Here is a 72,089-nt window from a genome sequence, read left to right as displayed (position 1 = left end):
GTCTACCTGCCCCAGGTGCCTGGGAGCTCCTGAGGGGGGACTGGGTCCTACTCATCTTCGTGTCTCATCACCCAGCAGAGGGGCGGCTGCCCTTGTGCACAACAGCCTTTGGGGAGTAACTGTCTGCCGCTGAGTGTGTTCATCCCGCTCTGTGGGAGAGGGAGTAGAAGCTGGGCACATGGAAGGAGACATCTCTTGCCCGTGAGCTGAGTGACAATCTGGGACCCTCCAGAAAATAGAAAGTCTCAAAGCAATGAGCCCTCTCCCCACAACTGGAGGTTGGGGGTAGGTAGATGATTGAAGTTCTCCAGGATTCATGCTTATCTGATTGAAGCAAAGCAAAGTTTGCCACGGGATTTGGTTCTGTGTTGTGAGATAGCAGCCTTTGATGGCGAGTGGAAGCTACATCAATAGGTATTTTACAACATCTGGACACCTGGGCTGAGTGTTTATACCTTACAGTTTGTGGACTGGCCAAAGCATCCCCATGTGTTTTTAGAAGAGTCTTTTTTTAAATAAACTGTGTAGTATCTGATTTCCTAGAGAAAATGTATGTATCCCATGCACACCTTGGTGAGATAAAATGATAGAGAACACACACCTGCAGAGTTTTGGAAATCGAAACATATAGCTTCTTTCCTAATTTGTAAAGAAGAGAGTTGGGGAGGAGGGTGCATCAGAAAGTGAGACAAGACCTAAAGCAATTCTGTGCTTCTTTAGAAACAGAGGTAAATGTGGCTGGATCGTGGCCAAAAGGATGAAAAACATTTACTATCATCTCTGAGCACATCACAAGAGCTCCGAATAAGATCCCAGAATGCACAGCTCCCTCTCCAGAAACCCGGGAGTCTGGGGCTCAGGGAGCCTTACGTACTGCACATCTCGCCTCCCTGAGACTCTTCCCCTTTGGAAAGAAGAAAGCTGTGACTTCCGTTGTCAGGGCTACGGAAAAAGGCAACTGCCATGGCAGCTTTGCTTCCTGAATCCCACCCCACCTGAAAGTCGGAGGCGTCATTTCAAAAGTTGTGTCAACACAGCAACTCAGCTTTCACGTCCCGAGGTCCCGGCCCATAAATGGCTCTCATATCAAAAAGTAAGAGAGACCAGGTCACCCACTGCCTCCCCAGTTAATGCAGGCCCATGGATTCTTTTCCAAGAGAATTATATTCCAATTAATCCTAATAAGTAACAACGTCCAGCTTTTCAGCATTCTGGACCTGGAGCATTTCCTGGTAATAAGAATAGCAGTGGGGCACCTGTCCAGTTCTTTCTGTGTGGAGGCTCTGTTCTAGAATGTTGCTGACATCAACTCATTCAGTCCTCTCAACCACCATTGGCAGTGGACACTGTGTTACCCCTGTTCTAAAGACAAGGAAAGTGTGGGTGAAGAGGTAACATCTATGGTGAGACCTGACCACTGGAGAAGTTAGCCTCTGGGGCTGGAGATGATGTAGGTGACGGGGCGCATGGGAAACTCAGAAAGACAAGTAAAGAGGATGGCATTAGACCGTGTGAGAGAGGTTCTTAAATTTGAGTGGACTACAGAATGACTGAAAGAGTTTGTCCTCATTGCTGTCTCCGTGAAATCGGAAATAAACCAATATCAACAAGAGAATTCTGGTTAAATCAGCTTGGGTACAGACACCCGGTGGCATGTTCTAGAGCGGTTAAAATGAGGCAGCTCTATTTTTACCGCTGGGGATGCTCTCGAAGATGGATGGTTCAGTAACAAAAGCAAGATGGAGAACAGTGTGCATCTGGCACGAACATTGGGTTAAAAAATCCACCTACCTATATTGTTGCAGAGAGGAGTGTGTGTGTGTGTGTGTGTGTGTGTGTGTGTGTGTGTGGCTCACACTACATTCCTTCCACAAATTCTGATTCTTAGGATAAGGGACAGAGGGAGCTGTGACAGAGTGAGGAGGGGAATGCAGAGAGTATTCTGGGAAGAGGGCGTTAAGGAAGGAGATAGGGCCCAGTCCTAGAATGTGTAACCAACTTAAGGCATCCAGGTAACAGAGAAAAGGAAGGCCTGAGGGATTGTGTGGGGAGACAGAGTTGCAGCGGAAAAGTTCAGGCGGAGGGCAACCTGCTCACTGGAGATGCTGTCGTGCCCACTAAATAGCTTCAGTGTCCACCAGATTTGGGGGGATGGGCCCCTTCTGCACATCCCACCAGCCAGCCAAGGCTTGTATCCTAGAGGCCATGGGCACGCCCTCCTTCCTGTAGCCATCGTGGCTGGTGTCTCTGAATCCCCTGGAGCTAATAATTCCCATGCGGTCACTCTTCAGTAGCTCCACCTGCTGGCATGGCAGCCCTCCTGGTCCAGGTGGGCCCTTCCAACACCCACTCCTAAGAGCCACGCAGAGTGCTCCCTCTGTGAAGCCCTCCACCCCTCTCCTCGCATTTTGTACCGTCTTCATAGGTGCTTATGATATCACTGCTCAAGGCTATGTCTTGTCTCCCCACAAGACCGTGAGCCCCTCAAGGAAAGTGAGTATATTTAATTTGTTACTGAATCACCAGCCTCTAGTATAATCCTTGTCACAGAGGAGTGGACAGGGAGGGAGGGACAGGAAAAGGGAGGGACGTGAGAAGGAATGACTAAACTAGACTATTAGCCCTCTAAAATGGTCTCAGAAAGCTTAAAGGAAGAAAAATTCCAATTAAAATATTCCCCAGGGTCTAAAGTTATAATAACATTAAATCACTAGGCAAACAGACACATGCTTCCTTTTGTCCATCTATGTTTTCATGGTACAAAAAACACTGACTAGGTTTACTTTTTTAAAAAAGATGTCATCATCATATCCACTCTTAGGATAGCCCACCTACTGGAATTTAAAATGTCAAACAGAAAGGTGAGATGTTCAAAAGCAACTGAAGCAGAGGAAGGAGGTGGAGATGAGGATTCTACGTGGCTGGGTGGCCTCGAACCTGTTGCTTAGCCTTTCTGAGTTGAGTTTCCCGTCTGTAAAATGGAAAGACCGTCCCTTTTATCTTTACAAGCTTGTTTGATGTGAAAGTGTCTTGGAAACTCCAGGGGGCCCTCCAAATGCGACAATGAGTGTTGTCCCCCCTCTAGTTAGCATTAAGGACGTTGTAAACACATAGAGGGAGGAGCCACCTCTTCCTCATGGAAGCACCAGAGTCCAGCACGAAGTTCTGCAGAGAGTGTGTCGGCAGCGATGTTTGCTGAAGCAGGCTGGGGGTGGGGGGCGGCGGGTCTGTGTGTGGGTGTGTCGACATTATCAGAGGATGGAGCTATGGAGAGAGATGAAGACAGATACCCAGGATCCAGACACAAGATTCTCAGCACCCTTGTACATTTGACTGAAATTTTGATGTGGGCCAACAAATAATTTGGTCTACACGTTGCCCCAAGCGAGATACTGTAGACCTAGGTGTCCAAATCGTCCCTACTGGTCTCTGCCATCGTTTGAACTCACGCATTCTTGTACGTTGTACATAGCGGTTTGATCAGGCTCATCTCTAAATTCAAACTTGTGGGAGGAAGGCGTGTCGGAAAATCCAGTGTCTTTCAAAGCCTCACGTAGCCCTTCCACTTGACTCGCTTCCCAAACTGCAGCATGCATATGAACAAAATTGAAGTCTGCCCATTAATTTGAAGTCGTTCTGTACTGATATAACATTTCAACTCTGCCAACACGGTTTCTATTTCTGAGTAATTCTTTATTCCAAATTCTTCAAATTGGCATTCTCTCACAATACTGGGCTCCAGTCTCCGTGGAATATCGTCGGCGGCATATGTCCCCAAAGCATCCTTGTTGCTTCCGGACTTTGCAAAGAACTCTCCAGGCGTCATCCATGTTCCTTTACGTTCAGGAGGTAGCGTCTTCTGGCTCCATCGACTTCTAATTTCATTCTGGTATTTATCATTCTTGTTCTAAGTTAGTGCCACCACTTGGGGGAATAAAAATGTCACCTTGACCCATACCAACAGGAAAGGTAGGAGAATTGAAAGGCACTGAGCAAAACCCACATTAAAAACAACGTTCTTGTCAAGAAGTGGTCCACCCATGTCCGTTCTTGTAAAACAGGTGACAAACAAATGCCTCCAAAGAGGAGAATGCTTCTGGATGGCCCTTTGCTACTTTAGAAGCTCCTTTAGAGAGTCAGCAGTACTGGCCATCTCTGACAGGGTGTGATGGGCACTCTGGTTATCCCAAAGGGACAGCATCTTTGGGGGTCTCCAGGACTTCGAATCCCCAGGAAGGATTTAGACATAGAACAGAAATAAGAGAGATGGCAGAGTGGGGAGCATTCCCTTCCAGGAAACCCCTTAAGAGGCAGGGAGCCAAGGGACCGATCTATGGGATCAATCATCTTTGGGGTCATTTCTCTCTCATGATGTCCCCTCATGTTACCTCCCCTCCGTCCCGTCATCCCATCTTCTCCTCCCTTCTGAGAACTGGAAAAACTGTCGCTCCCCTCTCTGTAATAAGCCCTTTGGTTTCTCTAGTCTTTTTACCTTAGCACTTCTCAGAACATATACTCGTCTCAGCCACTATAAACCTCTTGTATTGGCACCTGTACACCAGGGTGAGAGACATGGAAGTTTTCATCCTACCAGGATACTTTTGAGAGTTAAGTTAGATGACACTAATAACTACCCCATCTTAACAGACATAAAAACAAGACTCTCACAGGCAAATAAGAATATCTGGTTACCTAACATTAGAACATTGTTAAGTCCTACTTACAAAAACCCAATATAAACTAGCCTGAAGAAAAAATGTGCACACTTAGTATGTTATTGGTTCAGGATAAAAGTGGATTCACTCACATCAATATCCCATGTCACCAAACTCTTTCTTGGGGTCCTTCTCTCTTCTTTACTACTGCTCAGCACCCTTCTCTGCTATTAAATACAGATGTTTTCCATGTGCCAGGGAAGATGGCTGTCCCCCAACCCAAAAGACAAGACCTCTTGTCCTGTAGGGTGAAAACTCCTTGGAAGAATATAGATTGTCCCATCTTGCATCACATGCCTAACCCTGTGACACACGCATTAGTTGAGGGAAAGAGGCATTGTAGTAAGACATCTACAATGTATGTTCATGGAATTATGAATTTCAAAAAATATGGATATATAAATATGCAGTATGGGCCTAATAAATTGGCTTTCAGGAAAAGTTTCTGGGTACTGATTATAGGGAAAGAAAAAAATGCCAATCCACATCCTTCAAATTCAGAAGGGGTTTTATTATCTTATTTTTCCCATTCTGGGAATGAGGAAACAAAGGCCCAGAGAGGTCAAGTCTCATGCCCAAGGTCACACAGATGATAAATGGAGCATCAGGGCATCAGGTTTGAACCCAAGTCTGCCTGAGGTGGGGCACTTAGAGTTCATTCTCTTCCCCTGCCTTATACGACCTTGATGCTGAGACATAATTGTTCCTCAGTCAAGACTGACTGTTTATAAGAAACAGAAACACAATGAGGACTAGCTTAGGCAAAATGGGAGAATCTATGGCTCACATAACCCATATGTGGGATGTCCAGGGGTACAAGCAGTATCAGGGATAAAAATGCCATTGGAATTCTCTCTCCACCTCTGATTTGCTTAGTAAGTTGCCTTCATGCTCTCAAGCTCTTTATCTCCATGAGGCTAAAATCATAGCTGCCAGCAACTCCTGGACTCAGATCCTCACAGTTTAGAGATCAGAAATCTTCCTTTCTCCCCCCACTTGCCACATCCCTTTCTCACACTCGTCTACACACAGCTCCATCATAAGAAATCTCAAAAGAAGGCCCAGTTTGGCCCAGTCAGAGTCACGTGTCTACATGCAACCAAACTGATCTGTGATTCTTCCCACTTCAGTCAGGTGTCCACCACTTAGCCAATCACTATGGCCAGAGGTAAAGTCAATCAAGAAGATGGAAGCTCTATCGGACCATCAGGGAAAACAGAAGGAACTTATACAGGGTCCAGGACAGATTTTCCATGAAGTTCATCAAACCGCCTCCCGAAATAGAATGTAAATGTTTTAAAACCATTTTGTACACATTCTTATCACATGTTCTCTCTAAATGTGTTTTTATCCTATTTCTGAATAACATATTTTATTTACTTAAATGCAATTATTTCTCTGTAAGCATCCCAAAGCAGATTGTCTGTGAGGCCAGTGTTCAGTGAAGGCACCAGCTCTGGTCTTGGGTTTTACCACGAGTTTTAAATCTTGCAAATCCACCGGGCCCTTTAACTCTGTTGCCCCATCAAAATTTTGAGTATCATGTCTAACAACGGAAGGAACCCTCTGAGAGACAATGAGATAGAATATTTGAAATGAAAAAGCTAGGCTGAGCTTTAAGCGATATGTGGTGGATAATGTTTCTGAAATGAGAACTGAAAAGCTTTCCCCTCTGGAAAGCCTCCCCGCTCTACCTCTGTCCCTTTCAACTAGCTAGACTTTTCTTGCATTCATTGCTTCGGAGGTAGAAGCATCAAGGCAAAAATAAATTATGCTGTTTGTATTTCCTTGGCTTTTGTTTTCCAAAAGCCTGTGTCCTTAGGGAGACAAGGAAATATAGACAAAGACAGGAAGGGTTGGAAAAGTTATAGCTTTCCCTGCTCTTGGCCTCTGACCTCAGCCTAGGAGAGAAGGAAGAGGCCAGGAAGAGACGGGCGGTGTGGACACCGCTGAACCCAAAAAGAGGGGACCCACCCACACGCAGACTTATGGAAACTGAGAATAGTTTGGGCCTCTTTTCTCTGTGGATTGCAGGGAAATGCTAGGACTCTGGAGAATAGTGGTTTTATGGGCGGCCTAGGCCTTCAGTGGAGACCCTCGTCAGCCTCACTCACTCCCTGTACCGAGTCTGCCTACAGAAAGGTTCCCATGAAACTGTGTGGAGCAGAGGTGGAGCCCATATAACATATGAATAGGAGCTTATCCAAGACCTAAGACAGGGAAAAGGTGACAGAAAAGGAATCTCCGTATAGACTGAAATTAAATTGCCCCAAATAGAAATGAACTCAAGTCTTAGGAGGTGTGACTGACTATGTCCCCCCAAACTTCATATATTGAAGTCCAAACCCCCAGCACCTCAGAATGTGACTGTATTTGCAGATCAGGTCTTCACAGACGTAATTTGGATTATGAGGTCGTCTGGGTGTTCTTGTAAGATGAGGAGATAAGACACACACAGGCACAGAGGGAAGAGTCTGTGAGGACACAGGGAGAAGATGGCCGTCTGCAAGGCAAGGAGAAAGGCCTCAGAGGAAACCAGCCTGCTGGCACCTTGGCCTTGGCCTGGGACTTCCAGCCTCTCTCAAGTTGGGGAAAGATACATTTTTGCTGTTTAAGACACCCCGTCTGTGGTAGTTTGGGATGGTGGCCCTAGCAGACTAATGCAGGAGGGAAAAATATAGCTGTGTTTCATGCATTTCTGGGCTGAAGGACGGAGCTTTGCACTTTAAAAAAAAAAAATAAAAAAATAAAAAATAAGAAGGAAGAGGAAGAAGGGGGCAAGAAGAAGAATTCATTGAGCCCTTAGTCTACACCAGACCATAAGTGAGCCCTTTTCACCTGTGTTGGTTTTCTTTCGCTACAGAGCAAATTGTCACAGACATAGGGACTTGCTATTCCCATTCATTATCTCAGAGTCCCTGGAGATCAGGAATCTGGGCCCCGTGTAGCTAAGGCTCCTGTTCACAGGCCGAAATCAAGGTGTCGACTGGACTGAGGGCTCACTTCAGGCCTGGGGTTCTCGTCCAGGCCCTTGCAGTTGTTGGCAGAATCCAATTCCTTGTATCTGTGTGACCGTGGGCCGTGCCCTCTTGCTTGCCATCAGCCAGGGACCATGCTCCGCTCATGGAGTCCACTCTCGGGTCCTTGCCACGGCGCCCCCTCCACAGGTGCCTGTTTGCTTTCTTCAAGACCAACAGAAGTGTCTGCTGCTGTTTCTCGTTACGTAAGGGCTCACCTGATCAGGTCAGGCCCACCTAAGACAATCTCCCTTTTGATCAACTGAGATGTATGATGAGGGACCTCAATTATGTCTGCAAAATCCCTTTTGTGGTATAATTCAATATAATCAAAGGAGAGAAATCCCATCATATTTACCAGTCTCATGCACTCAATGGGAGAAAATGTACATCAGCGGGTGGGGCTCTTAGAGACCATCTTAGAGTTCTACCTATCACAATATGCCTCATTCCATTAATCCTCAGAGTGATTCTACGAGGTAAATCTTCTCACCCCAGTTTGTTACAGCACTTATGGAAATAGAAGCTTACGTTCAAACCTCAGAAGGACTCAGAACTCAGTTCAATTCTATACATATTATTGGAATCTATTGTGGGCCAATCACCATACTAGATCAAGAGAAAGCCCCTGCCCCCCAGGGTCTCATAAGATACTGCTGAAACAGCTACAAAATAATGCTATTTAATACCAACTAAACAATCTCTTTGATGGAAAAAATGTGTGAAGTTGGCACCTACTCTTATTGGCTTCCATTTTACACGTGAGTAAACTGAGGCTTAGAGAGTTTTAACAATGTTCTCGGGGTCACCCATATCAAAGGCTGACGAGGGGACTCCCACTCGGAGCAGCCCACGTGCACGGCTCATGACCTTGACAGACGTGGCATGCTGAACCTCAGCACGGAAACTGTCCCACATTCGCTAAGAACTGAGTCAAGGGAGACTGGAACCAATGCTGCAATGCAGTTTGGAAGACCATGAGAGACTAGAGAAGAGGCGATATTCCACCAGGAATATCTCTGATGTAAGAGATGAGACTTGAGCTGGACCTTAATGGATCAGCAAGGCTTGGACAGGCAAGGATGAGAGAGACAGAAGCAAGCAGGACAGCTCAGAGCAGGGAATGTGCAAACCTGTGGCTGGAGAGCTGGGTGTCCTGGAGTGTAGACCGTCTCTTAAACCCATCTCGTGTTCTCATCAGGGACACACTGCCTGATTCCCCTGAGTATCCTAGGCCAGCCCTCCAGGCTAGCCTGAGACCCGATGGGGCACTCCAAGAGACACAGGCTGCAAAGTGAGTTCATCCTTCCTGAGGAGATAGGAAAAGTCCTCCAGCGCAGTGTTCCTCACCATTTGGTCCCCTGGGGGACATAAGGTACTATCTGGAGACAATTTTACTTGTCACACCTGGGAAGATGGTGCTCCTGGCATCTATTGGGCAGGGACCCAGGATGTTGCTGATTCTTACACTGTAACACAGGACAGCCCCCCACAACAAAGAACGGCCCAGCCCCCAGTGGCAATGGAACTAGGTTGACAGTCCCTGGTCTTACAAAACCAAATGCAGGTTTCTCAGTTAGCTGGTTCTTTGTAAGTTCAGGCAGCATTTGAAAAATTATGTAATTAATTTGGCTCATTCCTTGGTCTGTTCGAGACAGGTGTGTATGATCTTAAAATCAAACCCAAAATGCAGTGACGGAATCTTTGTCCAAATATTCACAGGGTGCCTGCTCTAGGCCCAGTACCTCCCACTGGAAAGGTGGTAAACAGGCTGCAAGACCCAGGAGCACACACACCCTGTGGAGATCTGGCCCTGTGGTGACCACGCCCCTCCAACTTGCCACCGGCAGTTCTGTGCGCTCAGCCTGAGTCACGCTGCCCTCACCGGGGTGACGGCTGGAATGCGACTCTGCCCTCTTGGGCTCTGCTCCCATCTGGGCCCCATCTCACTCCTCTCAGTCCCACCGTACACAAAAGGGGCAGGAATGGGGCGTAATGGGCAAGAGGCTCTCAGTGTGGCCCCTTTGAAGGCGCGAGGTCCAACAAAACAAGAAGCAGACACAGGGCCCAGCGGGAGGCCTGGGAAGGATGGGCCCAGCTGAAACTGAATGGTGCCACCCTGTATGGGCATGTCTGACCTGAGAGCTGGCAGAGCTCTCACCCTCAGGGCGCCAGCCTGAGACAGCGATCATCCCAGGTCGTCGTCTGCCAGGTCCGCAGCAGTGTTCCCACAGTCTGAGGAGGCCCTGGGGGATGAGGAGAGTGGCACCAGCTCAGCCCAGCCATCTCCCAGGGCTGCGTCTGTGACCCTGGGCCTGGGGGTGCAGGGCTGGGCAGCAACAGGCCACACCGCCGGCCTGGGACGCCGAGTGAAGTAAACAGCGGCCAAGCCTCACCCTCCCTGGGAGTGATTTCAGGACATACAAATAAGCAGCTCGTGAATCCCTTGATTCAGCCCAAGTATTTCTCCAGCCCTATTTTACGTGAGGACGTAGCTAAGTTCTGGGGTGTGAGAATGAGCAAAAGAGACACATTTCCTGGTCTCACGGAGTTTACAGTCTGAATCCCTTGAGCCACCAAAACAAGCCCGTGATGCCAGGAATTATCGATTACTTGCCAGGCCTGCACTTGCTCCATCATTTACTGAATTCCCCAGCTGGGCACCATCCACCATGACAAAGAAGGAGAGAGGGTGAGGGAGGATAGGAGACCACTACGCTGAGGCACACACAGCTGGAAGGTGGCAGAGCTGGGATCTGAGCCCGGGTTTGTCATTGCTCCCTGCAAGCCCACTTTCCCTTCAAATAAGTCCCGCTATGCATATTCTCCCTTTCTTCCTCCCAGTGGAATTCCTTTAAGGGACAGGGACATGAAGTGACGAGGCGACCATTATCTACTTTGTCTTCACATTTAACCCAACTTTCCTTTGGCTCCGTTATCCTATGCACACGCACACTCGTTTTGGGTCAAAAGCTGTGCTGTGCTGTGCTGTGGTAGGTGCTGGGACAGACTGCCAATCACCCTGCTCTTCGGCATTCTGTCCATCTGAGGAATGGCTTTTATATGAGTACCCACCTGGGAGAGGCAGACAGAGTCAGCAAATCACTCAAGTGAGAAGCGTCCTGTGCACGCAGGGACAATCAGGGAGGGCTTCAAGAAGGAGGTGGCTTATGAACAGAGTGTTGAAAGGTGATTAAGTCATTCGAGGGAACCACAATGGACCCGATATCTGGGTGTGCATTAGCTTTGTAGTCAAAAGACCTGGGTGAGCAGGACATTCCATGGACTGTGTCACCTTTCTGACCTTCATTATCTTCATCTGTTAAATGGAAACAAAAATACGTACAACCACTAGGCAGTCTAGACACCTGCCTCTGCCTCTGGGACACCTTTGTTCATCACCTGTGTCATCCTTTTCCAGTCCCATCTAGGCCCTATGTTGCCCCTTTGCCCAACCTGAAGTCCTAAAAGTGTGGACATGCATGTCAGGACAATGACCAACTGGGTCAGTGAAGGTGACAGGGTGGAGAGCTGGGGCCCCTTTGCTGCAAACTCTGACCAAACTTCTCCAGGCTCCCAGGACACGGGACCTTCTGTGGGCAGTATGCCTGGGAAGGGACGTGTCCCTAAGGAGCAGCCAGGACAGGCTGCACCTGCAGGTTTTTACTGTGGCCCGATGGCATGCTCTCACGGGGACACTGGCATGCAGGATGGGTCTGCTGGCCGGCCTGGCTCCACACTCGGCTCTCTACCCACGCCTGCCTCGCCCTCCAGCCTTGCCAAATGCCTGAGCCTTCCTGCAAGTGTGGTCAGGACTGTGGGAGCTCAGGGACAGAAAAGAGCTGGGGCCTGTGACCAGGTGAAACTCCTCTCCTCAGCCCAGGCCATCATTTCCTTTCCAAATACAGAGAGGTCTGGGTCACACACAGATCTTAAGGAAGCCCAGACCAGCCAACCCCATCTGACTCTGTAAGCAGCTCTCACACACAGACTTGAAAATAATACTCATCTCAACATATTTTGTCCTCAGAGTGGATGAGTCCTGGGTCCTGGGCAGGGGTCAGTACACTATGGTCTGTGTGCCCAGCCCACTGCCTGTTTCTATAAATAAAGTTTTATTGAAACACAGTCACTCCCATTCGCCTGTGTGTGTGTCCAAAGCAAAGCAGGGTAGAAGCCACAGGGTCCTGTGGCCTAGAAATCCTAAAATATTTATTATCTGGCGCTTTACAGAGAAAGATGGCCAATCTCTCCCCTAAGGTACATCAGATTTCATTCCATTTTTATTTATTCATGAATATATTCATTAAATTACCTATCGCTAATCTGTGTCCCGACTCTGAGTAATGGGACTGTGCTTGTCTTGGCATCCCCAGTGCCAAACACGGTGCCTGATGGCTGATAATTCCTTAGGAAATGCTTGTTGAATGAATGAATGAATGAATGAATGAATGAATGAATGAATGAATGAATGCCTAATCTGCCATCAGGGAACTTACAGGGTGGTAGGAGACACTTATGTGGAACAAGTCATTGAGATGAAATCTGGTGAGGATGACAAGAGATGTGAACAACTTTCCAGAGGGGGCTCCTGGCTGAAGGAGTTCCAGCTGGAGGAAGCGCATGGCGTTAGAACATGGTGCTGAAAGATGTTAAGAGTTTGAGCCTCTAATTCTGAAACTCATTGGTTCTAGAATCAGGGGTCAGAGCCCAGAGGAGCCTGAGTATTCACGGAACTCTGAGAAGGGAAGTGAATGCACTCACCACCTCCTCCAACACGACTCTGCACCTGCTAAGGCCCAGCGCCAAGCCGCGGGCTGGGCATTCAACAGGACACAGCGGCCCGAGGCTGCCCTTTTGACCTCAGACCCTGACAAGGTCATATGGCAGTTGGACAGCAGGGTCCCTGCTGCCTCCCATCTCTCACTCTCCCTTCACAGGACCACACTGCCAGAGAAGAAACAATGAACTGAAACTAACATAATATTATGTCAACTATAATTGAAAACTAAATGGAAAAAAAAATTGAGACGGTTACCAGGAAAATGACATTGAACACCTTGGTTCTTGTCTTTGTGAAGGAAAGATTTCAATCAAGAGACAGAAATTTGTGCAGCATGAACAGCAGAAGTTTATTAGTAACAGAAAGCACACTGCATGGCGTGGAGGAGACGTGGAGAGGGCTGACCCGAGGGAGGGAAGCAGCCTGGCCTTACATTGTGTGAGGCTTTTATTTCTATGAGTGGAATGGCCTTCCCCTTTCCATTCTCTTACCTCTCTTTCTCCCCCTGAGGTACCTAGTCCTCTGGCATTTAGCAATGCATTCCTGTGATTTAGGGGCATGTAAACACATCCCCTTGGTTCTGGGGGATGAGTAAGCACATCCCTTTGGCGTACGTGAAAACCTGGAATCCTGTTAGGCTCCTAAGATATTGAGGATCCTGACAAACAGAATGTGCCTCCCCCACCCTCTGATTTCTAACAACACATCTCTGATTTACAGGCATGTGTAATCCTGGAGTCCTGCTGGGCAGCTGCCAGGGGTCTTGACCCAAGGAGGAGCTGCAGCAAGGGGGGCTTTCTAATCGGGCTCAACTTCTCCTTCTCCTGCTCATTTCTCTCTATCTACCTACCCTATCAAGACCCTTCGCCTAGAACCTCCTTGTGAAGAGAGTCTGGGGCGGGGGCCACCGTGGGGAGTGGACAACCACCGGATCCACCTTCAAACAGGGCTGTTTGCCTACACTAGCTGATGGGGACTTTGGAATGCTGTCACTGTTGCTGGCAAGCCATGCATTTTAGGCCGTTTGCTTACCTCTCCATGCCTCCCTTGCTTCTTATATAGAAGGATGATGAGGGCCCCCACATCCTGGGTTTCATATGAGGATTCAACTAGCTAATGCCTGCAAGGCACTTGGTGCATGGAAGCACTCAGAGGAGTGACCTTGAAGTAAGATACAGATTTCTAATGTTCACGCTACAAAGTGGCACCCTCGCTCGCTTCTTCGCCTGGCCCAGTTGTAATGCCCTGCCTGGGCAAGTCTTTTCACTTCCAAAGGTCCCCTCCTTTTGGCCAGCGAGGTATAAACAGGGTCACCTAAGGCACTGAGCTTGATAAGCTTTCAGATGTGCCTGCCTGCTGCCCTCCACCTGAGGCCAAAAGGGAAACAATCCCTATGGTAGGATCTTAATCTGGTAGCATCTCCATGTTGCAGACTTTACAAGCACGGATACCACACCTCCACCAACAAACTGGCTTTTCTGCTTGCAAAACGACCCTGCTTTTTTGCCTCTTCTCTGTCTTTCTCTTCCTAATGGAAGCATATAGGAGTGACATTTGCATTCTGGTGGAATAAAATTGCACCCACAGCAGAAGCTGAGGCTGTAGCTCCAATTTTAATGAACAGATACCCAGTATAACAATTTTCAAAGTCCTCATGTCATTTTTCACCTCCCATCCTTTCCCTCCTCCCTTCCTTTTCCCCTTACTCATTCCTTTCCCCCCAACTCTCCTCTTTCCCCTCTCCCTTCTCAGCACAAAAGTTGAGGGGGAACAAAATTACAAAGTGGCAGGTTCTGCAGTTGCCATGAAATCTAGTGCCATATATCTTGTCAAAAAAATCAGCACGCACTTTAAAAAAGAAGAAAGCAAAACTCCAGGCTCAGAAGACTATACTGTTCTCCTGTATTCTCATTCATTTGCTTTTCTATTTAAATTTCACTATATTTCTTTTTTTAACCTCTTCTGCAGGTCTTTATATATAGGACAAACACATACACATAGACACACACCCCTCACTTCTGTCATTTAAAGCATGAGGAAAGTAGCAAAGAGAAATCTATTTTTGGCTATCTCTCGTTAGGATGCTTTTGCCACTGTGATTAAAGAAGTGGATTTCAAAGAAAATCAAGTCACTGATGAAGATGAACCAACATTTACGACGGCCATTTGTCCTGCCATTAAATTCTGTGCATATCAAATTATTTGTTCTTCGGTAACTAATACTTAAGGACTATAGAGATATACGTATACAGTATCTACTGTAAGCACTTTAACACATTTGAAAAATAAAAATGAGGACTCACCCCGACCCTGGTCCATAATCTAGGGATAATTAATCTAGCGTGAGGGAGGGGCCGCAAACACAAAACAGGAATTGGGCCTCAGAGAACAAAGATTCCTATCAGACGCTTTTTTCCCCCCTAATGGTCCTTGTGCAGTAAAAATAAAGTCCAAACACTATAATTTGACTCACAGGAAAGTTACAAATACTGTAGGTATCTTTAGAAACAGCTGCAAAAGTGGTTTCACTTCTGACAAGATTGGTGTTAATTACTGGCAAGGACTTCAGTATAATACTATTTAAATCATTTTAAATTATCCCTCTCAAAAAATTAATTTTTCATCAAAGATTACACACACAAAAAAATCATGATATCATCTCTGCAGCTGCGATTTAGTAATAATTTCATCCATTATTACCAATGTCAGTCGGATAAAAGAAAAAATGGCACCCCACCGTGCTGATTCCAGCACAGGCCATATATAGAAATTTTTAACTATCACTTATAATCGCTTTGATGAGCTTAAACCCCCTCTCAATTAACACCCTAAATGACACTGAGACATCTTAATGGGTGATGTAAGTAGGAGAAAAGACTTTAATCAAAGAATAAAGAAAAAAGTGGCATGAGAAAGGAGGACTTGCTACACACCTCTTCATGTCCAATCCAACTGAAGTCCTTTATCACAATCGACCCTTTTGTCATTCCAGGATCCCAAGCAAAATGACATGGCAGCAACAGAAAGGCGTGTGGCAGTGGCAGGTTGCTATACTCTCTCTGTAAAAATAAAGACTTGTTCTAAGGCCCCTCCAGTCTAACATCTACACTAGCTGATGGGAACTTTGGAATGTTGTCACTTGAACAAGTGCAATAATGGAGAGAGGAAAAAAGGAAGGCATTGTTCCCCAGAGACAACCTACTGGGACACCCCAGGGTAGCCATTTGGGGGACCCAAGTCACTCATGTGCAGGCACCCCAACTCACTCTCTGGGGCCAGAGGAAACAATGGGTCCCTCCAGACACATCTGAGTTATGCAAACCCGCAGAGCCGTGGGGAGGTTCCAGAAGGACATTTTTCAGGCCATTGTTTTTTATCGTGAAACTGCTGTGCCTGGCTTTTGGGAGAATTGAAAATAAAATGAAATAAAACAAAATCCAAATGAAAACTGACCGGCATGGCTTACTCTTTTTAATTATGTTTGTTGTATCCATGGTGACTTTTGTTTCCAATTAAGATGCCCTAATGAACGTGTGTGAGTACCCATGCTTTCCTCCCAGGGAACAGACTGGGTAATTAATGCCCCTGCAGGAGCCCTGATCTCTTGAGCCATATATGTGTATTGGGCTGAAAAATCAACAGTTTGCAACGTTTTGCAAATTGTATTTGTAAAATATAACTAGGTGTAAGAAACTTGATTTTTCAAATCTGACTCACCTCTTGCCACCCCATTCCCCTACCTTAGCCCCTAAAGACAAGAAAGTCTGATTGTTGCCTACTTGTGCCAAGGTTTGGGAGAAAATGTAGGTGAAGCATAAGCTATATTTTCACCAACTAAAATAATGCTTTCCTATCCTACCTGTGGGCACAAAGAAACAACATCTGTTCAGTGTCCAGGGCAACTGCATAATGGAGGCCACATTCTCCATTAAAACTTCACAAATAACCTATCATGCAGGTTTTATCATTTAGGATTTGGAGATGAGAAATTAAGAATCAGAGAGTCTGGAACATTTCTCAAAGGTCACACAGCCATAAAATTGAGAAGCCATTATTAGAAACTGGGCTTCAGCATGGTGGGCAAATTAGGGAGACACAAGAACAGTATTTTTCCTCAGAATAAAAAGTATTTGGGTAGTTTTCACCTTTCCTTGTTTACCCAGACACTTTCTCTAAGCCCCTTCCCTCTTGCTATCCCAGGAAACATGTTGGTATTATGTTATATTACGTACAATTTAACTCTGTTTGTTACATGGAGGAGCATCTGTTTTCCTGATTCTTTGGAGGGTATTACTTTAAATACACACACACACACACACACACAACACACACATATGCATGTGTATACACATGCACACACACATAAGATAAAGTATACAAAGTTACATACTCGCCCTTATACACTTTTCTCAAAGCATCCGCCTACAGTGTTCTTCTACCAAAAATGTTTTCGCAAAGGGTATGTTTGGGTAGTAAGTGCTCTCAGACCTTGTTTGCTTAGAAATATCATTATACTGTCCTGATATTAAAAGACAGTTTGGCTGGGTATAAAATATAAAGATTTTTCTTTTTAGTTATTTTCATCCAACATTTCTAAAACAATTCTCCTTCTTGATTCAGTATCTCTATTGAGAAATAAGATTTTAATCTGAATGTGGTTTCTGTATAAGTGATCTCTTCCTGTGAGCTTGTTGCTTTAAAACCTTAAATATAATTATGTTGTTTAAGTATGATTTTTCTCTTCTATATTTTGTTTGACATTCCATAAGAGCTTTTAATGTAAATCTTTGTCTTTGTTTTATGCTGTCATTTTTTTCCAAGTATTTTCTCTCTATGTATTCTCTCCTTCTATGATTGCCTATTATGTTTATATGGACATATGTGCACCCCGGCCTCTGTTTATTTTAACCTTTCTTTTATACTTTTTAACTCTTTATTCCTGCTTGTTTCTTTCTCAGAGAATTCCTCAATCTGATCTGGCTCATTAATTTATTCTTAAAATATATTCACTGTTCTTTTTTACTCTACCTGCTATATTCTTTATGACCAGTATTACATATTTAATACTTATCATTTCCATTTTATTATGCATTGTAACTGTTTCTGCATTATGGTCCCAATGTGTTAGCATTAGAGTCTATTTTACCATGGTCATACACCTTTGTCCTCACTTCTATCCTCCTCAAGAGTTTAGGGAATGAGGCTTGTGTCCCAGTACAAAGACCTCTAATACCAACATCTGGGCTTGGCCACCCCATTTGCTTCATAACCCAAAAACACTAGAATAGCTTTCTGTCCATGTCTCCAGGCTTGGCTCTTCACAAAGAGGTGTTCTCCCTCCCTCTCTTCTTTAAGGATGTGGGAGGAAGTAGACACAGAAACACACGGCAGCCAGGCTCTTGGTCTGTGCTGTTGATACCTGCATCATGAACTTGTTCTTGGGGTGATAATTTCTCCATGACCTCCATCACCGCGGGGTGCTTTTGCTATTTTTATTCCTCAAAGAGGTCATATGGTTAACAGAGATCTGCCAAAGGTAATGTAAAGAAGAGAAAAGATAAAGTAGGCTAACTTTCCCCTTTATTTCTACCCCTTTAAAAATGGCGTGTAGGTATCCTCTGATCGACACTAAGTCTTAACTGCCTTTAGTATCCCAAGACGTTTCTCACAACGTTTACATGACTTATTCAGGTCCATTTACTTCTTCCTTAATAGTATGTTCTCTAGTGTCGGGTTCATGGGAGGGGGCCAACATCCTATACTAACCCTATAACCAGACCTGCAGGAACAAGACAAAAGGGTAAGATTTTCAGAGCTAGCGTGTGCAAGAAAAGCAATTCACACAAAGTGAAGAACATGAGCAAAACTATTGAGCACAGACCACATGAGGACTGCAATGCAACAGAGGAAGTTTCTTGGTTTTGTTGTTTGTTTGTTTGCTTGTTTGAACGAACTGCATAACAGTAGGACCGACTGGCAATTTGAGAAACTGGGAACAAAGGGAGTAGGATGGGACACATGTACTGAAATGAAGGATGAAGTGAATGACCTTTTTAAAAAGTGGAGTCAGTTTTTGGTAAGAAATATGTTGGGTTTGTGTCACATAATGATAAATACTTCCACAGAATCTCACCAATTGAGCTGTTACATCAGAATGATGGACCTGCCATATCCAACACTCATGTATCTTGGCCTGTTTTGACTCACTTTTATTTAATTTTTATTTTGAGTTTCCTTTGACCAGGGTTAGGTCTTTACCTGTGTCCACAGATGGCTGATGTATGAATGGCTGCCACCCCAAGGGAGGGAGAGCAGATATGGTGAGGGGTCCTGTTGAAGCATCACGTGAATAAACCCTGTTAGACACTGTTAATTTCACCAAAGGCTACTGCCTAATCATCTCCCACCCAAAACAAGCTTTGTCTTTATCTTAGCCTCTTCCTTCCCAAGGACTGAGACTCTGGGAAACAGTGAGACCTGGAAGACAGAGCCATGGACAGAATCAGCAAACAAGCCAACTACCGTGTTTCCTCGAAAATCAGAGATAACTGGACAATCATCTCTAATGCGTCTTTTGGGGCAAAAATTAATATAAGTCCCAGTATTATATTATATTATATTATATTACATCATATTATACATCAGTATACAATATAATATACTTATATTATAGTAAAATAAGACAGGGTCTTATATTAATTTTTGCTCCAAAAGACGCATTAGATCTGATTGGCTAGGTCTTATTTTTGGGTAAACGTGGTAGTAGCTGTGTAATGAGTTCTATGTGGCAAGTTCTATAGACATTGTCTCATTTCATCTTCATGGCACCCTGGGAAAGGGGCATCATTATCCACTTTCTACATATGAGAAAACCAAAACCCAAAGAATCAAGAGACTGGCCCATGTTCACCCAGACAAAAAAAGGAAAAGACATAACAATTCAAGTCACAGGAATGTAGGTCCAAAAACAGGCCACCACACCTGAAAAGTGGAAAGAAGTGATTAGTTCTCATGCATACATTCATTCATTCATTCATTCATTCATATAATATTTGTTGAGTTTCTATGTTCCAGAATGTGTACAAGTCCCTCCATTTACTCTCAAACAAAGCAAATGCAGAACCCGTCCTCTACAGAAGAGCAGGTGGGAGTTACAGATATGAAACGAAGTCCCTGAAATGAACATGTACCTTACATAGCGTGATATTTGGAATTCAGAAAGAAAGAAGAAAATAAAAATTAAAAGAGGGTATTCCGAGAGGGAAGGTCAGGTGTGTGGCTTAGAATACGGGGTCAGGAAAGCTGCAAGTTAGGCTGCAAGTTAGGCCGCTGTCTGACGTCAGCACCTTGGACAGCCACATGCTAGCCCAGGGCCTTATCCCTACCTACATCTCTACTTGTGGATCTATTGACAGAATTTGTTTCAGGAACTCATGGTCTACATTTATAAGCTGTTGCTTTGTTTTGTTTTGTTTCGTTTTGTTTTGTTTGTTTGTTTGTTTGTTTGTTTTTACTTTGTGAATGAAAATAACATTGAAAGTGACATTGGAGCAATCCAAGGAGTAGTCTATTTTTCAGCAAATGGCACCAATTTCCTGTGAGTGCAAGGAATTCTGGTCTTTGAGTCAGAAGACTTGGCTCAAAGCCAGGCTCCATCTCTCACTCCCAAGACTGCACGTTCCCCACATTGCCTGCCAGCCGTGATGAGGGCCTGGGCGCATGGAGATGGGGGTTCCAGGCCCAGGGCTTCCTGTCTGTGGAAACGTGGCTTCATCTCTCGGAGTTTCAGTCTTCACATGCTGTGAGTCTTGCACTGTGTTGGTGTGCATAAATCGACCTGCAAGTCTGCATAGTTGTACCTGGAGCAGAGTAGCTCTTTAATGACTCTTGGTCCCTGTTTTGCCAACAACAAACAAATCAACTCTGCAGGAATTTCATCATGTGGGCCTTATAGAATAAACCCACATGTCCTCACCAAATCATGCAATTTTCCTTGGGACCCACCCAGACTTCTGCCCAAACCTGGAACAAGAATGCTATGCCAGAGGCCTTGGGCCCGGCAGGGGTCCAGCCCAGAATCACCCACGTGGGCACAGACATTGCAGAAGCCTGCAGCACTAAAGGGGCTTGTGAGAGCCCCAAGTTGCACACCAGGCCTGTGCTCCACATAACTGGAGCACTCTTCACATTATCAGCACAACCGAGGGAGTCTAAATTGGCCCACAGAGCACGTGCCCAGAATACCCCATTCAGTTCTAAAATGAAGGGCTCTTAAAACTGTGAAGTACTGAATTTGGAAAGAATTGAGGGTTTGGGCACAGTACAGAACAATTTAATATGTGAGCTCTTCAACTTCTTTTTTTATATATAAGCACTTCATGTTGGAAGTAACTCAAATAATGGTCTATTACTCTACTGAACACACGACCGACTTGAAAATGCGATCACCCAATATGAAAAAATAAACCCCCTGAAGTTCCCAAACTTGGGGGAAATATGGAGAAAAGGTAATACTCGATTCTTGGGTACCCCCTGGATATCTTCACCTTTCCACTCCATCTCGCCAAGCTTTGTGTTTTTAAACCCGTTTAAATGCTGCCTCCATGATGCCATTTGATTCAGTTTCACCGAATGCCTACAGTCAGCCAGCCAATTTCTCATTTGTTAGGTCATTGAATCCTCGTAACAACTCTGCAATGTAAGTGGTCTTTACCCCCACTTGACCACAGAGGAAACAGGAACTCAGACAAGCAAAGCTGGCCCCAGAACTTCCAAGAACCTCAAAGCAACACCCATGCACTGTTTGTATGCTCATTCAAGACAGTGAGATGGGCCTGTGCTTGATGAACCAGAGGACAGACTTTGCCCAACCAAAAGACTTAACCAGCCAAGAATGTGACTGTATTTGGAGATTGAGACTCCAAAGAGGTGAGTAAATTAAAACAAGGCTTTTGGAGTGGGCCTTAATCCAATATGACTGGTGTCTTTAGAAAAAGAGAAAGTCTGGACCCACAGGAGGACACCAGGGGAATATGTGCACAAAGGCAGACCCTCTGAGGACACAGTGAGAAGGCGGCCGTCTGCAAGCCAAGGAGAGAAGCCTTGGGAGATCAAACCTGCTGACAATTTGACCTTGGATTTCCGGCCTCCAGAATTGTAAGAAGATAAAAATCTGTTGTTTCAGTCCCCCCATTCTGTGATATTTTAGTATGGTTGTCCTAGGAAACTAATGCAATGTCGCCCACTTTTCCTACAGAACCACTTCATTCCTGGATGCTTGGTTGCCCCTGAAATATGAATGTGCATTTCACTGGCTTTGCCTGGTGAGGAAGTTTCCTCTCCAACCTTCTCTGGGTCGGTGCCCTGTTTAAGAAGGTTTTATTGCAATTTCCTCAGCATGGACTTAATTGTTTATTGGCATTGCAGAGCGGGATTTCAGCATCAGCAAGATAATGCTCATCTTGGGAAACGAATCTGGCCCGCTCCACGGAGATGGCCACGAGAGGGACTGATCTTATTTGCAAGAATATTCTTATTCCCAGCAGCATACGTTCACGTGGGGGCATCTTCAGGAATATGAAAAATAGATCAAGAGATTTATTATTTTGGAGTCAAGGGAGAGGATGTGACTTGCAAGACATTGAAGATTTCATTTATACATAGTTTAAAATGTTTGTAAATATTTAACGGAAACATCGAACAATAAACTCAAATTATTGCCGAGTGCAGGAAAGAACTAGAGGGTAATTTATCAACAAAGAGGGAGGAACGGATCCCATATTTTACTGGGGCACACATTTTCTGACATACTAATGGGGATTGTGTCAGCTAAGTGTTGACACGTACCGAATCATGGCCCAGTCTAAACGCCTTAGTCATGGCAGGGAGTTAAAAAAGAGAATATTTGAGAATAATGTGAATTAAAAAGGCAAGTTAGTTTAAATTTCTGTTTGGTAGGCCCCCAGGCCTACAAGTCCAATGGGAATACACTCTAGCTGGAGGCTTGATGAATGGCCTTAATGAAGTTGGACAACCTGAAATACATGCATAAAATGATTTTAAATATTGATACGGTGTCATTGTGTGTCTGAAGATATTGAAATGTTCATTCTCTGAGCCAGACAGGTTCCATCTAATTTATTAAAGGTGGAAATGATTATTTACATTGGAAAATGGAATGTGTGCCCAGATAGAAGCCAAGGCAATAAAATAATTATTGTATTCGGGGATATAGTCCATCTTCTGGAAGGAGAAAAATCAAAGCATATTGTCACGTAAATGTCTCAGAGTTTGGGGCGGCTGAGCAGAAAACCATATCAATTGTTTCCTTTAAGGTTATCTTTTGAGGTTCCTATGCTGTGGGGTGCAAATAGATCTTCGAGGAACGGTTCCTGGTGTTTAATCTGCTTACCAGGAGGAGAAGGCTTGATGGAAAGGCTTCCGGTGTGCAACAGGGGCCACAGCACTTTCCCCCGATGTGTCTATTAGGACATTTCTCTGACACTGCCTGGCATCTGCAACCTGCTACAATGCTTGCTGATGGAGGGAAGAGGCATGGCGTGATGGTGGAAAGCTGAGTTCTGTTGTGATATGAGCGTTTCTACGGAGAATGCCTCCAGGCAGCTGTCTGCCTCGTGTGTTCGACATCAGGGCTGTGTAGCCAGCCAGAGTCGAAGTGTATTAAAGCTAGCAGGCAGTGCGGAGTCAGCTGGAGGTTCCAGAGTGCTAACTAGGCCGATGAACCCAGAGCGGACCCAGGTATAAAAATAAAATCACCGCGAGCCTATTTCATTTCCTGCCTATGCTTCTTGGCTTGGACAGCTAATTGCACCTCACTAGATGTGAGGCTTTCTCGTGAGGAAAGCCGCATAAGTGCTCTACTCACTATCCCATTATTTCCTATTAATCTCCTGTCATTTTCGCTATGGCTGTGTGTGGATGACAGGCAAGCCACACCAGAGTACCCATGGCCTCTTTATCACCATCCCCATCGCGACTGCCAAATCCAGCCAGCCAAACTGCACAGCCCCAAAAATGCTGATAGGAGCAAACAGGGGATCACGGTATGGGTCAAGAGATAGGTGTCAGGGCAAGGCACTCATCCATCCAGTCAATGCTTAGTGATTCCCCTCTAGGATCTCAGCATCCCTGTGTGACCTTGGGCAACTTACTCAACTTCTCTGTGCCCAGTTGTCTTATCTGTCACACGGGAGGATGACAGTGGCCACGTCATAAGGATGTAGTAAGGTTTCAGGAAGTTAATATATGTAAAGATCTTTGACCAGCCTTTAGTACAGGGTAGGCGCTCAGTAAATGCTGGTGTTCTTGTTGTGCCCTTGTTTGTTAGATACTATCTTGGACATCAAAGTAGATAACAGAAATGGAGCCTCTGTCCTCAAGGGTCACCAGTCATGTAAATAAAAATAAACTACATTTCAGTGCAATCATCATTACTGTTAATGGAGCACTAGTCGTGAGGCTTTGTCCCAGAGCTTGACCTGTGTTATGGCACTTGACCTTGTCAATATATGTCTTTGAGTTACAGTTATTTCCCAGACGAGGAGATTCTGCCTCACAGAGGTCAAGTGACAAAAGCATAGCAAAATGACAGAAGAAGGGACCCAGGTTTCCCTCCTCGCGGTGGCTCATTGGGTCAGAAGCTAGGAGAAGGGCTGTCACTTGCCCATGACCACTGCTGGCTGGTTATGGAGGGGTCAGTTATGGAGGCTGTCCCTGCTCCATAACCAGCCCCTCCACTGTGCTCTCTCTCTTTTGAGTCCTCGGACTTCAAGGTCTTTTCTGGGCATCCTCAGGGACCAGGGAAAGGGACTGTCACTGATGGATTTTCCCCCTGAGTAGAGCTCTGGGGGCTGTGCTTTTTCTCCAGTGTGATTGGGGCAGGCATTCTGGTAGGATAACTTTTGATCACCTTGGCCAGGCCAGTTGGACAGAGCTTCCTATGTGTGAATGACATACTCACTTTCAGTGACTACATGGTGGGTAGAGGACAATGCCCTCCTTGGACCTAGAGCTCTGTTGACCTAGACATAGAGATCATAGATGCAAATTGCATCAAGTGTGGTCACCCCCGCTTCCCGTGGTGGCCAAGGCCAACCTCTCACTGGTCGACTCCAGTGAGCTTCAAACAAAAATCTCTCAAAGCAATACACTGCAGTATCATAAGTCATCATAGTAGAGTACTGTAGTTTAATAATAATTACAAAATAAATCATTAAACATCTCTGATGAGGTAGGCATTCATATATTAACTCATTTAACCCTCATGTCGGTGTTAAGTGCACATGCGTGCACGCGCGCGCGCACACACACACACACACACACACACAGAATTATCCCCATTTGATAGACGAGGACGCTGAGCCTTACCAATGTGTAAGATCACTCAGTTCCGCCATGGTAGAGATGGGTTTTAATTCAGTCTGTCTGAATCCAGAACCTGAGTCCGAGGAACTTCACTTTCTGAGAACCAGAGCTTTCAGACATGAGCCCCAATCCTGTCCCCAGTGGAAGTATAGCTAGGGTGAGTTATCCCCTCACTGAACCTCAGGTCCCCCTTCAATACAATTAGGGCCCACTAGCCCTTCTGACTTGAAAAGCGCATAGGTATGTGACAGGAACACACAGGAATGCACATTTCACCACTGAGGTGAAATGGTCCAGAGACTCACTTTGAAGTCAAGAGAGAACTGAATTACCCGCCATGACTTTAGACACATCATTTCCCATCTCTAAACCTAGTTACCGCCTCTGGATAATGGTGATAACCAGATTCCCTATGTCATACACTTGGGTGAAGACTGAATAAGATAATACTTAAAGCTTTGTAACAATGCTGAGTGCAAAGGTCCTCAATGAGGAGACAGTATTCTAATTAAAATAGGTATTGTGATCCGGTACTCAAAAACATTTCCGGAATGGTCACTGGATGTAAGCAGAGCCTCCACTTCAAGTTACTGTTTCCCTGAATTAGCAATAGATTGTCCTGCCCATAGATTAAGAGTATTTTATACTTACTTTAATTATTTTTTACAATAATTACCTTAAATGTTTATTGCAGAATTCATAGCGTTGTGCTATTTTATGATGTGCCAAAGTATTTCTATTTAAGAAGTGAAAACATCTCAGATTTGCAACAAAAAATCCTCTTCTGGTTTTGTATTTCAGATCTACATACCAAGTAGGCCATGTACTCAATCTCCCAAAATTCCAAAAAAGAAACCAAAAAAAAAAAAATAAAGAAATAAAAAATAAATACATTTTTTTTAAAGAAGGAATAGGAAGATAAGGGCAAGATTTTTTTTTAAAGTTATTGGATTGTGTTGTTTTGGGTGTGCACAAAAAGGCAACACTTTCAAAGCCACGTATGAGATCTTGTCTCTGAAGAGAAGAGAAAGAAAACCACTCTGAAGAGCTTCGGCCACAGTTCTTGGTGAGGCTCTTGTTCACATGGTAATACTGACCTAAGCATGTGTAGTGGACCCAACCCGGTTCTTGGATCAGGAAGCCATCCTCCAAGTGGTTCCTTCCTTCAACCAACATCTACTGAGAGTCTATTTCATGCCCCACACTGTACTTGGGCCCACACTTGTACATGCCCCACACTTGTACAGTCCCTCTAGTTGCTCACGTCAGAAAGAAAGAAAGGGAAGAATGACTGCCTCAACTGGACTGGCACAAATCCCAAACTCTCTAAAGTTTCCTACTAGGTGAAATGTGGAGCTAATGACATCTGTCTAAAGGACTGTTGAGAGGTCGGCATGCACCCATACGCAAAGATTGCTAAACCTAACAAATGTGCAAAAAAGTTAATTCTCTTTTTCCCATTCTCCTCCATGATTTTGACTTTTAAAGCACTCATCACTTTTTCTCTTGTATTCTTGCTTAATGGATTTCTTTCTTGTAGTTCAGACTAGGTTGACTTTTTGAGGACCATGTGGTACTCATTAGAGCTACCTACCAGATATATCCAGCTGTCTACTTTCCCAGTACATTGCAGGATTGTACTTTCGAGTTTTCTTGACTTTGAGTGGGGCGGAGTGACTAATTTTTGACCGATAACTTGTGTGAAAGTTACCTGTTTCCCTTTCAATTGCTGATAACAGACTCTTCAGAACTCTTTTTCATAAAACCAATGAAGTGAGAAGGTGGTTATTCCCTCATCCCAGATTCCACAGTGAGAAGATATGGAGCCAGCCCACATAGTGCCAACAAGAAGTAAGTCTTTGGTTTTATATGTCAGTCAGATTTAGGGAGTGTTTGTTACAACAGCATAACCTAGCTTATCCTGACTAATACAGACTATACCATATCAGTCACCAAATCATGGAGTCTGGCTCAGACCATGTGCAAAGTTACAATAAAGGGTACCTAACAGATGAGAAAACAGGAAGATACTTGATCAGAACTTCAGAACTTAGAATGTGAGTCTAATAAACTGCCACATACAAAAATATTGACATTAAATAAGAAAAAATTCAAACCCAACATAAAAATGATCCTACTGTTTTCTAGGAACCATGCTGATTGTTGGGAACACCATGATGGAAAAGGCATAACCGTTTAAGGAGGAAAATCAAATTGCAATAAAAAGTCAGAATGGCAGACTCATCATTGGGAACAGGTAAGGCAATAGAAAACATATATATCCAGGGGTCAGAAGACAAAATTCATGTCAATGCAGTATTGGATCTGTTATGCCAGACTGGCTGTCACTGCCACCTGTGACTGCTCTGAGCACCAGATAATCATCTCAGCCAAGGGGCACTTTGCTGAAAGGTTATGATGATAATATTCTCCTTAATGCACCAGAATGACACCACTGGCCCGTCCATCAGAAGGGCATGCTTTCAAATTATGTTTGCAGTCTTACAACAGGACTTGGGATAGGGATCATATGCTCTGTCTGACAATTCGATTACCAAAGGCATGGCCATATTAATTTCTATTGGTACCATTTACAGAGAAAGCACCCACATCTATATTCACCCAAGCCTCACAGCACCAGCCCTAAAGAAATGAGGGGATGGGGTCTAGGAGGAGGATTGGTTTGCTTGTGACAAGCTTGGGCTCTAGAGCCACAATCCCTGGTTTGAATATTGGCCCCATCTCTTACTGCTGTGTGACATTGGACTAGTTATTTGGCCTCAGTATGTTGCAATTTCCTTATATGAAAAATGCAAATACTGATAGGAACTAACTGAGAGGATGCTATGAGGATTTCATAAAAACAATGAATGCACAGAAGACACTTAGCCAATGCTATGCATGTAATAAGTGCTGGATATACATTAGCTGCTGGCATCATTGTTATTATCTTTGTATTTATAATCATCATCAACAGCAGCAGCATTTCCTAAAGTCATTCAGCTGGTAAGTGGTAAGGACAGGATGTTGACATCCTGTCTCCTGGTGGTCCCTGGAGGAGTATTCTCTGGCCTCCTGGACACCATTGGAACCAACTGGGCCACCGTCCATGGGCTACCATCTTTTCCCCACGCCAAGGAGTCACCATTAAGCTGTGTAACTCTGAGGCAGCTCAGAAGCGAGGTTTTCATTATATCCCAACCAACCTCTTCATTTCCCCAAGCTCATACAATCCTAATTAGCCCATGGAATCACCTGGATATGTTGAATATCAAGCTCATCAAGAAACTCTCGCTCTGATTGTGGATTCTAAGAGGCAGCCATAACAGCTCAATTTCTCTTCAGGAACTCCGTTGATTATATGAGGTAACTGATGAAATAACAACGGATGGGAGGTTGTTTGGGGTGTTCTTTTCTTTTTCTCTCTCTTTAAGTGATTGCAAGTAAATGAAAGAAAAACTACCCGCTATATGTCATACATACCATACCATTCTTCCTATATACTCTCTGTCAAACGTGAAGGTGCTGCCATTGAAAACCAAGAAGCGCCTCACAGATTGGTGAGAGACCAGTGAAGATTTCTGATAATAAAGCTGTTAATGTTGGAGCGTCTGTGTCTATCATTCCAACACGTAAATTGCCAAAAAATCAAAAATTTACTGAGAAAAAGGTGGAGACTTTCCCCATAGACTGACCTTACACACCATTTTCCTATAGACATCACAGAAGCAGTTTCATGGAGTACTTTCTAGTGATGAGACTGGAGGATTTACACTCAGTGCACACCATTGATTGTAATGGCAATTTCCATTGACTGAAGGAGGTGTTCGGCCCTGTCTGCACTCCCAGCACATGTACAGGTATTCACCTGCCATCATCTAAACATCAATGATCAATTGCCACTCTCTAAGAAGTCCCATCTAATCACTTGATGATAAATTTCAAACTTTCCAAGGAGCCTTTCAAAGCCATGGCCATAATAAGATGCAAGGTTGGTATTTCCTTTTGTCGTGGTAACTCGTTGGCCTGAGATGATGTTTTACTGTCCCCTGGAGAGCTAGTCATTCTTCAGGGCCCAGTTCCCAGCCATCATGGCAAAGTCAGATCTGTTTGAAAATAGGAGCTAGAAGAGACCACGGTTGTGTCTAGGCACACTCTAGGCATTCATTAGTGGTGGGTCCTAATGAATGGCTTCCATTCCATTTATTCATTCATCCATTTATTCATTCAATAACCATCCGTTCTTTCTCTTACTACCTACCATATGCCAAGAGATGTTCTAAGAGTTGGGAACACACGTATGAACACGACTGTTGAGAAGTATGGGTTTACACACCTTCTCTTGGAGAGACAAATTACAACACAGTAAGCAGACAAAGCATAGAGATGATTCAAATGGAGGTACATGAAATGAAATAATAAAATAGCACGATGATCCAGAGAACCATGTAGCACTATTTCAGGTTGGGGCGAAAAAAAGTAGGAGTTCAGATGACCTCCGCAATTACATTTTTACCAATCATTCCTCCTATCACCTCTGCCCTGTGAGCCCACTGCTTTGTCCTGAGGGACAGCTAAGATATTCTGATACTAGTTTGACAAAAGAGGCAAGTGACAAGGCAAACGGGTGGCTGGGGCCAGCAGATCAGGCCAAGAAGAAAGGAATGAGGAGCTATCCATGGTTGGAGAGTCCATGCTGCTTTCAATTTCAGCAAGTACACGTTTGAACTGACTGCATCACCCTTTTTCTTTTATTCTACATCCAAATTGTTTTGCAATTACCATTTCTCTTCTCTTTAATAAAGATTTTTCTTTTTTATTATACCAAAGATAACCTTCACCAGTAAAAGGAATTTATTAGATGCTGAATGGCCCCCGGTGATCAGTAGAGATGCTATATAAAATGAGATAATGGACAGAGGTTTTCACCTTTGGGGCTTTACAGTCAAGTAGTTTCAAAGACACTGAACTCAGAGTGAAGAGGTACTTCTGTGGTTCCCAAATGTACATCTAACAGTACAGTGCAGCAAAAAAAAAAAAAAAGAAGAAGAAGAAAAGAAAGAAAGAAAGAAAAAAGAATTTTTGCTTTGGACAAATCTGGATTCAAATCCTGGCATTACTCCTTACTAGTGGCATTGTGACATTGAACACTTTATCTCTTAGATCTTTAATTTTCTTATGTGTCAAATCAGGTTATTGTGAAGATTCAGGATCATGCATGAAGTGCCGGCACAAAACAGAGGCTTCATACATGGAAGCCAGGATTTTCGTTAACAAGTTGGGCAAGTCTGTTCACCTCTCCATACCCTCATCTCTTCTTACGGGAAATGGCAGGAGACAGCCTAGTTGAAATAGCTAATATTTTTTAAGCTTAAGTCTTGCTAGAGTTTAGGAACTCCATTTCCTTGGCTTCTTTCACGTTTTATTAATCTCTGTTCTTAAATGTCCTGAGTCTCGTCTATACACTGCATTCATAAGTCTACCCAGGTGGCAGCCCATTCAGTTAATAGAATTTTGGGGCCCAGTGAATCAAGTCATTCATTCATGAGCTAAAGTTTAATGAGACCTTCTGGATGGCAGGGTCTGTGGGGGATTCTAAGGGAATCAATATGGAGGTGAATGTGCCCTGACCTCAGCTCTCTAGAAGTTTCCTCTTGAGCAGGAGAGATGACATCTATGTAATGACTATGAAACAGGAAGGAAAACATATGATGTGGGGAAGGCTACCAGAGCTCACTCTCCACGATGGAATCCTGCAAGCTTTGAAGAACTGGACCTGGGTCTCTACAGCAGAGATAGAGGGGAAGCAGTCTGGGAACAGGGACAGCCCACACAAATGTCTAGAGCTAGGACACCCTGAAACTGAATAGAGGTCTAGTGAAGCAGAAAGGAAGAATGGACCACAAGGCTGAAAGGAGCTGTTGGTGTCACATTCTAGAGGCCCCCGGTGCCAGTTAAAGAGCATAGATTGTTCTTCCATAGAGAGCTGGCTCCACGCAAGTCAGAGAAATTCAGAACCCCCTGTGAGCTAATTTCCTCCAGCTTCAGTGCCTTTGCCTCTAAGAAAGGATAAAACTAGGTCTTATCTCAAGGCTGAAGTTCAGGATCTAATGAGAAGATGCATAGAACAGTGCCTGGATACTGCAAATGCCAGCTAGTAGGACTGTGGGGGAACACCTGGCTGTCCGTTACCTTCAGGAGGTAAGCTCTGAGCGGTTGGCAGCCTCTCTCCAACACAAGCTTGGCAGAGAGCAAGGCCAGTGCAGACGGAAGTAGTGCTTAGAGAGGAGGAAACCCATTTCGAACGCCGTCGCTTGAACATCTTGTTCCACCTGTACCTGACGCTGGAGAACCTTACACTTTTCAGTTTAAAGGGCCATTAAATTCTCCTGTGCTTAAGCCAATGAAAATGAATCTCCTGCTTCTTGCTACTGAACATCTTAAATAATACAGAAATATAGTCATTTTTCTCTTGTTGGGTCTTGAGTCCAGCTTGCTCACAAATGAATTTTTTTCCCAAGAACTCATGTGGAAGTGAATGACTAATGAGAAAGTTGAGCTCAGATTAGAGATTTTGGAGACAAGGCTGCGTCCTGACTTTTGTGGCCCAGAGGCACTTCTGCCTCCATGTGTTCCTTCCTCCATAAGAGTATCAAAAATTATATTTTACACTGGGGTTGGTATAGAGATGAATGTAATTCCGGCTGAACTCATTATTATATATTAATTGCTATTATATTAATGTTTGTCTTCTGATTCGTAAGGAAATCAAAATGCTTTTGTGGGTCCCTAAACGCATCAGGGGCCCCCTGCACCATGGTAACAGGGATGTCAACCTCACAGGCAGTTGACATGTGGCCCATCTCAAGGACCGAGTCAGAGGGAGCCACCAACTCTTATCATCTTTGTCTGATTTCATCTATTTGGATGATCATGTCTCACTCCTGAGCGCACGTGTCCTAGTTTTATACCCAAGACTGTCTTCCAACCTTGACCCTACGACCTGTCAAGGCCTGTGCAGCCACCAAGAGAGATGGCCCTTGGCCTTGCCAAGACTCCATCCCTTCCACAGCCTCATCATTTGTAAAATGAAGGGACTGAGCCAAATGATCTCCAATGTCTCTTTCCAGTGCCAAAGCCATAAATCTCACCATTCCTTCCCATTTCCATTTTCATCTCAGACAATTCCTTCAGCCCAGGATACAACTCAACTCCCTCTCTCTCCCACACACACACACACACACATACATGCAGACAAGTGTATCTGCATGTATCCACCCTTAAAATTTTACAAATGCGCAGAGAATAAGCAAAAAAGCAAGAAAGGAAGAAAAGAAAGGAAGAAGAAAAATGTCAGTGGCTTGAGCTGGAAAGAGTCAAATTACAACTTGGAGTCTTGTAAGATGTTTTATCTAACCTTCCTTACACATTCCTCATTATCGTACGTGGATGGTAATTCCCCTGGGTGAGCAAGCTATCTGCAATTTCCAAAGTGCCTTCTAAATAATCCGTAATCAAGAAACACCAAGCAATCAGTAATTCAACGTGCTTACTGAGGGTCACTCTGAAACGGAGCGTCAGAATCTCCCATCTTAAGGAGCCACAGCTCCTTGGTTAAACACTTCAATTGATGTGCCCAGGTTACCATGGAAGCCCGCCCCTGTACATTAACAATATTATTATTGTGTGTTTCCCTAATACTTTCATTGAAAGATAATCATGTTATGAATATTAACTTTTATAGGCTGCATTTGTAACTGCTTATGTGTAAAGAAGCAGCATTTTCTGAAATCAAAGTGACACTAATAATTTAGTCAATTTACTTTTTTCCATCTCCGTGTTTACAGTCGTGTTATTTTGTTAGTGCACACTCTGAATTCTGATATAGTCATCCTAATAATAAACCATTTTTTGTTCCTCATATTGGAGGACACATTTGTCACATTGAACAGACTTGGCTTAAATTCAGTCATTCGATAAGTATTTATGGAATACCTACTAGGTGTCAAATCCCGTTTAGGGATGGGGCACCAATGTTGCTTTAACAGAGCACAGAAGCTGCAGGGGGAGATAAACCTTGAAGCCACACACTAGAAATGAAGAAACACACGTAGCACCAGGGACATGCAGAGGGCATTTTCAGAGCTGCAAGTGGGGGCACCTGATCAATTCTGGGGCTTAGGAAGTATTTTCTGAATTTTAAAGCTCGAGGAAGGTGAAGCTGGGAGAGAAAAAAATAAAGGAATGAAAGAATATGTGATCTGTCTGGTGTTTATCAAGATGCAGAGAAGCTTCACACCCATTAGGATCGCCATTATCAAAGGGAAAAAAAAAACAGAAAATAACTAACATTGGTGAGTATGGAAAGAAATTGGAACTCTCGTGCATTGCAAGTGAAAATGTATGGCGTTTCCTCAAAACAAAAACAACAAGAAAACTACGCATAAAATCAATGTACAATCCATTAATTCCACTACTGGGTATATAACCAAAACAAGAAAAAAAAATTGAAAGCAGGGACTCAAACAGGAATTTGTACACCCATGTACAACCATGTTCATAATAGCGTTATTCACAAAAAGCCAAAAGGCCGTAGCAACCCAAGTGTCCCTTGAAAAAAGAATGGATAAATAAATTATGGTATCAACATACAATGGACTACTATTCATCTTTAAAAAGGAAGGACATTCTGACCCGTGGTACAACATAGATGAACCTTGAGGACATTATGCTTCGTGAAATAATCCCATCACAAATGGATAAGTACTGTATGATTCTATTAGGTGCCTAGTGTCGTGAAATTCATAGAGACAGAAAGTAGAATAAAGGTTGCCTGGGGCTGGGGAGAAGGGATGGAGGGTTAATGCTTAATGGGTAAGGAGTTTCCAGTTTGGGATGATGAAAAAGTTCTGGTGATGGATGGGGGTGATGCTTGCACAATTGTGGAAATGTTCTTAATGCCACCAAACTATACATTTAAAAAGAGTAAATTTCATATTACGTGCATGTAATCACAATTTCTAAAAAAACAAACAACAAAAGATGCGTAGAACGCCGCCACCCTCTCTCCAGCTCTGCGTTGTGTTAGGCTGCAGATCCGAGGACAGTCTGACTCCTGCCCGTTTTCTAAAATGCCATCTTCCCGGGAGTTGTCGCTGTTTATACGTCAGCTTTATTTGTAAATACAATTAAAAAAACAACCAAAAACACCATCATCCAAGGGCTAAATGTTCCTGGGCTCTGACACTGAGTGCTGCCATTCCCATTAACAGTAATGAGAGTCCCATGGCTAAATCTCCGTGCATCATGCTCAAAATTTACCCCCTAGAGTTCGCAGATGGAAAAAAAAAAATTATCTTATGTACAAACAGAAAAGAGCAAGTAAAGCCAGAAATGGCATTCTGACCATGGAGATGCCACAGGGCAATTAGCAGGCAATCTGGTGAGGACTGTTTCAGAAAGAATCCCAAAGAGGGCATATGGCAGAAAGACTATGCCTGCTCCTGGTCTCCAGATTGGTTGTACATTTCAGAACAATCAGGGTCACCAGTGGCCCAAGGTCAGGAGCCAAAGTTGTGACCCTGACAATAAAACTTATTTTTAAACATAAACATCCTCTTAAAATGGATGAAAACAAAGATAGACCTGCGCTTTCTGTGCCATCGGAAAGTTCTGAAGTTTTTGTTTCAAGTGAATTTCTGCTGAGGTTTCTAAGATTCTTGGTGCATTTTCATAATTAAAGACTTCAACATTTTAATTCCCTCTTCAGTTTGAATCTCCCCTAGAGCCTTTATCATGTTCTATGTTGTTAGGAAATGTAATCAAATTAACACAAGTAAAAGGGTTTATTGAAAGTCAGTTCCTCACTTTCTCTCTCTCTCTCTCTCTCTCTCTCTCTCTCTCTCTCTCTCTCTCTCTCTCTCTCTCTCTTTCTCTCCTTCTCCCTCTCTTTTCACCCCTTCTCTATGTCTCTCTCTATTAGTCGATTCCTACCCTCTATTTCTCTGTTTCTCTCTGTCTGTCTCTGTATCTTTATCTTTCTCTCTGTCTTTCTAATCTCTCTCTTGGTTTCTATTTCTTGATCTCTCTCTCTCTCTCTCTCTCTCTCTCTCTCTCTCTCTCTCTCTCTCTCACCTCTATGACATTTTATGTGTTCTCATTCCTACTCTTTTCTACATTACTTCATTCTCCAGCTTCTACCTACAGATGACATACCAGCTTCCTTTACTTCCTCGACAAAAATGGCTCCCAATCAATACAAGCCCTCCCCCATTTCTATGTTGCTAATACCTAACTAGGTACATCTCTGTGACTTACTCGAACACCCCAGAAAGAGAACCTGATGGGTCACCACTTTCCCAATGGATTAGATGCTTTCTATCTAGCCAAGTTCTCACCCTTTCTTGAAGAAGTTATGACCAGGGTTGAAGGCGGTAGAGAAATTATACCACCTGCTACCCACACTACAGAAACTGAGAGCTGGAGCAATTCTTTGAGAAGGGCATGCAGTACAGTAGGCAAACAAGCCACCAACCAACAATCAGCATGCCTGGCCTTGAGCTAGAACACCAGTTTACAAAAAGTAGTCTGCAGACAAGATGCTGTCAAGGTGTCTACAAGGTCAAAACGATTTCCACAGTAATTCTAAGACATCATTTACCTCTCTTTACTTTATTGGCATGTGTACTGATGGTGCAAAAACTTACATGGCAAAACTGCTGGTGGCTTAGCATGAATCAAGGCAGTGGCACAAAAGTCTTAGTCATTGGGTTCTTCACCATCACACATGTGGCGTTAAAAAAACAAAAAAACACAATTCCCTTAACAATATCCCTTAAGAATATCCTCAATGAAGCAGCAAAAATAATTAATTTTATTATTTCTTGAGTCTTACTGGCACTTCCTTTTTATATTTTGTGTTTAAAAAAATGGGAAGTATACATAGAGCACGTCTGTTGCGTCCCAAAGTATGATGCTTTTCCTGAGGAAAACACACGTGTGATTGCTTGAGTTGCCAGCTAAACTACCCACTTTTTTATGCAACAGCATTTTTACTTAGAGGAACAACTGACAGAAAAATTGTGGTTATTCAGACTTAAATATTTAGCAGACATTTCTCTCAATGATGAATAAAATGAGTCTGTCATTTCCAAGGAAACAAATGACAATATCAGGACTCAAATTAAACTATTTGAATTTTTAAAAACTTCTATCTGGTACCATGAGCTTGACAGCTCCTCTGGAATGTCCAATATAACAGGACACCTGTCTTACCCCATCACCAATAGCCTAGCAAGTCTACCGTAACTTCAGCTGTCCCCTCTCCACCAATGGCATCTCCATGCTTCCAGCATCTCTACAAACAGTTTGCTTTTTAATACTGTTGCCTCTCTTCCCCACTTACATGCAGCGTCCACCCATATAACCTTGTGAGCACTGCTTCCACCTGGTTCTGAGCCACCATCATCCCTTACCTGAGTCACTGCAGTGGCCTCCTAACTGGCTTCTTGCTTCCACCAATCAACCTTTGAATCACTTTGCAAAGGAAAACCAAGGATGTCACTCCTGCAAAAAACCTGGCAATAAAGGAAGGAAGAAATTAGAAAATCACCGCTAGAAAATGATATGAATAAATGCTGCAGGCAAACTCTAACTGACAAAAATGTGCAAATAAGTGGGCAAAGCTTTAAGGATAAATAAGATATTTTCATAGTCTCAATACATCTCCCCCAATTTCCAAATGACAGTAGTGGTCTTCACATATGGTGATACATTCTTTGATACCCCTCCCTCTAGGAGATAGAGCTTAATGAAATCTACTGAATGTGGACTGGACCTAGTAGCTTGATTCCAATGAATGGAGTGTGAAAAACTAAAGATAGTAACTTCATAGAGGAGAAACCTGGCAAACACCACCTTAACAAAGTGATCAAGGTTAAATCACCAGTGCTGAGTCACGTGACCCGACGTGAAGGGACAAGAAGAGCACATCACCTCTGTGATGCTCTTTCCCAAAATCCACACCCTTGGACTATCCATGAGGAAATGTGAGACGTACCCAGATTGAGGCACATTCAACAAAATACCTGACTGCTTTGCAAAAGTGTCAAGGTCCAAAAAAGACCAAGAAACAGTCACCAATTAGAGGATGCCAAGGAGGTATTGAACAAACTAATCTGCATCCCGAAACAGAAAAAAGCAAGTGAAAAAATGGAAAAATCCAAATAAAGTCTGCAGTTAGATTTATGGTATTGCATCAAAGTTGATTTCTTAGGTTTGATCAATGCACCATGGTTATGCAAGATGTGAACATGAGAGGAAGCTGGGTGAAAGGTAGAGGGGCCATTGGTGCTCTCTGCAACTCCTGTCAATCTAAAATTAGTTCAAATAGAAAGTTAAAAAAATAAACAACAACACCTGGCAATGGTTTCTCATTTCTTTCAGAGGGAAAGCCAAAGAAGCCCACGTGATCTGCTCACCTGTGTCCACAGCATAGCTCCCTCAGATCCCACCCCCAACCCCACCTCATTGATCCAGAACCTGCTTCTTTCTTAGGCTCTTTGCACTGGAAGTTGGCTGTGCCCGGGATGCTTTTCCCCAGGCAGCCCTGTGACCAACAACTTCACTTCTTCCCAGGCTTGACTCAGATGTAACCGAGTCAGTAAGTCCTCGGGTGAGTGTTCTATTTCCGATGCAACTACCTCCCTCTGCGACCTCTTCAGATTGTCCTTGCTCTGCTCTATCTCTTGGTTTGCAGATCATGCAGCACCGTCCCATACCCTGGGGCCATTTTCTTAGTGTGGTATTATTTGCTATCAGTCTTCCCCACCAGAATGTCACCTCCCTGTGGTGGTGGCCTTGCTTTTCTTCTCTCTGTGTCCACAGTGCCTGAAACATGGGGCGCAGCACACTTGGTTGAATTAATAAGCTTTCCTATGTCGTTCCTAGCATTTAGCTTGACTTACTTATTGTCAATGTAGCTGTGCCTAAGATTCATCAAATGCGGAAGAGGGTAGAGACCTTCCCTGCAGAGAAAACATGCGCAAAGGATCCCTTCGCATCAGCATAGGAATAGTAGCGAGTTTCTCTGCTCCAGAGAAGGGTGTACTATGCCTTGAAAGTCAGAGATGGAAAGGTAAGCCTGCATCCAAGGCGACATGTACGCCAAGTAGAAAGTTATAAAAGATTTAGGTAAGCTCCTTTCTAAGTACCTTCAAAATTCCCAGAGGGCTTTTCTTATGTGGTAGGTATTATAATGAAAAAAGACCCAGACATGACAAGAGACACATGGGTAAAGACAGCTATTAAAGCAAGGATGATTGATTTCATAACATTCTAAGGTAGCACTCTCTAACTCCAGATACAGCCACCTCCCAATGGTGGGCTCCCTAATCTGCATAGGTAATTGACAGCTTGTTAACAGCTCATTAAGAACACTGAAAACCATGTGACAACTACAAACGTGTGCATACATGGGGGCAGAATCTGTGAATTGCATGATATTGAGAACTCAATCAGATCTCAGATTACAGGTCAGAAAACAAGTTATCTATCGGTTCTTATGGAAAAAAAGCAGGGACATCAACCACCTCATTTTGTTTTGTTTTTTAGAACTTTATTCAACAGTCCTGTCATCCACAGGGTCATGAACAAAACCGGGAGCCATGATCATGTGCAAGGCTTAGCTGTAACAGCTGCAATGATGTGGGTACCAGTTTAATATAAATATGTAACGGCAGATCGGTTCAGTTTCTAAAAACACCCATTAAACTGCTTATGCAGTTTTAAAATTTGTTCTTAAAATTCACCTTTTTCGTAAACACAAGTCATTTAGACACCGCCATCTAATATTCTGCAAGTGAGAAAAATGTAAAGTGTGATTTGATTTTAGCCTATAAAAAGGAGATAAGTTTCCTGATTTGCACACAGTTACTATCGGTAAATTTGGAAGCTGCATTTTTTTTAAAGAACATTTGAATATAAATAGTGCAAATAATTGTTACATCAGCAAATCTCTGAGTATCGGATGCCCGTGCAGAAAAAGCCTGCTTTCGTGAACGGTTTTCCCTGGATGAAATCATGAGTTTAAAGGCCGTGCAGCTCCGGCCGAGAGCTATAAGCTCAGGGCTCAGCTGTGACCAAGCGCATGCTCTCTCATGCCCACACAGCCTGCTGACTTTTCTTTTGCCCCTTTCTGCCTGGGTCTATGAGTGGCAAGTGTATAGTGAGTATGGACTGAGGGGTCCAGAAAAGGCTGCTCCTTGCTCTGTTTTAAGGATTCTGAAACCATCCATAGGGTTGTAGACCAGCCTGGTCCGCCCTGCTCCCTGGCTCTGGACAATTTGGCCAAACTCTTTTTCTCCCACGTCTCTTCAACTCAAGTAGACTTTCTCACCTGGTTTGTTTTCCCATCCTCCATCCTCTTTGCATGGATAGTTCCTTCTCATCCAATCTGGTCCGGCCCAAGGGATTCTGCCAAGACAATGGTGAGAAGGGGGGAAAAAAACACATCAGGATTTAGAGAGATCCAAGGAGAAGCCTGGCTGGCATCACCACTCACTAGCACAGTGACCGTCATGGATCAGAAGGTCTCAGTTTCTTCAGCTATAAGATAGAAACAATGTTATCTTGGCAGGTCAGTTAATTGAGATAAAGCCATGGTATAGAATAGAGTCTCAACAAGATTAGGGACGAGAACTGATTCCAATGAAATGGTTCTGGTATAAAGGCCATACTAGAGATGGCAATCACTGGGTTGGTGGCCACTTGACCTAAGAAAAACCAACCCAGAGGCTGAAAAGAGACACGTATTGTGGTCTAACAAGAAGAAGAACGGAAAAACAGGGCAAGCCACAGTTCTCATCTCTAGGAGCCTGGGAAAATGAGTCGTAAGCTGTGTACTTTGATGCCATTACAAACCAGGCTTCTCCTGGCAGGAATAAAGCAAGGGACAGGAGACTGGGGAGAAAATTAATGGTGTCTGCCTCAAAGACACTCCATGAACCAAATACGTATGTAAAACTCAACACAGTGCCTGGCTTATGGCATGAACTCAAGAGACAGAGAGATTTATCCTGAATTAATTTAGGCCTCCTCTTGGTCAACCAAGAACACGATGATGGTTTGCTACAGGACTTCATGTAACACAATAATGGCTACCTAGAAATAAGGGTCATGAATCAGGACCGAGAGCACTGGAAGAAAGCAATCTCCTTTACATATATTTGGAAAGGAAAGTATTCAAACTCTGAATTGAATAATTGTAGATTGAGGATATCTGCTCTTAGTAATGAACCTTGATGTGAGCAAAAATGGCTCTCCAAGCACAGACTGATGTACAGCAGCTGAAAACAAAACAAACGTGCAACAATAGAGAGAACCAGCAGACTGTGGAGGAAAACAGGAGAAACATCTGGACTGGCCCAGAAAAGAGATCATTCCTTTAGATAGCAAATCTCGGTGAGACACTAGAAGTGAATGTCAGCACCCCGTGGCACATAATTGATGATGTGAGGTATACAGTTACTCTTAAATTAAGTGTGCCATAAATTCTGAATAGGACCCGATCTGTGGGTTCCATTACTAGCACCTATTGTTTTGTGACGCTCAATGCAATATGTATTTATGAAGCACTTACCAAGTAGCTCACTGCCATGTGAGCTCCCTGTACCTTTTCATCCATGTCCCCACTGCTGTGGGGAGGACAATCGTGACATTTCGTACATAGTGAAATGAAGCCTTGGACACGCGACGGGTCACACACCCACGGACGAAGGCTTTATGTGGACCCAAGATAGATTCTCACCAAGGGCATCCTGCTCCCGCCCCACCACACCCGTTCTCGCCGCCCTAACGGACTCATCACATAGTTATGCCTATGAGAGTTTTCAACAAATCCACTATGGAGAGAGACAGTTCCTCTGGAAGTATATGCAAAAAAGAGACTATGGCGGAAACACCAGAGCGATCCTCATGCTGCCAAATCAATAGATCTTCTGACTGTAAATGGACCTCGGGATAGGGATGGCAGAAAAAAATAAAATGCCAAGTTCTCTCACCACCAACACCCGGTCACTACGTACTGACACTCTTTGTGACACTGCCTGCCTTACTCTCAAACACTTTTTTTGTTGTTGTTTTTTGAGATTTTGAAATAGTGAATTTCTATGATCAAACCAACATGTTGCATTTTATAGCCAAATTATACACGTATGGCTAAGAGCCTATCTATAACCACTTCCTAGACCGAAGTTAATCTCATCTTAGGCCTCAAAAAACAAAGTTGGTTTTTCATACACGGACTGGGATTGGGTTCCCAAAGGGCAGACCTACCACCTGTTTAGGACGCAGGCAACCAGAAGACGCCTCTCCCCATAGTCAGAAGCAAGTTTTCGAAGAATTTGATATCTAAAAATCATATCACAGTTATCACACTGGACATTGTTGCTGTTCTGTTTGCATATTAATTTGAGTTTGAAATGCACATGAAAAAGAGCCAGGATTACTTTCCGGGCTTGGGGTCTGAGTATCCTGGAAACTTCTGGGCCCCTGTGCTTCACAGCCCGTCCATCACTAACGTCACAGGCAGTCACAAGAAAGCACATGTGGAGGTTCTCCTCATCCTGCCTCCATCTGTCTCCATTGCTCCCGTTCTGCCAGCACTCCAAGCCGGGGTCCAGTCTATATGTTGGGTAACCCAATATTGGCAAGAAACTCAAAGTCAGTGGCCAGGAAAGCAGCAAGGAGGCTTCCTCAAAACCAGGGCCTGTGACCTCCTTTGCCTTGTGGCCACTCCTCCTCTCAGGAAAGGCAGAGCTGTCATCTCCTCTACCACAATATGTCCCAAGATGTCTGAAGCCCCTCAAGGAAAACTAAAAACTAAAGATGCATGTGGACACACACATGTACACACACACACCAGCTCAGGATGGCCATTAATTCAATGCCTCCTTTACCAAATGTTGTGGAAAACCTTCTCATGCTTCTCTCTCTCCCTCTCTCCCTCTCTCTCTCTCTCTCTCTCTCTCTCTCTCTCTCTCTCTCTCTCTCTCTCTCTGTCTCCAGCCTCTCTCCCCGGCCTCTCCCCTTTAACGACCCCATCTTTTCTTGGTATTATTATTCTCTTAAGCAGCACGTGTAGTATCACTTCCTGCTCCATCAGGCCCCGCCAAAAGCACCGGAAGCGCTCTCTCCTGCAGGACATCTGTCTTGGTGGCAGTCTCCACAGGCGGTTCTCTTGGCAGCCTCTGCGCTTGCCACCAGGCAGGTCGGGTGGCTCCACGGCGGACGGGCTGTCACTGCCACCTCATCTTGGGGGCTGCCATTTTCTTTTGATTTACCTTTTGATTCCGAGGCATTTTGCACACTTTCATCACGTGGTGGACAAAGCCCTCGGCAAGTCCCCTGTGGCTGTCGTCTATGTAGGCAGCCAGCATAGAGGGAGATCCCTATGTGACTTTGCTTTGAGGTGCAAATGGGGCCGGGCTGGCCTGCACCAGGCGGAGCCCAGAGCGAGTATAGACTGTCACTTCCCTCCTCCCCAGGAGATGCTGTTTTGTTGGTCCTCTCTTATGCTCACAAGCCTCTTCACCAACGACAAGTGTCCCTTCATTTCAATTAGTTTATTAATCACCCAGCTAGACAACTTGGTACCGTGGTCATTTCGGGGTTAGAATGCACCCAGTTCTTCCTCCCTGGCTGGGCAGAGAGCTCATTAAAGCACCGCCCCTGCTCTCCAGAAAACGCTTTCTTTGCCTCTGTGCACACAGCCCAGTGAAACAATCCGACACTGTTCCTGCCCCGGCGGACCAAGCGACAGCAACGACAGGGTTAAATTGCTAATGGAGGTTTCTTGAGGTCTGCCAGAGCCCAGTCTCCAACACTTACATCTGTTCAACAATTATTACAGCATTTTTGTCATAAAAAATTCAACACCCTGAGTGTCGTGCTAGCAAAACCTGAAAATTTATGCAGTGAATAGAATAGCTAATTTCTCTGAGGAAATGCAGGGGGAAAATTACAGATTTTACTTAAATTCCAAACACCAGAGCACACACATCTGACGCCCTCCTTGGGTTTTGTCACACCACCGGACCAAGGGGAGACTTTCCATCCGTCGAGGGGCAAGAATGGCTCTCAATGCATGTTCCCACCTTGGAAGAAAGCACACTGTGACACTCCAAACATGTCTGTACGCCCACCCTCGGTGTCTTTAAAGACCTCTCCCCAAGTAATTTCGCACGTGGTAAGGAATCAGACTTGGGTTCAGAGTGAGGGTGGCATGATTGGTTTGCTTCTTAACACTCCCTTTTTGCAATTTGCCCCACACCTTTAAAACAACTCCTTGTAGAAAACATAGGGGTGGAGAAGGACTCCAGCAGCTTCCCAGAGTCTTTAATCTCCTTAATTCATTCTAATGCTCTGTGATGCTAGCAATCCAGCCCTGGAGTTTGCATCTCTCCTCCATAAAGGTCTAGAATATGGATTTTATGTTAAAACGAAAGCTGTCTAGTTAGGATGCTGGTGGAGTGGAACAATATGCTACAGGCGATCGTCGACTATTCTCCAGGGCCGGAGCCTGACTCCCCGACTGGGTGTTTGCCACCGTAATGATCACTGCAAGCGGGATGAACAGGAATTTCTTGCAGTGTCACCATGGTGGCACCATCCACATGCTTCCAGCTATTCAGAAATTTGGCTGCAAAGAGAGGATACATGCTCCTCTCTTTTAAAGACTGTTCCAGGGCTTCTGATTTATTTATCCTGGAACATGGTGGTGAAAAACACCACCTACCTACCCTTTGCCCAAGCACTCTGCCTCCCACATGCCCCAGTTCAAGCCGCCTAACTATTTTCACCGCAGTAGTGCGGTTCTCCTTCTCACTGCGGCCCAGGGCTGGGGAGCACCGGCCAGGGAAAACACACAGCTTCCAGGAGAAGCCAGGAGAAGACCCCACCACTGCCATTCATGTCTTTAAAAAAAGCATGTGCAGTTTTCAAATAAAATAAGCCCTACACCTTTCCCTTTACAAGGTTTCCTCTCTTCTTTCCCAGCCTCCTACCTTTCTGAAAGGTGCACTGTGCCTTCAGAAGAGTACAGGGAGGAAGCAATTGCAGGTTCCCTGATTAGTGCTTGGGTAGATATGCAGACACGGCTGACCAACTGGTGCGACAGGCAGTGACAGCTTGCAAGGAGCCCCCCTCTGCAGGCGGGCTGCGCCTCAGGCACAGAGCGCCCACTGGGAGGAGAGGCGGCCCCACCTGGCTCCCAGCCGGAGCCTCTCCCTCTGCACTGGCGACAGCCTGGGCTCTGCCTCTGGCTCTGTCACACAGCGAGGCCTCCCAGTGGGTCCGCCTGCCTGACATCCCCCGTGAGTCTGTCCTGGGGCTGGACACGTGGGCTGAGCCTCTGCTCCGAGGTGGGAGCTTGTGAGTGCAGCGTTCATCAGCCAGGGAAGGACCTGAGTAACCCCACACGCATCTGCCCCAGGGCCTGTGTGCAGACAGTCAGGTCAAAATAATACGGACACTCGTGACAACCATCTTTGTATTGATAGTGGACAATTAGCATATCCCAGGCTCTCACGCTACTGACTTGGTCTTGTTTAATTTTCAGAACAACCCTATGAAATAGGTATGATCACCTCCCTTTTCCAGCTGAGGACTCCGGGATGCTAACAATTAAGCCAATTCCCCAAGATTGCCCAGTATGTAAGCCCAAGAGCCAGGACCACATCTCAGGCTGGTTGGGCCCCAAGCCCCTCTCTCTCCACAGTGCCACAGTGCCACACGGCCCCTGAGAAGCAAGTTTAACACATGATGCACAATGAAAATGGTAAAAGGCTGATCTACCAAATCAGGCATGTCTCCATGTAGGGTAGACGACACTGGACTGTCTGTCATTCAAAGGACATGGGCAACCAACAAATCAGAACACTTAGGAAGGACACAGGGAATTCACCTGACTGAAGAGAATTGTGCTGCTAGAGGCATCATCTCCAAGATGAGCTTTTATGGTCCTCTTCCTTCCTCTAGATTTGTGATTTTTCCAAGTGTGTGTCTCAGAGAGGAGTAGTTTCAAAGTACACCATGGTGGAAACGGGTTACAAAGCTTTAGGGTCCACACATCAGTCAATGTTGACCTGCTATTATTTGCTTCATATGCCAAGTCTTGAAATCCAGGCCCCAAGAACCACCACTCAGTGAGACCCCCTTTCTTGGCCACTACCAGTATTTGCCACACCAGTTTCTGCCCACAGGAAGGGCTCAAAGCCACCCTTTACCCTGGCTGCCTCTATCCAAGGTGCTCAGACCTTAACATCAGCACAAAAGGATCATTTTTGTTTCCATGAATACTTTGTATTAGTTACTTGTAGCTGTATAACAAATTATCCCAAAGCATAGTGGCTTGAAACAACAATATTCATTATCTTACAGCTTCTCTAGGTCAAGAAGAGACACATCTTAATTGGTTTTTTCAGGGTCTCTCCAGGAGACAACCAAGATGGTAGCAGCTTCTGCAGTCATCTGAAGACCCAAGGGGAGAAGCATCACTTGCAAACTCACTCCGGTGGTTAATGGCGGGACCCGGGAACATAGAGGCTGTTGGCCTGAAGACCTCAGCTCTTTACTGGCTGTTGGGTGGAGGTTGTCCCCAGATCCCTGCCCTGTGGGCATCTCCATACAGTAGCTCCCAATATGGCAGGTTGGTTCTGACATGTATGCAGGTAAGAAGACAAGAGAGGGAGAGAGAGAGTGTGATGGGAATCTGTCTCTCATAATCTAATCCAGAAGTGACATCCCATCACTTTTGTCATATTCTGTTTGCTAGACTGACTCACCAGCCTTCCCACACTCAAGAGGAGGAGATTACACAGGATGTGAATACTGGGCAGTGCAGGTCCCTGGGAATCACCTTAAAAACTATTTACCACAACCTCAACTCCACCCTCGTAGGAAAAAGAGTTGTAAAATGCCATGACCTCACCTATCACAGAGGGGCCTGGACCTCTTGTTTAGTTCCCCAGGACTGGGCACTAATATTTTGTCATTCGGTGGGTAGCATCTAAGGACACAACAATGCCTGCTCTTCTTTTTCTACAAAGCCCCTTCCTTAAAACAAAAAAACCTATTATACTATAGTATCATTGCCATTTACTGAGTCCCTGCTTCAGACCAGGCATTAAACTGAGCCTTTGAATATTTTATTTCACTCAGCCCTTAGAGTAAGCCAAAGTGGTGAAATTTAGTGAGTAGGTGGTGAGATTTAGTGAGTAGGTGAATTAAGAAGTTCAGTGATGTTAAGGACTCACCCAGCGTCACCCGGTCACTTCAATTCAAATGCAAGTTGTATTTTGTCCACTGAGTCATGGACTTCCAGAAATACATCTGCAATTTCATTTCAGAGGAATCATGCATTTACCCAGGGACCTTGTTGTATTCAAACTCATCTCCACTATCAAATCCAAAAACAAATTCTTATCCACGCTACTTGTAATGTTGTCTGAGGTCTCGCACAACCCTGTGTTCCAGATTTTTAAGTGAACGAGGTTATTTTATCCAGTTAATAAAACAGTTCTATAAATACACAAATAGACATTAAAACGTTACGTTAGTTAGAACCAGATGACATTAACACTGTTAGCGATTAAAATATCAAAACTAGCAATTCTATATAGTTTTGTCTAATATATTTTTGTTATCGTCTCGTCTAAACAAATGATCTTTACATATGAACAAATGTCTTCATATAATAAATGATCCTTACCTATATCACATCTATAGATTTTTAAAAAGAGAGAGAGGGTTGTTGGCACAGTAGATAAACACTGTGCCCGCTTCCTTTCATGAACACATCAAAATTACACCTAAATCATAGAACAATCAACCTGGAGAACCATCTGAAATCTGGTTGAACAGAAATTTTATAACTAAGGATGTCAAGAAGAAGCCATGTGGAGACTGGTAGGAGGGGCAGAGACAGGCACCAGGCTGGCTGCAAACCTCTGTGTGGCAGATAAAAACTGGGAGGGATGTCTTGAAGTTCCCCATGGAGGAACAAAGGACCCCAGCTCCACATTAGCCTCCCCAGCTGGAGTACTGGGGTCGGGAACAGGAGCCCTCACAACATCTGGCTGTGAAAAACGGTGGGGATTCAACTGTCTGGGTGGGACAGAAGGCTGTGGAAAACCCAGATGCCTTCTTAAAGGGCCCGTGCACAGATTCAGTCACTCGAAGGCACTCACCTTGGGCTCCAGTGGAGACTTGGGATGTAGAAGACATATGGGGAGAGGCTGAGTTGTGTAACTTCAGGGCAAGGACTGCAGGGAGAGTCCCCATTTCCCCTGTCTGGGACTCTTCTCCCGAGCAGCCTGCAAGCAGCCCCATCTTTCCTGTGTTGAGTCCGACCCCCACAGGCCAAATCTGAATCTGATTGGCCAGGTGAGCTCTGCTGCTTCATCCTACTGACTCACTGAGACTGCCACACCCAATTTGCACCCTGCTGGAGGCTTTACCAGCAGCTGAACCTTATAGGACCTGGCAGGTGGCAACACGCCTCCAGGTGTCTTGGCTTTTTGTGGAGTTACCCCAGGCCTGGTACTGGTAGCCATCCTCAGTTAGCAGTGTAGCCTCCCCCATGCACCTCCAGGTACAACACAGGCAGCAACCAACCAGGGATCACTCTGTAGCTCCTACCAGGTCGTCCCCAGTCAGTCACAGGCAGTGGCTGATGTGGGCCTGCACCAGAGCCCCTCCCAAGAGGCCCCAGAACCAACATACTTGGAGATTAGCTGCAGAGCACCACCCAATTAGTCCCACAAGAGTCACACACAAAGGTTAGTCTCAACAGGCACCAGAGCTCACGGGGGCGAATCCCACTCAGTGGGGTAAACCCCCCACTCAGCAGCCCATAAGCTGTGAATGTGGCCAAACCCCACAGCCAATCAGCCTCAGGGTCAAAATCACCCACTGACATGCCAATAGCAATCAAGGCTCAACTATAACAGAAGAGCACAGACAACCCACACAAGGGACATTCCTGGAGCAGCTCAGGTGACCAGCTCAGGTGACCAGGGAGAGTGTGCCAAGGCCCCACGGGACACCTACTACATAAGGCCACCCGGTAAGACTGGGAGACATAGTAGCTCTACCTAATACATAGAAACAAATACAGAGAGACAGCCAAAATGAGAAAACAAATAAATACATCTCAAAAGAAAGAACAGGAGAAAACTCCAGAAAAAAAAACTAAACAAAATGGAGGCAAGCAACCTACAAGAGTTCAAAAGAGTTCACTCAAAAGAGTTCACTAGTTATAAGGATGCTCAAGAAACTTAGTAAGAACTTCAACAAAAAGATTACAAGCATAAAAAAGACATAGCCACCATAACAAAGAACCAATCAGAAGTGAAGAGTACAATAACTGAAATGAAGAATGCACTAAAAAGAATCACCAGCACACTAGATGAAGCAGAGAATCAAATCAGCAATTTGGAAGACAAGGTAGCAGAAAACAGCCAAACAGAACAGCAAAAAGAATCCAAAAAATGAGGATAGTTTAAGAGACCTCGGGACAACATCAAGTGTAACAACATTCACATCATGGAAGTACCAGAAGGAGAAGAGAGAAAGCAATGGATTGAGAATCTATTTGAAAAAAATGATAACTGAAAATGTTCCTAACCTGGCGAAGAAAATAGGCAAAGAAGCTTAGACGGCACAGAGAGTCCCAAACAAGGTGAACACAAACAGGCCAACACCAAGACACATTATAATTAGGATGGCAAAGGTTAAAGACAGAGAGAATCTTAAAAGCAGCAAGAGAAAATCAGTGAGTTACCTACAAGGGAGCTCCCATAAGACTGTCAGCTGACTTTTCCAACAGAAACTTTGCAGGCCAGAGGGATTGGCAGGAAATATTCAAAGTGATGAAAAACAGGGACCGTCAACCAAGATTACTCTACTAGCAAAGCTATCATTTAAAATCAAAGGATAGATAAAGAGCTTCCCAGACAAGAAAAAGCTAAAGGAGTTCACAAGGAATGTTAGAGGGTCTTCTTTAAGATGGAAAAATAATACAATGGCAATAACTACATATCTATCAATAATTGCTTTCAATGTAAGTGGATTAAATGCTCCAATCAAAAACATAGGATTGCTGAATGGATAAGAAAACAAAACGCTTACATGTGCTGCCTACAAGAGACTCACTTCAGATGGAAAGACATACACAGACTGAAAATAAAGGGATGGAAAAAGTTATTTCAAGGAAATGGGGAAAAAGAAAAAAGCTGTGGTAGAAATACTTATACCATACAAAACAGACTTTAAAACAAAGGCTCTAGTAAGAGACAAAAAAGGATTCAGTAATCTCACTTCCTGGTATTTATACAAAGAAACCCAAAACACTACTTTGAAAAAAGATGTGCGTCCATATGGTCATTGCAGCATTGTTTACAATGGCCACGCTGTGGAAGCAGCCTGGGTGTTCATTGGTGGAAGAACAAATAAAGAGGAGGTGGTACATATATACAATGGAATATTGCTCGGCCACAGAACAAAATGAGTTTTTGCCATCTTTGGTGGCATAAATGGACCTCGAAGGAACTGTGGGGTATATCAGACAGAGAAAGACAGATGCAATGTGATTTCACTTATATATGGAATCTAAAGAACAAAATAAACAAATAAAACAGAAACAGACTCATAGATACAAAGAACATTTTGATAGTTGCACATGGGCGGGGGCTTGGGGTGATGGGTGAAAAGAGGGAAGGGATTATGAAGTACAAATTGTTTGTTACAAAGTACTCATGGAGATATAGGGTACAGCATAAGGATTATAGTCAATAATATTATAATTACGTATGGCATCAGATGAGTACTAGATTTATCAGGATGCTAGATGGGAGGGGGCTTGGGGGGCTGGATGAAAGAGGTGAAGAGATTAAGTAGTACACATCAGTAGTTATAAAATAATCATGGGGATGTAAATAAAGCATAGGGAATATGGTCAATAATATGGTAATAATTATGGATAGTGCCAGGTGGGTACTAGACTAGTCAGAGGATCACTTCTTAAATTACATGAATGTATAACCATATGCTGCACACCTAAAATTAATATCAAATAATACTGAATGTCAACTATAACTGAAAAATTCAAAAGGGGGGAAAGGTGAAGGGCAATAAGTGGTCCAATTTTCCAGGTATAAAACAAATGAGTCATGGGGATATATCATACAGTATGGGGAATATAGTCAATAATACTGTGATAGCGTGGTACAGTGTCAGACGGTTGCTAGATTTATCATGGTGGTCACTTCTTTAGTTATATGAATAACTATTTAGTTATATGTATATAACTAAATATACATAGTTACATGTATAACTATTGTGTACACCTGAAACTAAAATAATATTATATATTATTCTAATAAATAAATAACTATTTATTTATTAAACTAAATAAATATAAACTAAACTAAAATAACTATATAATAATATATAGTTAGTGTGCTAACTATATTTTTAATAAAAAATCTTTGAAGTAAAAGAAATAAATAAAAAAGAAACATTTGAACAAAATATCCGTCTATCTATAGACACTAACATTTGGCAAAAGAAGTAGCAATACTGACAATATTTAATAAGTATCCCTGCTTAGGCCCTTTCACACATAATATTTTATTTTATCATTAAAATAGCTCCAGTGAATATACTGTTATCCCAACTTTCGTACTTGAAAAGAATTAATCTCAGAGAGGTGAAATGAATTGCTCAAAGCCACACAGCAAAGTGATAAGATCAGCATTCTAACCTAGATCCATTTGACTCTGTAACTCACGCTCTTTCCATTAGACTTGGTGTCTTATTAAGAATCACATTCTAGGAATTTCCAAGTAATTATGGCACTCGGCCCAGTTAAGCCTGGCCCTACCTGCTATAGAAATATGTGTAAAAATAAACCAAAATAATAGCTGATACCTATTAAATGTTTACTGTATCACTGAAAATGAACTTATCTCAAAGACAAATTGCTTACTCTCTACTTTAAAGGTGAATAAGAAAAGATGGGTCAGTGACGCATGTGTTAACTCTGAAAAAAGCAACCTGGCCAGCAGGAGGAGACAGGAAAACACTTCCAATGGAACAGTGTGTAGATCCCATCTTTAGCATCTCGGAGTTTAGACCATTGACTATACGAACTGATGACGACCCCTACTTGTTTGAGCATTTTCTGAGACACTTGGAACCATCGCTTCAACGCTCATTCTGCTCATTTGTATCTTCCTCTTCTGTAGCCGTTTGAAAGGCTAAACCTCCCCGTCACCAATTAATGTAGAAGAATAAGAATCAAAGGTAAGAAGATAGTGCATGCTGAGATAGGAAGAGAACAGAAGCGCAGGAAATCCAGGATCCACACGGGGCACAACAGATTTTAAATAGTCTCATTCTATATCCATCAAAAAAAGAAAAGTCATAGATTTCTCCAATGATCCCAGAACAAAATTTTATCCATAAAGACTGGAATAGCGAGCAGGGAAAACTTATGAGGCCAGTAGAAGCTGAGTACATCATGTGCCTGCTCTTCACCTGGAATTTTGGAACAGGCTTTGCTGTCAGTGGGGCCTTTGAATTAAGATCCAAGAGGATTATTTTAGAAATAGCAGGAATAACAGGGAGAGGAAGCTCAACCCTTACTTAAGTAATACCAAACATAAAACAAAGCAAACCATACCTAGGTTAAGTATGAAAAAGTGGTAACCAGTTTTTATAAAAATGTAGGTGAAAAGCACAGCTGAGAAGAGGATTTATTGCAGGAAACTCAAGCAAGTTTATAATGCATCAGCTCTATGTTCTCTTTAAAGTACGCTACAATATAGAAAATATTAAACATAAGAAATAAATGTCTTTTATCATAGCAGGTTCAGATGTAGCCTGAGATCTAAAAAGAGATCTGAAAAAATATATATATAATGAAAGAATCAATAATAGATAAAGCTTACCAAATGTTTACAAAGTTGTTCTATGTGCATGACATTTATTAGCTTAGTCAAGTCTTGTCACAACTCTCCAAGTAAGATCTTTTATCATGCCCACCTGACAGACAAGCATACACAACAGTTAAATATCTTGCCCAACTTGAAAAACTAGTAAGTGGAAAAGCTGAGAGATTTAAACTCAGCCATCCTAAGCCTGTGCACTTAGACATCAGGCCATACTTCACTGAAGGGACCAAAGACTAGAATCTATACAGCAGAAAATTAAATCAGTAAATAGAAAAAGAAAGCAAGAAAGCAAGCGAGAGAGAGAGAGAGAGAGAGAGAGAGAGAGAGAGAGAGAGAGAGAGAGAGAGAAGGAAAGGAAGGAAGGAAGGAAGGAAGGAAGGAAGGAAGGAAGGAAGGAAGGAAGGAAGGAAGGAAGGAAGAAAGAAAGAAAGAAAGAAAGAAAGAAAGAAAGAAAGAAAGAAAGAAAGAAAGAAAGAAAGAAAGAAAGAAGGAAAGAAAGAAAGAAAGAAAGAAAGAAAGAAAGAAAGAAAGAAAGAAAGAAAGAAAGAAAGAAAGAAAGAAAGAAAGAAAGAAAGAAAGAAAGAAGAAAGAGTCCTTCCAGGAATTTAGAGCAGAAGTCAGCAAATCACAGCCATAAATCTGGCCTGTGGCTTGTTTTCGTAAATAAAGTTTTATTGGAACACAACTATACTCATTTGTTTATGTAATGTCTATGGTGGTTTACGTGCTGCAGATTTGCATATTTGTTCAAGAGAGTGAACAGCCCATAGAACTAAAATTCTTTTTATTTAGCTTTTTACAGAAATAGTTTGCTGATCCCTGATATAAAGAGAGAAAAAAAGAAATGAGGGGAGATGAAAATGTGAAAGATAGAGCAAAGACCCACTTTGCAAAAGGTTGGCATTTCAGAGGGCCTGACAGGAGTTAACAAAACTGAAAAGCTAATAAAACATATAAAGAGAAGAATTCGGCATTGAATTCGGCATGAAAATTATCTGAGTTTGTTTTTTTCCCTCAGAAAGGCTCACATAATTCCAACCATTCTCTAAAGAAGTATATATTAAAGGAATTCTGAATCTCTGGGAAAGTTTTCCTACAAATCTGAAGGGCTGATGGTAGAGTTAATAGGTTACTTACAAAAGAAAATAAAAATGTAGCTAATCTCAGACTTTAAAATTTTTCCTATCAAGAGGCAAGTGAAACAGTCTACTGAGTTGTGAGAAGAAAATGGCATGCCTCAAAAATCTTATACTCAGCCAAGGGATCATGTGTAAAGGACAAAGAAAGAATTCAGTGATGCAAGAAAGTATGCCACCACTCTGCTCCTTCTGGAAAATATGATCTGAAGACATACTGGAAATAACTAATGAATCAAAATCAGGAATTGAAGGATAGAGTATGGCTTGGGACAAATAGTGTTTTGAGTACAGATCGCAACTACTAAACACTAGACACCAGGAGTTGAGCCCAAATCTTTTCAGCAAGTATAGTAAGAAAATTTTGAATTCAAAAATTAAAAAGTTATACTGAACCCCGTATGCAAATTAAAAATAATAAACTATCTCAAGAAAAGCAAAACAAATACAAAGATAAAAAAGCTGAGGAATAAATGCAATAAAATCAAGCATTAATTAAATATATAACAATATAAGAACATTAATAAATAATTATGAGCTGATATTTAGAAAGGAAGTAAAATATATAGACCACTATTAAACCGAAATTAATAAACAAACATGCAAAATTGGATATGAGAAATTAGATAATGTCTCAGATGAGACTTTAAAAGTTATAAACTTCTAGGATGTACAGCCTTATATAAAGACATTTGAGGGTATCTACCCCAAAAATATAAAAGCATTTCTCTATAGAGACACGTGTACGCCAATGTTCATTGCAGCTTTGTTTACGGTGGCCAAGACATGGAAACAACCAAAATGTCCTTCGATAGATGAATGGATAAAGAAGTTGTGGTACATATACACAATGGAATACTATTCGGCGTTAAGGAAAGATGATATAGGAACATTTGTGACAACATGGATGGATCTCGAGAGAATAATGCTAAGTGAAACAAGTCAGACAGAAAAAGCAGAGAACCCTATGATTTCACTGATATGTGGTATATAAACCAAAAAGAACAAGACAAACAAATGAGAAACAAAAACTCATAGACACAGACAATAATTTAGTGGTTACCAGAGGGTAAGGGGGTGGGGGGTGGGTGATGAGGGTAAAGGGGATCAAATATATGGTGATGGAAGGAGAACTGACTATGGGTGGTGAACACACAATGGGATTTATAGACGATGTAATACAGAATTGTACACCTGAAATCTATGTAAATTTACTAACAATTGTCACCCCAATAAAATTAATTAAAAAAAAAAAAGACATTTGAAAATATTGTGATTTTTGGAAAAATTGAAAATAGCAAAAATTAATCGAGGAAGAATTTGAAAACTTTGCTAAACCTATAGCCATAGGGAAAACACAGAAAAGGAATTTTCAACATAATTATCTCCACAATAGACCCCATAGGCCAAGTAATTTTGCTAGTTCCTAATAACTTCAAGGAATAGATAATTATTATTGTAAATAATTTGATCCACAGCATACAAAATAATGGAAAAATTTTCCATTTATGGTCTAAAGGAACTTCACACTCAGATCAAAAGCTGACAATGAATGTCACAGAAAAAGAAAATTAGATATCTAAATTACTCATGAGAACACAAGCAGTATCCTAAATCAAATAACAGCCAAATTAATTCAAATACACAATATGAGAATTCTAGATATTTTACTAGGGATATAAGAAAGGCTTAATATTAACAATCTATTAATTTGATTTATCACATCACATTAAGATGCCAAAATTGGAAGAAATTATATACATAATATAATGTTTATCAAAGCCAAAATAAATTTCACAAATTCAACACCCATTCCTTAAAAAAAAAAAAATATTTTGAAGCATTCAAAGACTAGAAGGATACTTCCTTAATATTCTAAAACCTATGTTTCTTAAAACAACAGTCAATATATTATGTAATGCTTCATCCCAGCTATCCCCATTCAAGTCAATGCAAAGACACCAGCTCCAACTATTCACACTTGGCATTGTTCTGTATATTCCAGATAATATTCTGAGATGGGAAAAGTAAATACAAGTTATACAAGTCATAAAGAAGAAACATGCTCATTAATCATTCATAATCACTACTTGTATAAAACATTAGATAATGTATATGGAATATCTTGCATAATTAACTGAAAGAAAATATTCATCGTTTTAAGCCAGTTCAATAAATTAACCAGACACAAGATAAGCAACCTGAACAATGTTGGCTTACAGTATGTGCCATTTTAACACAAGGCACATTCAGAGAAAACAGAAATACAACATCCAAAAAGAATTGGAAGAAAATCTGTATCTTTACTACTGTGCCTTTAAAAAAATGCCAAAGCTGTTTTATATTAAATTACACACAAAAAAAAACTTCTTTAAAATTCTCTTTAGGCATCTCTTGCCCCAATTTTCCGTTTATTTATCCCACATGGCTGCTGCCTCCAGTCACTTGTTGAAATTCCTCAAAACTACCCCAAAGTACACTCCAAAATTCCAGCCCATGCTGCTTTTGAATAGAAAAGATAAATCAGCCCATTGTTTCCAAATTAATATCTATATTGAACACAATTCCAATTAAAATATCTGTTTTTTTGGAGTGGAGCAGGAGAGATGAATGATTTTCAATTTTATTGGGAAGATTTAGGTGAAAGTGCCTAACAAATTTTTGAAAAGGTAATGTGAAGGGAAGATGACCTACTTTAAACCGATTCTATTATAAAACCATAATAATAACAATGGAAATAATGTGATGCTAGCATTTTACCTGTAATAGAATAGCTAAGTCTGAAGCAAACTTCTGTAGGTGAACGCATTGTGTATAAATTTAATATATACGAAAAAAGCATTCAAAATTCAATTGTAAAGAGACTGATGATCCAATAGATGAATTTAGAAAAGTGACAGATTTTTAAAAGAAAAGCCCCATTTCAACTCATCTCAGGTAGATTATATTTCAATTAAAGTTTAAAAAAAAATAACAAAACAGAAGAACTTCTGGAAAACATAGATACCAAGAGTGTGGGTGAGTAAAAAGACTCCTAAAGCATTAAACTCATGGCAAAATCCTTAACAAAAATTCTCAGTACACCAGACCTTATAAAACTTTAAAACTTTCTCTCTCAAATATTGTCATAAAAAGGTTAAAATACAATGCAAAAGGAAGAATTTTGCTACAAATATTGTAGAAAGGATATTAATAGCCTTTAGACATAAAGATATCCAACTAATAAAACACACATACACTCACACACACACACACACACACACACACACACAAATATCTCAAAAGAAAAAAATGGCAATGTGAGTAAATAAATAACACAAAGTAAAAAGCATATATAAATGGCCAAATAAATAAAATCTTTTCACTGGAATAGTCTTTTAAAATAGAAAATGAAAGCAGTAAGGAGTCGGCATTGTGTCCTAGGTTAATTTGGAGAAATGCAAAGAGAAAGGGACCTTTTTTGAACTGCCACTGGGAAGCTCACTGCAGTCTGTATGTACCTCGGGAGGGAAAACCAAAGTCCAGTAGCAATATTTGCCGAACGAAAGAAGAATAACTAAACTTCAAGAGGTGAGATATTCAAGAAGCTTAAAGTCTTTATCCATTTTTCCTCAAGTATGTCACTCCTACAAAAACATCTCCAGGAATAACCAAATATTCAGATAAAGATACAAGAATGTTTGCTCAAGCATTAGCTATAATTTAAACAAATGGAGATAGTGAAAATGTCTACTAAGCAGAGCAAGCTTACATTGATATAGCTACATTTTAGGTGATTTTTAAAAAATAGTATTGCTCCTTCAAAATATTTAATGGTATAATAAAAATGTTAATAATGTGCTGTTGCTAAAAACAATGTTATTTGTATATGAGTGTGTGCACACATGTATATGCATATAAGAACTAGCTTTCATTAAACATGTATTATGAGTATACTATATGTGTGTGTGTATATATGTGTATATATGTGTATATACACACGAGTATATATGTGAGTATACATTCAATATATGTGAATACATAAACACATATATGACAAAATAAACATGTTGGTTTGCTCCCCTTCTAGCCCAGTCCAGCCAAGCCCTCTGAGGGCACTCTGACTTTTACAGGTCAACTTCTTTACTCCTGGACCTCATGGAAGAGGTATGAGCCAAAAGAAGCCAAGGTCAGCTGATCCAATCTACATGCAGCACATAACACTAGATTTAGCAGATAAAAACTGAGCATGTCAAATGTGAATTTCAGGTATAGAGTAAATAATTTTTAATGTAAGTATATCTCAAATGTTCAATGAGACATCCTTATACTGAAAAATTATTATTTGTGTATCTGAGATTCACATTTAACTGAGCATACAGTATTTTATCTGGTACCCCTAACAGAGAGTGACTGTTTAAAGAAGGGGGGGGAGAGACTGCAAGAAAGATGGGGTTGAGTGAAAAGAGACTTGCCTTTCTGTCAAAACCTGCATGTCTGAGGCTTGTAGGCAGGAAGGAATGAGGCCATCCCTTGAATGCTCACTGCAGAACATTCACTCACAACCCTGCCAAGACTCTGAAGCTCTTCCTTGTAGACTGGCCATACCCCGTTTCAGATCCTCGCTGAGGAGAAGGAGCCCCAAAGCTTCCCTGACCAGACGCAGGGTTACCCCATCTCCGCCTGGCCCCTCATCCTACCTGCTGCTGCCTCTCCCACACCTGGCCACCTCACTGTTGTCTAACGCTCTTCTACCCTGTGCAGTGAAGGGCGAGCTTCGTGAGGTGCGCAGAGTGCTCAGATCCGGTGTGAGGAGCTTCACCAGCATGACCTCACGGAAGGTCCACAACAACATGCAGAGCATGTACTAAAATCACCATTTTCTGGTTGGGCTAAGTAACTGACCCCAAGTCAGCCAGCTGGGTTCCAATGTCACCCTCGCCAGCACCAACCATGGTACCACTGATTGAGTTCATCGCTGCGACAGTTTCCCGGAGAGCAGCTTTAGAGTGAAATCAGTGGCTCCAGAAGAGATGGACCTTTGCCCAGCCACAGTCCTTAGGTGGCACGTAGATGGGTTTGGTTTATCTTATGCAGTCCTCAAAAATTTTAAGATGGATTTCTCCCCTTAACATTTGGAGATTTTTACATCATAAACCAGATTCCCGGCTTGTGAAAGAATCAGGTCTGATAACAATGGGTAAGAAGTCTCCAGCTCTCGAAATGTTATTACCTCCCCTGGTGGCCGGGGATCTGCCTGGAACCTATGGGTATTTGTGACAACTTTTCCAAGCAATTTTCATTTCATTTCATTTTATTCTCTCCCCAATGAGATACACTCTACCCAGGGTCTTTTAGAGCACAATTATCTCCTGCATCTGGTCAACCATCTCATTCCTCTGTGAAAATGTCCCTGGCTCCCTTGTGTAAAGGAGTCAACATTTTCCTGCGTCCCCATAGCCCCCTATATGTACACCTCTGGGACACTCTCAATAAAAGAGCATCCAATTATCGAGGGCCTAGTGTGTGACAGTCACTCTTTTGCAACTGAATCCTCATAAGGCTCCAAAAGGTCAAGGGTAGAGACAGGACTCAGTCAGGTGGGCTTCTGTCCCGGCCCTGGGCATTTCCCACTGGGCACACTGCCCGGCAACCTCATTGGCATGTCCTGAAGTTGTTCATAAGCGGGTCTGGGCTTCCAGGAGACCAACACCTGCTTGAGCACCATGAATCCTGATCCATCTGGGTGGCCCCATACGTGGCACTGAGCTTGGTGCATGGTGGACATTCCATACGTGCTTATGGACTGAAGGAAGGAAGGAAGGAAGGAAGGAAGGAAGGAAGGAAGGAAGGAAGGAAGGAAGGAAGGAAGGAAGGAAGGAAGGAAGGAAGGAAAGAAGGAAGGAAGGAAACCGAGTGGGTGGAAAGTCGGTCTCAACCACTGGATGGAGGGTTGGAATCCAGCCTGCAGAGCACACAGCCCCGCCCCTGCAGTCACACCAGGGAGGAAAGTAGCCCCTGGAGTAGTGAAGGTGCTTTGTGTCCTGCCTCTTCCCACACCAGAGTCACCACACTGTGTGGAGGTAGCCACATGGTCATTAAGGCCACTCGGACCTGCTTGTCCCCAAACCAAATCCTCTGACAAACAGATGAAATGAGTCATCGTTGCATAGAAGCTGTCTACTAATGGATTAGATTCTAGAGTCTCGGGAAGTCATTCAAGGCAAATCTCCCTCTTTCCTTTTTCCTGAAAACATATCATTAGCCTTAATTTAAGTCAAGGAGTGGGGTGGAATGGGGCAGTCCTTTCAGGGAATCTGAGTGACGATTGTTTAATCCCATTTAGGGACACTTTGCGCAATGAGTTATGGATAATGAGAGATGTAAAATTATTTGGTCAGTCTCTAGCTAAAGGCTTTTTAAGAGGGAAAGAATGAGTAATTCAATGCAGACGATCTAGCCTTTCATAAGCTTTTATTCGTGATTTGTTGGACATGGATAACATAAATTTTGCGACCCATCTATTAACAAGTTAAATTGGAACTTGGTTTCCTTGCTCTCCACGCAGCATTTCAGAAACAAATGTAATAACTGCGGGATCAATAACTCTTATTTGCTGTAGTATCTGAGATAAGCGAACATGACTGCAATATTTCTATTTATTGAATATCATGTCAACAAATTCCCATTTCAAGGATAATAAAACAAGTTACACTGAACGTCAAGGTTGTTTATCCATACGAAGGGTACACAATACATTTCACTTTTAAAAAAAAATTGTGCTAACGTTCTTTTAAAAAATAATCTATGTTTTGATCCACTCTGCCAAGTAAAAATAATGTTGCATTAAATCTGTCAGCTGTCGAATCACATTACATCCTATAAAATGGACAGCAGCTGCAGGAAAAAGAAGTTCCACAGGTGATTCCCCACCCTCCTCTCCCACCCCCACATTTATTGAGTGAAGCATGAGGTTAGTTTATTCAACGCATTAATGTAAACGTGGACATTGAAAAAGAAAAGATGTGGAAAAGAAAGAAAGGGCTAAATTTACCAGATGAGGAAAAAACTTAGCTACAGAATTATTTCCAACCTATAGTTCTCAAACACAGCGTGAAAAGCCTGAAAAATGAAATTTTAGTCATTAGAACCTGACAGTTTCCAGTCAAAATATGCTGACATGTATAACAGGAATTAAGAGGTTCTACCAGTGGAGTGAACGCTAATTTTTTTTTTTTTAGACAAATCATTTATTTCAGCTCCGTGAATCACAGCATGGCAACCGATCACCGGACACTTAGAAACGGCATACTGCAACTTTCTGAGGCTTCGTGAGCCTTCTTAAGCAGGTTCCACTTATGGACACTAATTATTGGCTAAAGCACTTTCGCTGAGGCAAAGCAAACGAGGTCTATTCAGAATGGAAAGAAGTTTGCAGGGGCTCCGCAGAGGGGACGAGACAGTGGGATCCTGCCACGTGGTCCCTCTCTAAGGTGATTTTTAATCCATTTGTCTTTTCAGGGAGAGATCACTGCCCCCCCATTCACTCTTCATGGATAAATATACATTGAGTGTACTGTGTCCCAGGTATAGGGGCACAGAGAAGACTAAGACAAACATTTCTCTCCCATCTCACTTCTTCTGGGGGTGGGAGCACAAACATGTAAACAAATAAACACTTGGCCGTGACCCTGAGGTCAGAGATGACCAAAGGCTGGTGAGCCCCAGCTGGGATGCCAAGGCCCTGATGGGCAAGACCTCTGGGGTCAGATTGCCCTCATTCAAATCCCAGCCACTTCCCTGACAAGTTCTGCGGCCCTGGCCAGGGAACGTGACCTCTCTGCGTCTTACCTTCTTCCTCTGGGACGTGGAGATGCTCACCTGATCACCTTGCCTCCCTCTGAGGGCTGTGGTAAAAACTCAACGAGCTGATGTGTATTTCAGGTGTTTCTGGAGCACAGGGTGTTCTCAGGAAAACAGTAGGCGTTTGTCAGGATAATGGTGGGACATGACTAGACACCATCATGGAAGCTCCCAGGTGAGACCCTGGTGGGGTTGAGGGGCCCAGCGGACAGAGCATCGGGCCAAAGCGGATTATTCTTGAGTCAAAATCTAGTGGCTATAGATGATATATTACAGAATGGTACACTTGAATACTATGTAATTTTACTAACCATTGGCACCCCAATAAATTTTAATTTCAAAAAATCTAATGGAATTTTTCCATGCTAGACGTCAGACATGCTTGGGACCAGGGACCCTCTTCTCCTTTCTGACTCCTCCCATTCAGAATGGCAGTTATCTATCCTAGGCCAGGCCCACTATTGTGCTTTAGAAACAGAGAACTTGTCTGATTCCAAAGGCTCACAGCTAGAGAGAAATTTTACTTCGGGCTGAATCAGCACTCCAGTCTCAATCATATCTGATTTCAGTGATATTGAGATAAGTTTGGACGTGGTGTTGATGCTGGAATGGTGAAGACTTTTAGCGATATTAGGCTGGGATGAATGTACACGGGAAGGACATGAATTGGGGAGAAGCAGAGGGCAAAGTGTTATGGACTGAATTGTATCCCCCCAGGATTCCTATGTTGAAGCCCTAACCCCCAGGACCTCAGAAGGTGACTGTCTTTGGAGACAGGGCCTTTAAAAAGGTAATTCATTTAAATCAGGTCATTAGGGTGGGCCCTAACCCAATAGGACTGGTGTCCTTATAGAAAAAGAGATTGATAGAAACACAGGTACAGAGGGAGGGCAACGGGAAGACACAGGGAGGAGATCGTCTTTTACAAGCTAAAGAGGAGGCCCTCATAATGAAGCCAACCAACACCAAGGTCAAGCCAACACCTTGACCTTGGACTTCCAGCCTCCAGAACTGTGAGGAAACACGTTTATGTTATTGAAGCCACCCAGTCTTTGGTACTTTGTTATGGCGGCCCTAGCAAGCTAACATATGGAAAAGATTCTGCAGATGCTTCTGTTTCATTTCATGAAATGCAACAATGGCAGGGAGGCAGAGAAGAGCAGAGGCGTAGGCTCCTGACTGCTACACTGAAGTCTGATCGCTCACCTAGGCCTCTGGTCACAGCTTCCTCACTTAAAAACAAAGGGGTTGGACAGGCTCTTCTACCCCTACCAGGTCTTCCTGCAGTGACTTTCTGTGAAACCCATCAAATAAAGTCCTGTATCTTACTGTTTCCCCCAGGACTGGAGCTGGGTAAGAAAGAAGACAAAAGATTAGCCAGAAGTGTGGTGTCTGTGGGTCAGAGATCCCCAGTCCAGATTCTGGGGTAGGGAGAAGAGAGGAAGACAAAGATTATACCAGCAATCACAAATTGGCATCCTGAAGTGGCCACGAGGATGGCTAAGACAGTATTTGACACATCTGGAAATTTTCGTAAACCTACCGAATTTGAGCTTTAAAAAAAAAGTCAAAGAGCTACCACATGGACCCACATTCTACAGGGTTTCCTGGAATGGGGAGCACACATTCCAAGCATACCCACTTGATGAGAAAGTGGAGGCAGAGCCAGGGGTCTGCCCTGCCTTATGGGGTGAATTAAACTTTGGAGGATCCTGAAAGTGGCATTTGACAAAAAGCCCCAGAGAGAGTTTGGGGACCCACAAACAGCAAGAGGGGAGAAGCAGCGAGTGGGAAGACCAGTTTAGGGGAAGACTGTCACAGGACAGCCCTGGAAGGCACAAGCTCAGTACTGTGGATGCTGTTTGGAGCCACTTAATTTACATTCTTGCTTTTGGTCTCCACCACGAACCCCTGGGAAGCAGGTTAAGTCATTTATAGGGTGATTCATTTTCTTGCAAAGTATATAGGCCTATTCCCAAAGGCCTTGCGTAATTCAAAACTAGCACAATTCAAGATTCATTCTCTGGAGGATGAAATGTAAAGCACGGTTTGCATTATTTCAAAATCTGTGCATAAACTAAGGCTATTAATACATTATATATTACAATTCAGACTTGCAAAAACCACAGCCATACTCTGCACATATTCTGGAACCAGGGGAGCTGATACGCAGGTGCAAAGATTATCTACTGTTAAGGGGCTCCAGAGCCAATATTCTCAGAGCCAGACTGTCTCTACTGGGAGCTCCCACGCCCCAGACCCTGGCTAGGCCTTTACCAAGGCAATCCTGAAAGGCCCACCTCCCTTGCACAGGTGAGTGCTTTCTGAAGACTGGTTACCTGTAGTAGCCAAAAGTTTCATCTCTGAATTCAGACAGACATGGGTTCAAAAGTGACCAATAATTCCACCTTTTTAGCTCTCAGTCTCCTTGCCTGATAACGATTACTATAAATAATAATAATAATAACACCTGATTCAGAGGCGTGTCTTTGGAGTTACACAAGACAATGCATATCAAACAGTTTCTGCCCAGCATCTACAAGTGTCCAATCAACATTAGCTTGTGTCATGATTAGTTTAGATATCCCATGACCTTTTCTCCTCCTTATTAAGATCTCAGTTCATAAGCAAAGAACCAGAATGCCAGCGAGATAAAAGGCTAATACAGTTTTTATAACTAGTAAGATGACAGGAAGGAGAAGGAACCCAAGGAACACGTTTCCCTCCACCTCACTCCCATTAGCAGACACCCCAGGAGCTGACAGTGCCATTCGAATGATTCTGAACCATGCAAAAAACGGGGCCTCTCCAGCCACCATACTTTCTCCTGGAGCTGCTACCCATGTGACTAGCTCGTACCATCCTGCTTCCTGGGTGCTGCTGACATTTCAATAAGGCCTGAACATTATGCACTATAAAAACAGAACATCATTGCTTACCAGGAGCTTATAAAAATAACTGCGATCCAGCCTGGCCTCTGTCACTAGTAATTTATCGCATTGCTCCTCTTTTCTGTTAATGCAGTTTACATGCGTCAAAGGAATTATATATAAAGTAGGAAGCATGTTGGACTTCGAGTTGAGAAGTGACATGCATAGGTCTGAATAAGATAGTTTCAAAATCTTCAGATCCCCAGTGGAGGTGGGTGATATGTCCACGATGGGAGAGGAAGGTCGCTGGGGATGGGAAGACACAAGACCAGCCAGCCAGAGAAAGCAAGGGTCGGGGCCGCTGCCTCTCCCTGCTTCCTGCCGGCTGCTATTGCTGCAGGACCCCGTCTGCTCAGTTGACCTCTGATTCCATCGCCAAGCCCTCAAGCTGTATTTTCTGCCCCTCTCGGTTGCCAGACCAACACCAAAGTCATTTGACCATTTTATAATTATTTTTAGTTTCCTGGATAATATCATAAGTTTCTTTAGATAGGGGACTGCCACGAAATCTTAACCACATATGCATTTAATCATTTATTCAACAAATGTGGGATATATCTACTAAATGCTAGACAGTTTGAGGGAGACGGTGATAAAAGATGGAGTATATTTTTCCCTCAAGGAGCTGGAGAATGAGCATTTGGATTTAGGTAGGACACTCATTCATCTGGGTATGCCTTTTGGCAAACCCAAGTGTGCCCACAATATTTAGCTGTACTTGAATGCCAAATGTGCTCTGGAGCTTTCTGGAACTTTGGTCAGATGTGGGAAGAGGTCAGATGTGGGAAGATGTCTAGTCTCAGACTCACAGGAGCGGCCCATCATCTGGAGGCCATCATTAAAGGTGCCAGATTCTAACAAGAAGGTCTGGTGTGCAGTCTGTTGACCAAAATTGTTAGGATATGACTCGATTTATATTTGATGTGTTTCTGGCACACAGTGAGTTCTCAGCCAAACAGTAGGCATTTGCGAAGATAATGGTGTGGCCGCACCTTGTGTATCTGGTGTCATCTCATGAAGGCCTCATGGGGATATGCCCTTCTGCATTTATTCACTCAAAACTCTATGGCACTTTTAGTCACACACTTTCAAAAATATTAGCTAACATTTTTGAATGCCTACTAATTGCTCAAGCAGTACTTACCTGCTTAGCCCTCATAACTGCCCAGTAAGAGGTCCCGTTATTATCCCTCTTTTGCAGGTTGGGAAGCTGAAGACAGACAGGTTTAATAATCTACAATACAATAATTAATCACAAAGGGCAGTGAGATTGTTCATTCATTCGTTCATTCAAGAAGTATTTCACAAGGGCCTGCCCACAGGGACACCATGTACTATAGACACAGAGACGCATCTACAGAGACTCGAAGATGCCTAAGTCACACTCCCTACCCTCAAGGACGTCCCAGTCTAAGATGGAAACCTGAAATGATGTTGTGCTGGGTGACAGGTCTGGGGAAGAAGCGGAGGTCAGGGGACAAAGCGGCATGGGAACTGAAGGAAGGGCCTGGTAAACACAAACTTTTATGGGACTTTATAGGATGAGCTGTGTGACCTGGAATCAACCTGGGCAAATCAGGACGATAGTATCTTAGCTTTAAAGAACTCACAGGGGTTACACAGGGCTTCATAGCAGGAAGAATGATGTGTGTGACAGCTCCGAAGCAGAAGTTATTAATTACAAGTTATTGCAGAAATTAATATGATTATTTCAGTGTGATGATAATAGGGCTTATTATAGCACATGCTCAATGAATATTTGTTGGCGGGAGACAGAGAGGGAGGTTGGTTTGCTAAGAGTAAAACCAACTTTTGGAAGATCAAGTTTCATCAAAACCCCTGGAGTTAGTGAAGTCTCTCAAAATTTTTGACCTAGATTTTGGGTCTTGGTTGACCTTTGAGACAAGCAGGAATATCTCAAAGATTTTTGATGATGGAACGTGGTAAAGTGCAAAGGTCATGGGCTTGGAGGCTGATCTTGAACCAGAACTCCACTATTTAGATTCAGAACCTCTGTTTCCTCGGTTGGAAAAAAGCAATGAGAGTTCCTGCCTCAAGGGCTGCTGTGCGGCTTAATTGGGATAAGGTTTGAATACACGCACAGATCCTGGTACACAGCGAGGCACACATCTTCGTTCTTTTTCTCCGTCTTCAAAAACCTAAAAACACTGACCAGGCTGAAAATACCCGAATACAACTTTAATTCCAGCCTAAATTAACAGCAGTCTCCTCATAAACATAAGGGACTTTAACAGAGAAAACGCAAAAATGACCAAAGACGCTTAGTGCAGAAGGGAAAAAACATGTCAGCTTGTTAGTCTTAGAAATACTACAAGGCTCTGGAAACCAAGAGTCTACAATGACGTGCATATTTTCACTGATGAATAAAGAGCCAAATAGATTATTTAAAAGAAATTTGGATAATTTGACCATTTGAACAACCAAGTCGAACAGATTTTAATGGCATTTTAAGCCTTAGAAAATAAGGCTTCTTAATGTAAATGCTGACAGACCCTTAACGATAGCAAGACATCCATCGACACAGTAATAGCTTTTAGAGGGAGAGTAAAACACCTATTTACATTTTGAGTACAAGCCTATTCCCTAAACACAGTCACATTTGAATCAGATAAAAGGCCAGGAGGCAGGCTTGGCCTGACTGACAGGTGTCAGAGTGGCAGGAGGATGAGCCGGGATCAATCTCTAAAACCACTATTAGTGATTGTTCCCCATTTAAAAATCAAATGTTGTTATGACTGAATTATACTTACTGGCTGGTAAGGCCTTTTCTACTTTATCCTTGCAGACATTGCGCTGGATTAGGTATGCTAAACATTGGCCAGTGGGTCCCAACCAGAGATCCACAGAGCCCCAAACTAGCTGTGTGTCCATTTGTTCCTTCTGCACAAGGCCTAGTGTCTAGCACAAAGCAGATGTGAATAAATACTGCTTAATAGATAAAATGGAAAGAAGACAAAAAAACAATGAGATAGGGAGGAAGAAGGGAAGATGCAGCCCAGATCACGTTCAGGATTTCAGAACAACTCACAGATGGTCAGGTTCACACACCTCCAATGCCCTGAGCCACTCACCAGTCACAGATGGACAGGTCCCCATACCCCAGTTCTCACCCATCAATCTCCACACACCCAGGTTCCCATGGCTCTTGGCTGCTTCTTTCCTGTTAAGCTTTGCTGCTTCTCCAAGTTTGCATGTGATGCAGGATGTCACTGATGGGCAAGGGGTCCTCACGTTTTGGGTGAAGGCAATGGCTGTCTCCAACCCCCTCCATCCCTACCACAGGCTAGCCCCTCCCATCATCTTCTGCCTGGATTATGGGGAAGCTTCCCTCCTGGTCCCCAGGGTCCCACTGCCCCTCATTCTTCACACCAATGCCAATGGCACTCTCTAGAACAGAAATTTGATACCGACATCTCCTTTGAAAAGCCCCCATTCCCAGCTTCTTTTGTGTTAGCTTCAGTGCCTACAGAGAGATCTAGCCCCCAGAATTCAGTTTTCTGGGGGCTAATTCACAGCTGAGCAGGCTCTCTCAGCTACAGCTTGGGAAACTGAGTCACAGAGCAGTGACGTGCTGAGCACAGAATCACCAGGCAGAAACTTCACCAAGCGGGCACTGGGGCCCCATGCTCCCGTCCCAGGCTTGGGCGCTTCCATCCAGACCGAGCTCTCTCGGGCACCCAGCCCTTCCCAGATCACGAGCCATATCCTGGCATCACTGCACCAGCCCGAGTTCTGCCTCTGTCTTGAGAAGTGTCAATCTGAATCCCAAATGTGCCAGCCTTATTACCATCATCAACAGACTTCTAATGAAGCTGCCAATACTGTGAATGGCGTCTTTTAATGACACTTCCTAAAGGAAAAGAATTCTACAACTCCCTCTTCTGTGGTCGTTTGGTCCCTTTGCTTGATGGCAGACACAAAATGTCCTCTGAATAAAGACACGATGATGACAATAATACTAATAATAGCAGGTAACATGTATTGAACTCTAATCCTGTGTCAGGTCCTGTTCTAAACATTTTAAACGTAAGGTGGAATAACTGGTCCAAATAACTTTGTAACATTTCAGAGTTAGACAGCAACCACTGTCATCAACATTTTCATTGAAGGAGGAAGATTTGTTTTTGCACAGTATGAAGGGGGAAAATGTTTAGTAGTCTGTTAGTCTGGGGTATGTGTGAGAGGAGCCTGGGTTTGGAAGTCCAGCCCTGGGAATTTGGGGTCTGGCTCTGCTGTCCACCAGCCATGGGATCTCAGGAGAACTATCTAAGCTCTCTGAACAAGCCTTGCCTATGTAAAATGGGAGCATCACAATGATTAGGAGGCCAAAGTGAGATGTAAGTGTCTATAGTTCCAGACACATTGGGGGTGGCCAGCCCCGAGGTAACAGGATGAGTTTTGGGGCACACAGACTGGTTCCACACTCTGTGACTGAGGGACCTTGGAAAATTACTTCAATTCCCTGTTTCCTTATGTGTATGATAAAAAACAAACAAACAAACAAACAAAAAAAGAATAGGCTACCTCAGGGTTATAAAGATAAAATGAAGGAATGTATTTGAAGACCTTAAAACAGTCAGAAGGAGACTCCTGGCAGGATTTTCTCAGCTTCATGGCTTTTACTTTGGGTCATATATTGGGTTCAGTCCATACCTCCTACATCCAGTTCTAATGCAAATGCGTTCTATGTGCAAAATCATATGTGTGTGTGTGTGTGTATTTTTTAATGGTAACAATACTAAGACTCAGAATTGACCACTGCATTTGAAATCCAATTTGAAGAATCTTCTCTGGCAGCCCACCACCATACTCCACCATTTGTCCTAAAATTGATTAATGCCTACATGGCCTGACACCACAGCCCTTTCTCAGCAGATATCATGTCAGAATACCGTTAAAAATTACCTTTCCTCCAGTCTCACTGTGTAAGCACCAGTGGTCCTCCTGTGATTTAGTGATGGAAACACGGTCTTTAAAACCACAGACATAGCTTTAAAAATGAAAGCTTTACATGTTTTTCTTCTAGCCAAACAGCTCTCTGCATTTGTTTCTCTCAAAATAAAACGTTAAGAGGAAAGAGATTTTGTACAGGAAGCGTTGAATAAAAGGAGTGACGAAGAAAAACATGAATAGAGAGAGAAAAGGAAAAGTTTGGGGGCCATTTTCACTCATAGACATACCTCTTGCTTTATCATCTTTCTCTTCCTGCTCCCTGAAGTTCACATTCAGTTTGCTCCTTCCCCCCTCACTCATCTCTTTAAAGATCTCTTAAAGCAGCACAGTGGTCTTGACGGAGCCTGTCACCATTTGTGTCTCTCCCACTGGGGCCATGCAACTGCACAGAGCCTCAAGGAAAGCAAGGATGGCTCGATGCTTCTGTTTTACAGACACCTGAATCAAGGCTCGGAGAAGGAAATAACCTGCTCAGGGTAACGTGGTTCCAGCAACAAAAGCTGGCACTCCAACTCCTCATGCTCCTCTTACGTCACACTTTCTCAGTCAGATATCACTTCCCAAATCTAAACCACAATACCAAAACCATAACATTAAGCATCCCACGCAAACACCGAGGCACATAAACCATGACAGCATATAACACCAGGCACATGGACAAAAGGAAGATAAGAAAACACACCAAATAACCAACAGCAGCCTTTTCACAGTTGGGGTACCATGAGTGGTCTTTTCTTTTCTATCTATTTTACAAAATGTTAAATAATGTAGTTATGATAATATAATAAGGTAAACTTAATTTGAAAAATTTATGCTTTTTTGCTCCATGGAATCCCTAGAAGTTTCCTTTAGAATCAACTAAGAAGTTAAAGAAAATTAACCAAACCCTCCCCCAGGTTTCCAGATTAATTCAGTACTTTCAAAGCATCTGCTATGTTCCAAGACCAAGGCCAGGCAGCGTGAGGAGCTCCAGAACTAGGACAGAACCTGTCTCGTTATAATGAGCTGGGGAGACAACACCTGCACAGAGCAATCGATTAGAGGAAGATCCAAGAAAATACACATAATCAAATGTTCAAATAAACCGTGCGAGTGCCAAGTGAATGGTTCAGGCCATCAGGGCAGCATTTCTCGCCAGCAACCTGCAATTCTCCAGCCAGTAGGCCAGGCCAAGAGGCTTGAGTGGTTTATGAAGAATCCTCTATCTGCCATATGCATTGCTTTCGACGGGTGCTTCTTTAATGCAGTGTTTTTCTTTCCCACACCACTTCCAAGCTCTCCGAGTGATATTGTACGAATAAGTAGTGAATTTGGAGTCTCTAAATGTTAGACTGTATAATAAAAAAGGGCAGAGAAGTGTTTTTAAATACCAATGAATTCCAGCATCTTGGGTTGCCAGAAGTCTGGTCTCTACCTCCGGTTTCCAGCCCAAGTGTTCGGGATTTGCACATGTTGGAAGCTGATGAATGGAGGTTGGGTTCTCCTGGCCTTTGACTTAGGGTCCGGGCTGTAGGGAAGGCTGCCCACCCCAGTGGGAGGCCACCTAGCTGTGAGTCCCTCCACTCCACCTCCCTTCCAGGTGCTGCCTGGAGCTCTCGCCAACAGCCCTCTCTTCCTCCCTCCATGGCTCAATGCTAGGGGACAAGAGTGGCCCTTGGGCACATTTCAAAGGGATATCCCCTTTCGGGACATTTAGGAACATTTACGGAAGGAATTTAAAACCGTATCACATGAGGAATGGCATGAGAAATAAGGAATTATTATTCTGAGAACAACCGATAGCCACTGACTGCACAGCTCTGAAGTATGGCCGTGGTGAATATCACTACTGCTGGTTTGGCCTTTGTCCAGACATTGCGTGACTAGCTTAATTCTCACAGCATCCTTCAGTAGACATTGTTATTAAACCTTTTCTGCTACAAAAAAACTGAGGCCTCGAGAGAATAAGTCCTTGCCCAAAGTCCTCCATCTCCTAAGCGGGGGAGCCAGCACATAACCCAGGGTGTCTAGCTTCTCAGACTTTGCCTTGACTGTCCTCCCACATATGCAAATAACACATGTGACCTGGGTGGCCTCAGATGAGTACAAACGCCAGCTCACTACAGTCCTGTTCTTTGGGGCAGACACTGTAGCCAAGTGGTCATTTTAGGAAGCAAGGAAGTCTACATTCCACATACATTTATTGAGCACCTACTATGTGCCAGGTCCTGTGCTGGGTGCAGCACTCAGGCACTCTGTCCTCACCAAGAAAACTGCCTTGAAAATCCACCATTACCGAAAAATGGGATGAGTTCTGGTGACAGCCAGTGGGAGCCAGATGACAGTGCTCCAAGTAACTGCTGCCTGTACACCATGCAAGGGTCAAGGGTGTGGAGATGGGGTCAGCAGGTACAATTGCAAAGAGGATGCTCCATTTCTGGAAAGTCACGAGAGGAACAAGAGCCTTGCTGCCGATGAGGGCGGGATGGGAATCCAGGCAGAGAGAACAGACCATGCTAAGTCACTGTGGGAGGCAGGAGAACGGCCCGCGGGTATCCACAGCCCAATCCCGGGGACCTGTGAGCATACTGCATACATGGCAAAGGGCCTTTCCTGATGGAATTAAGGATGAAGACCTTAGAGAAGAGAGATCACCTGGATAATCAAGCAGGACAATGTCATCACAAGGACCCTTAGAAGTGAGACAGAGGGCAGAGGGCCAGTCAAACAGATGTGATGATGAAAGAAGAGACAGGAGAGATCCGAAGCCTGAGACAGACTTCCCCAACATCGCTACGTTGAAGGTGGAAGGATGAATGGTTCTTAAAGGAGGTGAGCAGCATGACCAGGTGCTCATCCCGAGAAGTACAGGCAAGTGGGTCTGGGAGGGGAGGCGGATGACAGCAGGAAAGCAGAGCAGAAGCTGCTCCCACAGCCCAGCCGAGGGGGCACGATCCAGGCCAGGGCAGTGGCAGGGGGGTACAGAAGGAACAGTACGGGGTTCTTCAGAGAGACATTCACAGGGCTTAGATCTGGGCTCAGGGAGACCTGAAGACACACTCTGGGGTTTCCACCTCGGGTGCCTGGATGGTTGGGGGTGTCCCTGTCGGGGAAGTAGCAGGAGGAGAAGGAGTAGAACAATGGTTCTGTTAGTGTCTCCTGAGACCTCAGCCATCTTTTCAACTTCCTTTGAGGGCTCATCTTACAACTTGTGTGCATTGAAGATAGTGTAGAGGGTCAGATGAGTTGTTGAAGACCACAAACACCCACTGAAGGATCACATTCTGTGCTAGGGGATGGAGAGAAAGGGCACACTGA

Source organism: Rhinolophus hipposideros (assembly GCF_964194185.1).
Source record: "Rhinolophus hipposideros genome assembly, chromosome: 5".
Classification (NCBI taxonomy): Eukaryota; Metazoa; Chordata; class Mammalia; order Chiroptera; family Rhinolophidae; genus Rhinolophus; species Rhinolophus hipposideros.
The sequence above is the reverse complement of the archived record's forward strand: the minus strand, read 5'-3'. Positions refer to the sequence as shown.